General features: G+C 46.0%; 1 long non-coding RNA gene across 1 annotated transcript; it reads left to right on the top strand.

The window, feature by feature from the left end:
- On the top strand, positions 8099-61311 carry LOC106508676. The gene is made up of 5 exons (XR_002345352.1): positions 8099-8166; positions 19231-19262; positions 21315-21441; positions 27121-28453; positions 59816-61311. It is a non-coding gene; the product is annotated as a zinc finger protein 665 (long non-coding RNA).

Genomic DNA, 68399 nt, shown 5'->3' with positions numbered 1-68399 from the left:
GAAGTACTCAACCACCAGAACTACTGGAATCTGGAGTTCCCCCTGCGGTGCAAGGGATCGGCAGCCTCTTGGGAGCACTGGGATGAGGGTTCAATCCCAGGGCTGACAGACTAGGTTAAGGATCTGGCGTTGCTGCAGCTTCGGCTTAGGCCATGACTGCAGCTTGGATTTGATCTCTGGCCCGGAAACTCCGTATGCCACGGGGCAACCAGACCCACTGCAGCAACAAGCCAGATCCTTAAATTGCTAGGCCACATAGGATCTCCCCAATGCTATTTTTTTCTAGTAAGTTTCAGGCCAATCCTGCTAGTGAGGCTGAGGCAATTAAGTGATCAGGAAACTGAGGTCTCTGTGCTTTCTGTGTCAGTGGTTAGATCCAGGAATATTTCCTGCAATTAGAATTAATGTAATGTGGCATTCCCATTGTGGCTCAGTGGTTAACGAACCCAACTAGTATCCATGAGGACACGGGTTCCATCCTTGGCGTCCCCCAGTGAGTTAAGGATCCAGTGTTGCCATGAGCTGTGGTGTAGGTCGCAGATGCAGTTCGGATCCCACGTTGCTGTGGCTGTGGTGTAGGCTGAAAGCTGTAGCTCTGATTAGACCCCTAGCCTGGGAACCTCCATGTGCCTTGGGCGTGGCCCTAAAAAGACAAAAGACCCTGCCCCAAAAAAAGAATTAATGTAATGTAAAGTAGATACTCAACAAGGACATACCGTATAGCACAGGGAACTCTACTCAACAATTTGTAATAACCTATGAGGGAAAAGCCTCTCAAAAAAGAATATTGATATATAACTGAATCACGCCTCTACACCCGATACTAACACAATACTGTAAATTAACTATATGTCATCTAAAAAAAAAAAAAGAATTAGGAGTTCTCATTGTGGTTCATAGGGTTAAGAACCTGACACAGTGTCCATGAGTATGCAGGTTCAATCCCTGGCCTCGCTCCATTGGTTAAGGATCTGGCATTGCCGCAAGCTGCAACGTAGGTCACAGATGTGGTTCAGATCCCGAGTTGCTGTGGCTGTGGCAGATGCCTGCAGTGCAGCTCTGATTCAACCCTTAGCCTAGGAACTTCCATATGCCACAGGTACAGCCCTAAAAGAAAAGAAATAAATAAAAATTAAATTAAAAAAAACAAGTAGTTTAAGGAAACAAACTTTGAAGATGCTTGTGTAGGGATTCCAAACTAGAATGTGAAATGCAAATCTCTGCCTAAGTAGAATGGACCATTATTTTCATACCGAAATTTCTGTTTCTATTACCCAGTCACCCAAGGGGCCCATTGGGCTGCACCCCAGAAGGCCTGCAAGCCTTGTAACTGCACAGCCTCGAGACCTAAGAAAGAGCCCGGAGACAGTGATAGAGGCATCAGGGGTTCATCGGATAGAGGACCTTACAGGTCTGAAGCAAGTCCCGCAGTGACTCCTTACCACATATGACAGATGGCTGACAGGCAGGACAGGGCAACAGTCTCTGCTCCTGGGAGAATTAACCTAAGTGTAGCCTCTCCATTAGGAAGGGAACTATCTGAAGATTAGAACAATCCCTAGCTGGGGCTGGAGGACAAGCGAGGAGGCAGTTGCTGATTAGGGTCTGGGATTAAGAGGGAATGTCAGTCAGGGTAGTAGGGTACAGGTGACACAGGGACCGGTAAGGCAGGTGATGTACAGACAGCTAGAGAGGACCCATCTTGAAGTGGCCTGATTAGACAAGGCTAAACTCAACACTGTTCAGTTCCAGATGCTCATAAGGACAAGACCTAGGGTTTGAGGCTTGGAGGACTCAGCTGCGAGATAATTTATGCCACTAACCATTGCCATAAAAAAAGCAATATTTATTTACTTACTTATTTATTATTTTTTGGCTGCACCTATGACATATGGAAGTTCCCAAGTCAGGCATCAAACCAGTGTCACAAGTGTGACCTGCGCCACAGTGGCAGCAATGCCGGATCCTTAACCAGCTACGCCACAAGGAAACTCCTGTGCTGAGTTTTTATAGCCTTTTGAAACAATGTCTTAAAACTTTTTATAGGAGTTCCTGTCGTGGCTCAGTGGTTAACGAATCTGATTAGGAACCGTGAGGTTTTGGGCTCTATTCCTGGCCTCGCTCAGTGGGTTAAGGATCCTGTGTTGCCCTGACCTGTGGTGTAGGTTGCATATACAGCTCGGATCCCGAGTTGCTCTGGCTCTGGCGTAGGCCAGCAGCTACAGCTCTGATTCAACCCCTAGCCTGGGAACCTCCATATGCCTTGGGAGCAGCCCTAGAAAGGCAAAAAGACAAAAAAAAAAAAAAAACTTTTATAAATTTCATTGTTCTTTGTTTTTTGCTAAAGAGTTTTTCATTTCTTGTTTTTGTTTTGCCATAGCAGAGCTTACAATTTCCCAAATTGTAATTCATCAGGTTATTCCAAAATTAACTCACTTTTGCTGGTAAAATAACTAGCTACCATTTTATTAAAGTTGACATATCTGATGTCAGAAGTTAGATTTTAAAAAATTAAACTCGGGGATTTCCCATCATGGCTCAGCGGAAATGAATCTGACTAGCATCCATGAGGACATAGGGTCAATCCCTGGCCTTGCTCAGTGGGTTAAGGATCCCACATTGCTGTGGCTGTGGTGTAGGCTGGCAGCTACAGTTCAGATTAGACCCCTAGTCTGGAAACCTCCATACGCTTGGGTGTGGCCCTAAAAAGATAAAATAAACTTGGAGTTCCCTTGTGGTCCAGAGGGCTAGGGATCCAATGTTGTCACTGCATCAGCTCAGGTCGCTGCTTTGATGCACTGTTGGTGGGAACCTCCATATGCCGCGGGAGCGGCCCAAGAAATAGCAAAAAAAAAAAAAAAGACATAAAGAAAGACAAATAAGGACACTACTTAATGATTAAGGGATCCATCCAAGGAGAGGATGTTACTATCATCAACATATATGCCCCAAATATAGGAGCACCCAGATACATACAACAAATGTTACAGACATAAAGGGAGATATTGATGAGAATACAATCATAGTAGGAGACATAAATACCCCCCTCACATCAATGGACAGATCCTCTAGACAGAAAACCAATAAAGCAACAGAGATCCTAAAGGAAACAATAGAAACGTTAGACTTAATTGATATCTTCAGGACACTACATCCAAAAAAAGCAGAATACACATTCTTCTCAAATGCTCATGGAACATTCTCAAGAATCGACCACATATTGGGACACAAAGCGAATCTCAATAAATTTAGGAGCGTAGAAATTATCTCAAGTATCTTCTCTGACCACAATGCCATGAAATTAGAAATCAACCATGGGAAAAGCAAAGAGAAAAAACCTACTCCATGGAGACTAAACAACATGCTACTAAAAAACCAATGGGTCAATGAGGAAATCAAGAAGGAAATTAAAAACTACCTTGAAACAAATGATTATGAAGACACAACCTCTCAAAACCTATGGGATGCTGCGAAAGCAGTGCTCAGAGGGAAATTTATAGCAATACAGGCCTTTCTCAAAAAAGAAGAAAGATCCCAAATTGACAACTTAACCCTCCACCTAAATGAATTAGAAAAAGAAGAACAAAAAAGTCCTAAAGTCAGCAGAAGGAAGGAAATTATACAGATCAAAGAAGAAATCAATAAAATAGAGACTCAAAAAACAATAGAGAAAATTAATAAAACCAAGAGCTGGTTCTTTGAAAAGGTGAACAAAATTGACAAACCCCTGGCCAGACTCACTAAAAAGAGGAGAGAAAGAACCCAAATAACCAAAATTATAAATGAAAAAGGAGAAATCACAACGGATACAGCAGAAATACAAAAAACCATAAGAGAATACTATGAACAACTGTATGGCAATAAGTTTGACAATCTGGAAGAAATGGACAATTTCCTAGAATCTTACAGCCTGCCAAAACTGAATCAAGCAGAAACAGACCAACTGAACAGACCGATCACTAGAAATGAAATTGAAGAGGTCATAAAATCACTCCCTACAAATAAAAGTCCAGGACCAGATGGCTTCACAGGTGAATTTTATCAAACATATAAAGAGGAATTGGTGCCCATCCTCCTTAAACTCTTTCAAAAGGTTGAAGAAGAAGGAATACTCCCAAAGACATTCTATGATGCCACCATCACCCTGACTCCAAAACCAGGCAGACATACCACCAAAAAAGAAAACTATCGCCCAATATCATTGATGAATATAGATGCAAAAATTCTCAACAAAATCTTAGCCAACCGAATCCAACAACATACCAAAAAAATTATACACCATGACCAGGTTGGATTCATCCCAGTTTCACAAGGATGGTTCAACATACGCAAATCAATCAGCATCATACACCACATTAACAAAAAAAAAAAGTCAAAAATCATATGATCATCTCAATAGACACAGAAAAAGCATTTGACAAAGTCCAACATCCATTCATGATCAAGACCCTCGCCAAAGTGGGTATAGAGGGAACATTCCTGAATATAACCAAAGCCATTTATGACAAACCCACAGCAAATATAATACTCAATGGGGAAAAACTGAAAGCCTTCTCACTCAAATCTGGAACAAGACAGGGATGCCCACTCTCACCACTGCTCTTCAACATAGTTTTGGAAGTCTTAGCCACAGCAATTAGACAAACAAAAGAAATAAAAGGCATCCATATAGGAAGAGAAGAGATCAAACTGTCACTGTATGCAGATGACATGATACTATACATAGAAAACCCTAAGGACTCAACCCCAAAACTCCTTGAACTGATTAATAAAGTCAGCAAAGTAGCAGGATATAAGATTAACATTCAGAAGTCAGTTGCATTTCTGTATACCAGCAATGAAACATTAGAAAAGGAATACAAAAATACGATACCTTTTAAAATTGCACCTCACAAAATCAAATACCTCGGAATACACCTGACCAAAGAGGTAAAGGACCTATATGCCGAGAACTATAAAACCTTAATCAAAGAAATCAAAGAAGATGTAAAGAAATGGAAAGATATTCCATGTTCCTGGGTTGGGAAAATCAATATTGTAAAAATGGCCATACTACCCAAAGCAATCTACAGATTCAATGCAATCCCTATCCAATGACCCATGACATTTTTCACAGAACTAGAACAAACAATCCAAACATTTATATGGAACCACAAAAGACCCAGAATCGCCAAAGCAATCCTGAGAAACAAAAACCAAGCAGGAGGCATAACTCTCCCAGACTTCAAGAAATACTATAAAGCCACAGTCATCAAAACAGTGTGGTACTGGTACCAAAACAGACAGACAGACCAATGGAACAGAATAGAGAATCCGGAAACAAACCCTGACACCTATGGTCAATTAATCTTTGACAAGGGAGGCAAGAACATCAAATGGGAAAAGGAAAGTCTATTCAGCAAGCATTGCTGGGAAACCTGGACAGCTGCATGCAAAGCAATGAAACTAGAACACACCCTCACACCATGCACAAAAATAAACTCCAAATGGCTTCAAGACTTAAATATACGACAGGACACCATCAAACTCCTAGAAGAAAACATAGGCAAAACACTCTCTGACATCAACATTATGAATATTTTCTCAGGTCAGTCTCCCAAAGCAATAGAAACTAGAGCAAAAATAAACCCTTGGGACCTAATCAAACTGAAAAGCTTTTGCACAGCAAAGGAAACCAAAAAGAAAACAAAAAGACAACTTTCAGAATGGGAGAAAATATTTTCAAATGATGCAACCGACAAGGGCGTAATCTCTAGAATATATAAACAACTTATACAACCCAACAGCAAAAAAAACCAATCAATCAATGGAAAAATGGGCAAAAGACCTGAATAGACATTTCTCCAAAGAAGATATACAGATGGCCAACAAACACATGAAAAAATGCTCAACATCGCTGATTATAAGAGAAATGCAAATCAAAACTACCATGAGATACCACCTCACACCAGTCAGAATGGCCATCATTAATAAATCCACAAATAACAAGTGCTGGAGGGGCTGTGGAGAAAAGGGAACCCTCCTGCACTGCTGGTGGGAATGTAAACTGGTACAGCCACTATGGAAAACAGTTTGGAGATACCTTAGAAATCTATACATAGAACTTCCATATGACCCTGCAATCCCACTCTTGGGCATCTATCCGGACAAAGCTCTACTTAAAAGAGACACTTGCACCCGCATGTTCATTGAAGCACTATTCACAATAGCCAGGACGTGGAAACAATCCAAATGTCCATCAACAGATGATTGGATTCGGAAGAGGTGGTATATATACACAATGGAATACTACTTAGCCATAAAAAAGGATGACATAATGCCATTTGCAGCAACATGGCTGCAACTAGAGAATCTCATACTGAGTGAAATGAGCCAGATAGACAAAGGCAAATACCATATGATATCACTTATAACTGGAATCTAATATCCAGCACAAATGAACATCTCCTCAGAAAAGAAAATCATGGACTTGGAGAAGAGACTTGTGGTTGCCTGATGGGAGGGGGAGGGAGTGGGAGGGATCGGGAGCTTGGGCTTATCAGACACAACCTAGAATAGATTTACAAGGAGATCCTGCTGAATAGCATTGAGAACTATGTCTAGATACTCATGTTGCAACAGAAGAAAGGGTGGGGGAAAAACTGTAATTGTAATGTACACATGTAAGGATAACCTGACCCCCTTGCTGTACAGTGGGAAAATTTAAAAAAAAAAAAGACAAAAAAAAAAGAGGTAGGAAAATAATTGGTCTTAAATTTTAAGAAAAAATAAATCAATTATCAATAAAAAAAATGTAAACTCTGAGAGTGGACTCTCTCTATCAGGTACTGTCTTCTTTTCTTCCTTTTCTTTTCTTTTTTTTTTTAGGGCCACTCCCGTGGCATTTGGAGGTTCCCAGGCCAGGGGTCAAATCAGAGCTACAGCTGCCTGCCTACACCACAGCCACACCAGATCCGAGCCGCCTGCACGTCTGCAACAGCTCACGGCAAAGCCACATTCTTAACCCACTGAGTGAGGCCAGGTGCTGAACCTGCAACCTCGGGGTTCCTAGTGGGATTTGTTTCTGCTGCACCGCGATGGGACCTCCCAGGTCCTGTTTTCTAATATTTGTAGTGCCAATCTCTAGGGAGTTCACTTCTCCATCCATATGTCGCACCTTAGAAAACACTGAACTCCAGTGGGACCTCCACACCATCTGAAGACCTGCAGGTAAGGCTTACTAGGATCTAAAGCTGTCCGAGGCTGACAGCTTTCCCAAGAAAGGGAAAGGCCTGTCCAGATCAGGCCTGTATAACTTTCCTTCAGTACCGACTCTTACCTGGTTTTCTCCTTCCCTTCCCACTCATCTGTATTTCCAATCCCTTAGGGAAGATGGCATCTCTGATTATGGGAAACCAAGGAGCAGTGGCCAGGTTGATTCACTCTATAAATAACTTCGCTGGGGTTCCAGATCCTTTTGTTTGTTCGCATTGTTCCGTGGGCCTAATTTATAAAGGCAGAGTTTTGTTTATCTCGTTTTGGGCCGCCTCCAGGCATATGGAGTTCCTGGGCCAGGGATCGGATAGATCCCAGCCCCAGCTGCGACCTATCCCGCGGTAACTACCGGATCCTTTAACCCACTGCGCGGGGATGGGGATTGAACCTGTGTCCCGGTGCTGCAGACAAGCCGGCGATCTCATTGCACCGCAGCAGGAACTCCTATAAAGTCAGAGTTTCAAGCTCTCCTAAACTTATCCCTTTCTCGATATGGCCTAGCCTTGAGATGGCAAAACCCTTAATATCTTTGGCCTCACTAGCAGGATCTGAGAGAAACCCGTGCGCAAAAATAGCTTTCATTTAAACCGTTTTCAGCTTGTTAAGAGGAAACGTCTTAGTTTCCCCTACAACTGGCCCTTACGAACGTAAGCGTTCGGTTACCAGGGTTACAGACTGCAACTTAAAGTAAGCAGGTCAAGCACAAGGAAGCCCCTTTCCGGCCCGCCCGCTTCTCCGCCCCCAAGCGTTGCGCGCTCAGACCTGGGCTCCCCCTCAACCCCGCCCATCGCTCCTAGCGCTCCGCCCAGGCCACGCCCCCGGCCCGGACGCCCCACCTCTTCAACCCACGCATGCGCAGTTTTATACGGACCCGGAAAAGGAAATCTTGGGACCAAGGTCACACGGCAGAGCGTAAGTAAACTCTTCTAGTTTAAATCTCCGTTTCGCGGTCCGTTTACTCCATCCTCAGGCTCCTGGAGTCCCTGCGGACTTTAAATCCCCCCCACTCCTGCCCCTCCGCCCCAAGTAAGTCCACACGTCACTGTTACAGATCGACTGTCCTTTCCTTTTGGGTTTTAAATTTCTCTTGAGGCCGGTCCTGGAGCTTGGCTTTTCTGCCTTTGGTTCACGTAGATCGCTTTTCGCCACATTTTCCTGCTTGAAACCCTTTGCTTCCTCCGCGGCCCTTCCGCCTCTTCCGCGAGATGAATCCTCGCCCCCAGCCCCTGGAGGGCAGCACGGCCGCCCGGCTCCCGGAGAGGCCGCGTCCTCGCCCTGGTCCTGGGACTCTGGCCCCCGCCCTTTCCTGAGACACCCTCCCTTCCAGGCCCTCTGTCCTCGCGTCTCCTCAGCCCGGTCCTTCTACTCTACAGGCCTCCCCTTCGCAGTCAGCCTTTCTCTTGACTCTGCGTTGGGGGAGATGACCTGTGCAAACTTTGACAACCAGAATTCTTCGGTCCTTAATTCACTTCAGTAGGAAAATGTTCTTTTCCTGTAGGGGGGTATCTTATTCAATGACCATCCCTGTTAATAAGCGGGTGAAGGGTATCTGGAGAAGCAGAAACAGAGCCAGAGAAAAATAGAAAAACTGAGAAGAATGAGGGGGAGTTCCCGTCATGGCTCAGCAGAAGTGAATCTGACTAGTATCCATGAGGACGCAGGTTGCATCCCAGGCCTTTCTCAGTGGGTTGAGGATCCTGTGTTGCTGTGAGCTGTGGTGTAGGTTACACACGTGGCTCAGATCTGGCGTGGCTGTGGCTGTGGGTCAGCAGCTACAGTCCAATTCAACCCCTAGTTTGGGACCCTCCATAATGCCGTTGGTGTGGCCCTAAAAAGACAACAACAACAACAACAGCAAAAAAGAATGAGGAAGAACCTAAAGAAACGTAGAGAATGGCTGAGGATCTTGCAGAGAGACACTAAAGTGAAAGATATTACGCTTTGAAAGTAGAAGATGGGTAAAATAGGGGAGTTCCCGTCGTGGCGCAGTGGTTAACGAATCCGACTAGGAACCATGAGGTTGGGGGTTCGATCCCTGGCCTTGCTCAGTGGGTTAACGATCCGGCGTTGCCATGAGCTGTGGTGTAGGTCGCAGACGCGGCTCGGATTCCGCGTTGCTGTGGCTCTGGCGTAGGCTGGCGGCTACAGCTCCCATTAGACACCTAGCCTGGGAACCTCCCATATGCCGCGGGAGCGGCCCAAGAAATAGCAAAAAGACAAAAAAAAAAAAAAAAAAAAAAAAAGAAGAAGAAGATGGGTAAAATAGACAAATGAATAACAGAGCCAGATTTCCTCGGATTGGAGAGGGGCCCTGGATCGGTGGTAGGAGTGGGGACAATGGTGAGGCCCTTTACACAGTGAGTAGGGGAAAAGGATGAAAGAGGTGGAACCTTGGCCTTTAGAGCCTTGTGCTGGGGTAGAAACAGGATAACCTGAGACACAAAGAACAGAGGAAGAAGGAGCAGGAAGCATAGCCACCTGGGGGGACCAGAGAATGGGGAGGAAGGAAGTTTAACAGGCACAGAAGGGGGACCCCTGGGACAGAGAGGGATCAGAGATGGGGGAAGAAATAGGCAGAAATACATGCAGATTTAGAGCAAGAGATTTAGAGCAATCAGAAAGATTGGGGAGGAGTTCCTGCTGGGGCACAGTGGGTTAAGGATCTAGCTTGTCTCCCTGGCTTTGCTGGTTGGATCCTCAGCCTGGCCCAGTAGGTTAAGGATCTGGCGCAGTGAAGCAGATGTGGCTGGGATTCCCTGGCTAGTATATATTGTTTTTACTCATTATGAAACAAGGTATCACAATAAGGTAAAAACTTCTTAGAGGAGTTCCCTGATAGCCTAGCGGTTAAGGATTCGGCATTGTCACTGCTATGGCTCAGGTTGATACCCAGCCTGAGGACTTCAGTATGCCTTGGCACGCTTGACCCCATCCCCCACAAAAAACAAAACAAAACAAAACACAGATTTGAGGGAAGAAATAGAGAGGAAGGCAGAAACAGCAGGCAAATAGAGGGGAACAAAAAATTGACACAGAGACAGGGAAAGAAACAGGAAGATAAACAGCATGAAATGGAAACACATAATAGTGCATGTAGCGAGGAATCCTGGATCCAGGTGGATGCTGAGTTCTTTAAATATGGATTATTATAATGTTATGTTGATTTGGCCTTTAAAACCTAATACATTTAAAATCTATTGGAGTTCCTGTCGTTGCTCAGTGGTTAACGAATCCAACTAGGAACCATGAGGCTGTGGGTTTGATCCCTGGCCTTGCTCAGTGGGTTAAGGATCCTGCGTTGCTGTGGCTCTGGTGTAGGCCAGCGGCTACAGCTCCGATTCGACCCTGAGCCTGGGAAGCTCCATATGCTGCAGGTGTGGCCCTAGAAAAGGCAAAAAAAAAAGACAAAATAGAAAAAGTATTAGATTTATTAATCAATTAAACTTTTATCAGATTTATTAGGCTTCCCTAGTAGGGGTGTGTGATCTGAAGAAATTGGGAGGCCCTAGACATTATCATACTAAGTGAAGTAAGTCAGACAGAGACAGCTAGATATCATATGATAATCACTTAAATGTAGAATCTAAAAAATGATACAAATGAACTTATTTATAAAATAGAATTAGACCCACAGACATTGAAAACAAACTTATAATTCCCAAAGGGGAAGGGGACAGAGGATAAATTAGGAGTTGTGGATTAACAGATAAACACTTCTATATATAAACAACAAGGACCAACTGTGTAGCACAGGGAACTATATGCAGTATATTTTAATAACCTATAATGGAAAATAATCAGGAATTTCCACTGGCACAATATGATCAGTGGTGTTTCTGCAACACTGGGACACAGGTTCGATCCCCAGCCCAGCACAGTAAGTTAGGGATCTGGTGTTGCAACTCCAGTGAAGGTCAGAACTGCAGTTTGGATCTGATCCCTGCCTAGGAACTCTGTATGCCAAAAAAGATTTAAAAAAGAAAAGAAAATAATATGAGAAGTTTCAGGAGACGTCATTTTGCTGTGCTCCTGAAACTAACACACATTGTAAATCAACTGTACTTAAAGCAAACAAAACAAAACAAAAAATAGGGAGTTCCCATCGTGGCACAGCAGAATGAATCCAACTAGGAAATTCGAGGTTGCAGGATCGATCCCTGGCCTCGCTTAGTGGGTTAAGGACCTGGTGTTGCCGTGAGTTGTGGTGTAGGTCGCGGACATGGCTCGAATTAGATATTGCTGTGCCTGTGGCATAGGCTGGCAGCTGTAGCCTCGTGTGGGAACCTCCATATGCTGCGGGTGCAGCCCTAAAAGGCAGGAAAAAAAAAAAAAGAAGCATACACTTTTTGCACTGAAAAAAAAAGTATGGGAAAACTTGCTTGTTGGTCTCTGTATAGGAGTTTCCTGTCCCTGAACCCCTCCTGGGACCATGGGCAGCAGAGGCCTGTCTCTTCCACATGGTGAACTCTCCCCTGTGTGTGTAGTTGTGGCACAGGAAGGAATTTGTTGATTGTAAACATGCAATAGCATACTTTCTTGCTTTTTTTTTTTTTTTTTCCTTAGGGCAGCACCCACAGCATATGGAAATTCCCAGGCTAGGGGTCCAATCAGAGCTACAGCTGCCAGTCTACACCACAGCCACAGGAATGTGGGATCCAAGCCGCATCTGCAACATACACCACAGCTCACGGCAATGCCGGATCCTTAACCCACTGACCGAAGCCAGGGATCAAACCCACAACCTCACGGTTCCTAGTCGGATTCATTTCGGCTGTGCCATGACGGGAACTGCAACAGCATATTTTCACCTTTCAGGATTAACTTCTAATTACTTATCCTGAGGAAGAAGCCAGGAAGAGGAGGAAGAGGAAAGATAAGGAGTCAGGAATGGCTGTTTCTCAGGTAAAGTCATATTCTCAGCTGGTTCTCAGTCTGTCCTTTTGGAAATGCCCTTCGTTGGACTCGCTAATCTGACACAGAGACAAGGAAAGAAACAGGAAGATAAACAGCATGAAATGGAAATACATAATAGTGCGTGTAGCGAGGGAATCCTGGATCCAGGTGGATGCCGAGTTCTTGTGCCTGACACCTGTGCATTCACACTCATGGGGGTTGTTCCCTTGGGGCCTGTCACCTCCACGTAGACTCCATGTCCCCGTGACCCAGTGACGTGGAGCTTGTGAAGAGGCCCCACTGGGCATCATCCTGGGCAGGGCTTCACACCCGTAGATTGGAGACAGCATCAGCGGGATTGCTTAGGGCCCCAACTGGAGGCACGTCTGCTCCCTGTCAACCAGGATCAAGAAGCTGCACATGGAAGTCAGGTATTTCTTTGCACACACAGTACCTGGCAAAGTCTGGAAGTCACACCAATAACAGGAAATTTGTTCAAATTTTTCCTTTTTTGTTTTTGGTGGGTTTTTTTTGGTTTTTTTTTTTTTTTTTTTTTTGCTTTTTAGGGCTATACATGCAACATGTGAAATTTCCCAGGCTAGGGTTCGAATCAGAGCTATATGTTCAAACTTTTTCTAACACAGTTGAAGCTAGACGAGTCCTTGATTTTTTTTAAAATGATTTTTATTTTTTCCATTATAGCTGGTTTACAGTGTTCTGTCAATTTTCTACTGTACAGCAAAGTGGCCCAGCCACACATACATGTATTTTCATTCTTTTTCTCACAGTAATCCTCCATCATGCTCCATCACAAGTGACTAGATATAGTTCCCAGTGCTGTATAGCAGGATGCGTCCTTGATTTTCATCTTAAGGGTGACAATGGAGTTGAAATTCAGCAAGAATTATTAGTGAGAGAGGGTGTTTTATTCCATCATCAGTTGCAAACTATGAAATCAGTGTACATCTCTGGCACATGAAGAGTCTTAAACCATTTTCATCACCTTCATTCCCCAGACGTTACCTTTTCACTCTGTTTGTTGCCTTCTATGTACACAGCGCTGTCTCTTTTTTTTTTTTTTTTTAATTTTCCCACTGTACAGCAAGGGGGTCAGGTTATCCTTACATGTATACATTACAATTACAGTTTTTCCCCCACCATTTCTTCTGTTGCAACATGAGTATCTAGACATAGTTCTCAATGCTATTCAGCAGGATCTCCTTGTAAATCTATTCTAGGTTGTGTCTGATAAGCCCAAGCTCCCGATCCCTCCCACTCCCTCCCCCTCCCATCAGGCAACCACAAGTCTCTTCTCCAAGTCCATGATTTTCTTTTCTGAGGAGATGTTCATTTGTGCTGGATATTAGATTCCAGTTATAAGTGATATCATATGGTATTTGCCTTTGTCTATCTGGCTCATTTCACTCAGTATGAGATTCTCTAGTTGCAGCCATGTTGCTGCAAATGGCATTATGTCATCCTTTTTTATGGCTAAGTAGTATTCCATTGTGTATATATACCACCTCTTCCGAATCCAATCATCTGTTGATGGACATTTGGATTGTTTCCACGTCCTGGCTATTGTGAATAGTGCTTCAATGAACATGCGGGTGCAAGTGTCTCTTTTAAGTAGAGCTTTGTCCGGATAGATGCCCAAGAGTGGGATTGCAGGGTCATATGGAAGTTCTATGTATAGATTTCTAAGGTATCTCCAAACTGTTTTCCATAGTGGCTGTACCAGTTTACATTCCCACCAGCAGTGCAGGAGGGTTCCCTTTTCTCCACAGCCCCTCCAGCACTTGTTATTTGTGGATTTATTAATGATGGCCATTCTGACTGGTGTGAGGTGATATCTCATGGTAGTTTTGATTTGCATTTCTCTTATAATCAGCGATGTTGAGCATTTTTCATGTGTTTGTTGGCCATCTGTATATCTTCTTTGGAGAAATGTCTATTCAGGTCTTTTGCCCATTTTTCCATTGATTGATTGGTTTTTTTGCTGTTGAGTTGCTGTCTCATTTTGATGCAGGTAAGGTTCCTGCTTTATTTTGCTGGCACAGACCTAGCTTGCCAGCACCGTTTGGTCCTGAGACTGTCGTGTTTCTACTGTTTGGTCTTGGAACTCTTGTCAGTGCATTTTACATATGTGCAAAAGTGGAGTTCCCATCGTGGTGCAGCGGAAACAAACCCGACTAGAAACCATGAGGTTGCGGGTTCGATCCCTGGCCTCACTCAGTGGGTTAAGGATCTGGCGTTGCCGTGAGCTGTGGTGTAGGTCGCAGACACGGCTCAGATCTGGCGTTTTTGTAGCTGTGGTGTAGGCTGGCAGCTGTAGCTCTGATTCAACCCCTAGCCTGGGAACCTCCATATGCCACAGGTGTGGCCCTATAAGGACAAAAGACAGAAGGAAAAAAAAAAGTTGTATTGCAAAACTATTTCCGAGCATTCTGTTATCTTGGATAGCTTTATGTGTCTGTGTTTATGCCAGGCCCACACCATCTTAATTATTTTGTAGCATGTTTTGAAAATATAAAGTGTGGTCTCTATTTTTTTTTTTCTTCTTTTTCAAGAGTATTTTGGCTATTCGGGATCCCTGGAGATTGCCCAGGAATTTTAGCATGATTACTCCTATATCTGGAAATCTGCCATTGGAATTTTGATAAGGACTCCGTTATATCCATAGAGTACTCTGAGTAATTTGGTTGTTGTCAGAACATCAAGTCTTCCAATCCATGAGTACAGGGTGTCTTTTTTTTTTTTTTCTTTTTGTCTTTTAGTTTGTGTCTCTTTAGGTCTTTCTATTTATTTATATATTCTTGTAGGTATTTAACAATGTTTAATAGTTTTCGGTGTATAAGTCTGTCACCTCCTTGGCGAATTTATTCCTAAGTATTCTCACTTTTGCTGCTGTAGCAATAGGATGGTTTTCTAGTTTTCTTTTTTTTTTTTTTTTAATTTTTTTTTGTGTGTGTCTTTTTGCCATTTCTCAGGCTGCTCCCATGGCATATGGAGGTTCCCAGGCTAGGGGTCCAGTCGGAACTGTAGCCACCAGCCTACGCCAGAGCCACAGCAGCTCGGGATCCGAGCCGCATCTGCAACCTACACCACAGCTCACGGCAACGCCGGATCGTTAACCCACTGAGCAAGGCCAGGGATCGAACCCGCAACCTCATGGTTCCTAGTCGGATTCGTTAACCACTACGCCACGACGGGAACTCCCTCTAGTTTTCTTTTGACATTTTCTGTTGTGTGTAGAAATGCATCTGATTGTTGCATGTTGATTTTGTATCCTGCAACATTCCTCAAATTTTTTTGTGGGAGTGGCTGAAGCATGCAGCCACTTAATGTATGATCTCGTTCCCAGACCAGAGATTGGATTGGGCTGCATCGGTCAAAGTGCCGAATCTTAACCACTAGACCACCAGGGAACTCCCTGAAATTATTTTTTGATGTAGCAGTTTATTTATGAACCTTTACAGTTTTTAACATATAAAATGCCATCTATGAAAAAAAGACAGTTTTACTTTTTTTCAACTTGGGTAACTTTTTTTTTTTTTTTTTTTGTATTTTCTAGAGCCGCATCTGAAGCATATGGAGGTTCCCAGGCTAGGGGTCTAATTGGAGCTGTAGCCGCCGGCCTAAGCCACAGCTCACGGCAACGCCGGACCCTTCACCCACTGAGCAAGGCCAGGGATTGAACCCACCACCTCATGGTTCCTAGTTGGATTTGTTAACCACTGAGCCACAACGGGAACTCCTCAACTTGGGTAACTTTTATTTCTTGTCTGATTTCTCTGGCAAGGATATTCTATACTTTGATTTTAACTGGCGTGTAAGACCAGTGTAACAATATTTATGCAAACACATTAAAGGAAGAATAGAATACATATTTTATGGCCATACCTGCAGCATATGGAAGTTCCCATACCAGGGCAGATCGGAGCGGTCCTTTACCCACTGTGCACCAGGACTGGGAGTGAACTGGTGGCTCCTTGGGCAGCCTCAGCTGCTGCGGTTGGATTCTTTTTTTTTTTTTTTTTTGTCTTTTTGCCTTTTCTAGGGCCGCTCCCGTGGCATATGGAGATTCCCAGGCTAGGGGTCTAATCCGAGCTGTAGCCATTAGCCTACACCACAGCCGAAGCAATGAGGGATCTGAGCCTCGTCTGCAACCTACACCACAGCTCATGTCAACGCCGGATCCTTAACCCACTGAGCAAGGCTGGGGATCGAACCTGCAACCTCATGGTTCCTACTCGGATTCGTTAACCACTGAGCCATGACAGGAACTCCTGCAGTTGGATTTTTAATCCACTGTGCTGCGGTGGGAATTCCTGTACTTGGTTGAATAGAGAAGGCGTGTTTATCTTTGCCTTCCTCCTGATCTGAGAATGAAAGCTTTCTCGTTTGTTGAGTGTTTATATCTTGAAAGGTTGTTGAATTTTGTGAAGTGCTTTTTTCTGCATTAGTTGAGATGAGCATGTGTTTTTCTCCTTTATTCTGTTCATTAATTGATGTTTGTTTGCTGAGTCAGTTGTTGCCTTATAGTAATAAAATGTGCATAAAATAAAATCATTTTAATGTGCTGTTGAATTTGCTTTGGTACTTTTTTTTTTTTTTAGGGCTGCACCCACAGCATATGGATGTTCCCAGGCTAAGGGTCGAATGGGAGCTACAGCTGCTGGCCTACACCACAGCCACGGCAACACAAGATCCGAGCCGTGTCTTCAGCCTACCCCACAGCTCATGGCAATGCCAGATCCTTGACCCACTGAGCAAGGCCCGTGATCGAACCTGCAAGCTCATGGTTCTAAGTCAGATTTGTTTCCACTGCACCATGACGGGAACTCCGCTTCAGTACTATTTTGTTGAAAATTTTTGCTTCTGTAGTCATCAGAGATACTGGTTAGTACTTTTCCTTCTTGTGTCTTTCTCTGGGGTTGTTATCAGAATCATGATGCAGGCTCCATGGAAGGAATTTGCTGCTATCTCTTTTGTGACTCTTGGGAAGACATTTATCAGGGTTAGAGGTAATTCTTCTGTAAATGTTTGGTAGAATTCTCCAGTGAAGCTATCTGTTCTTTGCTTTTTCTTTGTTCGAGTTTTCTATTTACCACTTGAACCTCTCTAGTTATAAATCTGTTCAAATTATTATTACTTAAAGATTTAGACAGGAGTTCCTAATCTTGTGACTCGGTGATTGGGAACCCAGCTAGGATCCATGAGGATGGGGATTCAATCCCTGGTCTTGCTCAGTGGGTTAATGCTCCAGCATTGCCGTGAGCTGTGGTGTAGATTGCAGACGCAGCTAGGATCTGGTGTTGGTGTGGCTGTGGCATTGGTCAGCAGCTGCAGCTCCAATTCAACCCTTAGCCTGGGAACTTCCATATGCCATGAGTGTGGCCAAAAAAAAAAAAAAAAAAGTAGAGCTTTTTTGAGAGTTCCCATTGTGGTTCAGTGGGTTAAGAGCTCAACTAGTATTATCCACGAGGATGCAGGTTCAATCCCTGGCCTCTCTCAGTGGGATAAGGATCTGGCCTTGTCACAAGCTTTGGCGTAGCTCAAACATGTGGCTCAGATCCAGTGTTGCCATGGCAGTGGTTGTGGCAGCATCTCTGGATCCTTAAGCCACTGTGCTGGGCCGGGGATCAAACCCGAGATTCAGCAGTGACAATGCCCAGTCCTTAACCACTAGGCCACCAGGGAACTGCATCCATGTTCCTTTTTTTTTTTTTTTTTTTTTTTTTTTTTTCTTTTTAGGGCCACACCCACAGCAGATGGAAGTTCTCAGGCTCAGGGTAAAATTGTAGCTATAGCTGCCAGCCTACACCACAGCCATAGTAACGCCAGATCTGAGCTGCATCTGCGACCTACACCACAGCTCATGGCACCCCTGGATCCTTAACCCACTGATCAAGGCCAGGGAGCAAACCCACATCCTCCGAGATGCTAGTCGGATTCCTCTCCGCTGCACCACAACAGGAACTCCTCCATGTTCATTTTTTTCATGATCTTCAATTCGCCAAGAAGCTTCTTTCTTTATTGTTGTTATAATATTTTCTTAATATGTTGCATTAATATGTAATAATACTAAGCTAATTTTGTGTGGATGTTTTGTTAGTGGGTTATACAGGTAAGCTGTTTTGCATTTGTTAATTTCTATGAAATTTTTAGATTCAATTGTACTTGTATTTTTGACAGATATTCTATAGAGATAGTAAAGTATTCTATTCTTCTTTTTATGTTTGTACCATTTTCCTTTGACTAAGCAACTGTAGAATAAGGTTGACAACGTAAATTAAGTGCAGTTAATCTTTTTGCACTGTCCAAAGGTGCCGAAATGCATGTGGAGAAAAACGATAATGAAAAAATGATCATTTTTATTCAAAAATATGTCAAGAGGCAACCCATATCTCTTTAGATATTTGTGTGTTGGTATGTGTGGATGAGTTCCTGGATGAGTCTGTGGTTTTGAATAAGACGTCATAATTTCATTACTATGTGTTACATCTTTTTATAGTTGAAATTATGTCTGACAAATATTCCCTGACTTCAAATTTTATCTACACTATTGTGGTTTTTTTGGGGGGGTGTTATTTTTTTTTTTTATCTTTTTGGGACCCCCCACCACCACCACTAGCATATGGACGTTCCCAGGCTAGGGGTCTAATTGGAGCAACAACTGCTGGTGTACACGGGATACTTAACCCACTGAGCGAGGCCAGGGATCGAACCCGAATCCTCATGGATACTAGTTCTGTTCATTTCCACTGCACCACAACAGGAAGGCCGTGGTGTTGTGTAAATAGTAGAAATAGTAGTAAGATTACTAACTTGTTACATCCGTCTGTGTGGACCCACATCTGTAATGGCCTTTTATGCCCTTCCATGTTTTTCACCTTGAACTTTTTTCAGATTTTCTCAATGAACCCTCTGTCAATAGAGTTTTTTTTTATTTGCCGCTCCCACAGCATGCAGAAGTTTCCAGGCCAGGAACAGAAACTCTGCCTCAGCAGCGACAACGCAGGATCCTTAACTTTTGGGCCACCAGGAGACTCCTTAATGTACTTTTTTTTTTTTTTTTAGGTACACACCTGCACCAGATGGAAGATCCCAGGGTAGGGATTGAATTGGAGCTGCAGCTGCCTGCCTGCACCACAGCAACGCGGAATCCAAACCACATCTGCAACTTATGCTGCAGCTTGTGGCTGCAACGGATCCTTTAACCCACTAAGCGAGACCAAGGGCTGAATCTGTATTGTCATGGGTACTAGTCAGGTTCTTAACCTGCTAAGCCAAGTGGGAACTTCCCCAATGTACTTCTAATGCTCTTTCTGTCAATGAATTGTATGATTCTTTAGCTTTAATTCCAGAGCCCAACGCTCTGAAGTATGGTGCTTGCTGTGTCATCTCTTAGTTTCTTTCTTTCTTTCTTTTTTTTTTTTAGGGCCACACCCTCGGCATATGGAGTTCCCAGGCTAGGGTCAAATCAGAGCTAAGCTGCTGGCCTACGCCACAGCCACAGCAACATAGCATCCGAGCAGTGTCTACAACCTACACCGCAGCTCATGGCAACACCGGATCCTTAACCCACTGGGCGAGGCCAGGGATCAAACCCGCAACCTTGAGGTTCCTAGTCGGTTTTGTTTCCGTGAACCATGATGGAAGGTCCTCATCTCTTAGGTTCTTGACCTGAGTCAAGTCAAGTGTCTCCAAGTGTTTCTGACACAGTAGTCTTCTCTGTAAGACGGGTACAGATCATTCTCTAATGACCTGTGATATTTTTTTTCTGTCTTTTCTTAGGGCCACACCCTTGGCTCATGGAGGTTCCCAAGCCAGGAGTCAAATCAGAGCCACAGCTGCCGGCCTACACCACAGCCACAGCAACACCAGATCCTAGCCAAGTCTGCAACCTACACCACAGCTCACAACAATGCCAGATCCTTAACCCACTGAACGAGGCCAGGGATCAAACCTGCATCCTCATAGATACTAATCAGATTCTTTTCTGCTGAGCCACGACGGGAACTCCTGACCTGTGATATTGATGATAAGTTCATATATATAAAGAATTGTGGCGCAGCAGTTAACGAATCCTACTAGGAACCATGAGGTTTCGGGTTCGATCCCTGGCCTCGATCACTGGGTTAAGGATCTGGCGTTGCCGTGAGCTGTGGTGTACGTTGCAGGCATGGCTCGGATCTGGTGTTGTTGTAGCTCTGGCATAGGCCAGCAGCTGTAGCTCTAATTGGGCCCCTAGCCTGGGAACTTCCATATGCCAAGGGTGTCGCCCTAGAAAAGACAAAAAGACGGAAAAAAAAAATTTATTTAGAGGAGTTCCCTGGTAGCCTAGTGGTTAAGGATCTGGCACTGGCACTGCTGGCTTGGGTCACTGCTGTGGTGCCAGTTTGATCTCTGGCCTGGGAACGTCCGCATTGCATAGGCTTGGCCAAAAAAAATAAAGAAAAAAAGAGGAATTTAATTAGAATGATATTTGGCATCGAGGACTGGTTTCAATACATTTAGTCATAGCTTTGACCATCGTCATAACAGATTTTGACCTTTCATCTAGACATTGAATGTCACTTAGCCTGTAGAACATAATACCTAACACTTCTGCACAGGCCACTTGTTCTTGAATTGTATTTCTTTTTTTCGTCTTTTTGCCTTTTTGCCTTTTCTAGGGCCACTCCTGCGGCATATGGAGGCTCCCAGGCTAGAGGTCGAATTGGAGCTGTAGCCGCCGGCCTACACCAGAGCCACAGCAATGCAGGATCCAAGCCGTGTCTGCAACCTACACCACAGCTCATGGCAACGCCGGATCCTTCACCCACTGAGCAAGGGCAGGGATTGAACCCGCAACCTCATGGTTCCTGTCGGATTTGTTAACCACTGTGCCACGACAGGAACTCCTTGAATCTTATTTCTATGTTTTTCATGTGTTATCTACAACAATGAAAAATCCACATTGAATGGAGGATATTATAATCTCTATGAAAAAGCTTAAGAAATTAAAATTTAGACACATCTTTGCTCCGAATACTTTAACGTGGATTTGTCAGAATACATCCTTGAACCGGCTCCACCCTTGCCCCTCTCTCCTCTTCTCATTTTATCTGAAGATAAGGACTCTCCTCACAGCCCCCTGGTGAAATATGTTTTCATTTCAGGAACAGTTGACCTTCCAGGATGTGGCCATAGAATTCTCGGAGGAGGAGTGGGCCTGCCTGGACCCTGCTCAGAGGGCCTTTTACGTGGACGTGATGCTGGAGACCTACAGGAACCTGCTCTCTTTGGGTGAGGACGCGTCCCCTCCAGAAGTCGGCATCCGCCCTTGAGTATCGTTGCATTTTGCCTGTGTGCCTCTTGGGAGCCCCGGCCTTGCTTGGCTGAGCTCAAAGCCCTGTGGACTCAGACGAGTAAACTCCATGACGTGGCCTCAGGAGTTTCAACCTGGTTTTTCTTCAAGCGATCTCTCCATTTCTCGATAACCTCAGGATTGTTCCAGAGCTTAAGGTTTTGGATGTTTTTTGTTTTTTGTTTCATCCGTGGCCTGTGGGAGTTCCAGGGCCAGATGTCACACTCCCACCACAGCAGTGATCTGAGCCACAATAGGGACAAGGCTGGATCCTTAACCTCTTGAGCCACCAGGGAACTGTTCCCTATACCTTTCTTTTCTTTTCTTTTCTTTTTTTTTTGCTTTTTAGGGCCACACCCACAGCACGTGGAGGTTCCTAGGCTAGGGGTCTAATCGGAGCTGCAGCCACCCGCCTACACCACAGCCACAGCAATGCCAGATCTTTAACCCATGGAGCGAGGCCAGGGATCGAACCTGCAACCTCGTGGTCCCTAGTTGGATTCGCTTCCACTGCGCCACAACAGGAACTCCTCTGCCTTTCTTGTTTCATCCCCATTTGTGTTCTTGTAAGGCCTCTTCAGAAGATGGGAAAACACTGGCTGTTTCTTGATTCCATCTGGCCCCTCAGAGCCTGCATGGAGCTGTCTCAAGCCCTTTTTACCTGTTCTGATCTGGCCACATGCTTTAGGGAGGTACCTTGGATCTTGTGTTACCTTTACACTGGAAAACTATAAAGGGAGTGGAGAGAGAGAGCTTCCTTTTTATTTTATTTTATTATTATTTTTTTTAAGTATTTTTGTCTTTTTAGATCTGCACCCACAGCATATGGAGGTTCCCAGGCTAGGGGTCGAATCAGAGCTGTAGCTGCCAGCCTACACCACAGCCACAACGCCAGATCCCACCTACATCTGTGACCTATACTGCAGCTCACAGCAGCTCCAGATATTGATCCCACGGAGCGAGTCCAGGGCCTGAACCAGAATCCACATGGATACCAGTTGGATTCATAACCTGCAGGGCCATGATGGGAGCTCCAGGAACTTACTTTTAAAATACTTTTTTTTTTGGTCTTTTTAGGGCTGCGCCCATGGCATATGGAGGTTTCCAAACTAGGGGTCAGATGGAAGCTGTAGCTGCCGGCCTGCACCACAGCCATAGCAATGCAGGATCTGAGCCACGTCTGCGAACTGCATCACAGCTCATGGCAACACCAGATCCTTAACCCATTGATCAAGGCCGGGGATCAAACCAGTGGCCTCATGGATACTAGTCGGGTTTGTTAACTGCTGAGCCACAACAGGAGTTCCTAAAATACACACTCTTAGGGAACTGTATCCAATCTCTTGGGATAGACCATGATGGAAAATAATATATTACAAAAAAAAGGGAGTTCTCGTCGTGGCGCAGTGGTTAACGAATCCGACTAGGAACCATGAGGTTGCGGGTTCGGTCCCTGCCCTTGCTCAGTGGGTTAACGATCCGGCGTTGCCGTGAGCTGTAGTGTAGGTTGCAGACGCGGCTCGGATCCTGCGTTGCTGTGGCTCTGGCGTAGGCCGGCGGCTACAGCTCCAATTCGACCTCTAGCCTGGGAACCTCCATATGCCACGGAAGCAGTCCAAGAAATAGCAAACAAAAAAAAAAAAGGAGGAGTTCCTACTGTGGCATAGTGGCTTAAGAATCTGAGTGTGGAGTTCCCGTCGTGGCTCAGTGGTTAATGAATCCGACTAGGAACCATGAGGTTGCGGGTTCGATCCCCAGCCTTGCTCAGTGGGTTAAGGATCCGGGATTGCCATGAGCTGTGGTGTAGGTCGCAGACGCGGCTCGGATCCCGAGTTGTTATGGCTCTGGTGTAGGCCAGCGGCTACAGCTCTGATTAGACCCCTAGCCTGGGAACCTCCATATGCTGCGGGGAGCAGCCCCAGAAGAGGCAAAAACACACACACACACAAAAAAAAAAGAATCTGAGTGTGGAGTGTGGAGGCTCAGGTCATAGCTGTGGCTTGGATTTAATCCCTGCCCAGGAATTTCTGTATGTTGTGAATGTGTCCACTTAAAAAAAAAAAAAAAAGAATGTATGTATATCACTGAGTCATTTTGCCGTATAGCAGAAATTGGTACATTGTATTTGATATATCAAAATTGGTAAATCAACTGTATTTTAATAAAAGATTTTTTAAATTGAAAAAAAGGATACCTATTCCTGGGAAGTTCCCTGGTGGCTCAGCAGGTTAAGGATCCAGTGTTGTCACTGCTGCGGCTCAGGTTGCAACTACGGCTCAGGATTGATCCCTGGCCTGAGAACTTCTGCGTGCCCCGGGTGCAGCCAAATAAGCAAATATAATGAAACACATATTCCTGGGGTCTGAAGTGTTATCTTTGTTTTAGTAATCCATGTGTAGTGGACAGCAATGGCTGGACTCTTCGGGAGTGGGTTTACTGAGTAACAGAAAATACTGGATGGAGAACACTTTCCCGCTTTTGTTGGTTTTTGTTTGTTTGTTTTTGTCTCTCTCTTTTTTTTTTTTTTGCCGTTCCTAGGGCCGCTTCCCGAGGCATATGGAGGTTTCCAGGCTAGGGGTCGAATCGGAGCTATAGCTGCCAGCCTCGTCCACAGCCACAGCAACATGGGATCTGAGCTGCGTCTGCAGCTCACAGCAATGCCAGATCCTTTACCCACTGAGCAAGGGCAAGGATTGAACCCACAACCTCATGGTTACTAGTCAGATTTGTTTCTGCTGCACCACAAAAGGAACTCCTAGAAATATATTTTTTGAAAAATTGCGTTATCAATTTTTTTTTTTTTTTTTGCCACCCTCAAGGCATGTGGAAATTCCTATACCAGGGATCAAACCTGTATCACAGGAGTTCCTGTCGTGGCACAATGGTTAACGAATCTGACTAGGAACCATGAGGTTGCAGGTTCGATCCCTGGTCTTTCTCAGTGTGTGAAGGATCCGGCATTGCCATGAACTGTGATGTAGGGTTCTAGACGTGGCTTGGATCCCTCATTGCTGTGGCTGTGGTGTAGGCCATGGCTACAGCTCTGATTAGACCCCTAGCCGGGGAACCTCCATATGCCGCGGGAGCGGACCTAGAAAAGGCAAAAAGACAAAAAAAAACAAAAAACAAAAAACCTGCGTCACAGCAGCAACCTGAGCCACTAGGATGATAATGCTGGATTTTTTTTTTTTTTTTTTTTTTTTTTTTTTTTTTGCTTTTTGGGGCCCAACTTGCAGCATATGGAAGTTCCCAGGCGAGGGGTCAAATCACAACTGCAGCTGCTGGCCGACACCACAGCCATAGCAACACAGGATCTGAACCACATCTTCGACCTAAACCACAGCTCACAGCAACGCCAGATCTTTAACCCACTGAGAGAAGCCAGGGATTGAACCCTCATGGTTACTAGTTGGGTTCATTACTCCTGCGTTAGCCATTCTTCATTTTCTACATGCTATGTCTTGTGATCTTAAATTGCCATTTTCTTAGATTTTTCATTAGATAGGCCTGTTTGGGATTATGTCTGTGTTCTTTAGCATTTATTTATATACCACAGAATGCAGGAGATATGTATAGAATCATATTTGTTGCCTCCCTGCTTATGAGACAGCAGTATGTTTATATTTAATTGGCAGGTACCTGAGGTCATAATAGAAAAATACTTTGAGACCTAACATACGTTTGCTTAGTGTGATTATTTTTGTTAGAAGGTGTTACAGCTGGGCTACCCAAATACTGATTTGAATTATATACATTCCCTGTTTCTTTTTTTTCTTTGGCAACAGATCTTTAACCCACTGCCCCACAAAGAGAACTACAGAACAACTCTTTCTTTACTAAAGAGTCCTCTTCCAGGAGTTCCTGTTGTGGCTCAGCGGGTTAAGAACCCAGAACAGTATCCATGAGGACTTGGCTTCATCCCTGGCCTCACTTGGTGGGTGAAGGATCCAGTGTTGCCACAAAGTGCCGTGTAGGTCACAGACGAGGCTCAGATCCCATGTTACAGTGTCTGTGGTGTAGTCAGGCAGCTATGGCTCCGATTCAACCCCTAGCCTGGGAACTTCCATATGCTGCGGGTGCGGCCCTAAAAAGTACGAAAAAAAAAAAAAAGAGAGAGAGAGTCCTGTTCCTTTAGTGTTCCTAAACATTTTTAGTTCACGATTGGGAAGTTTTACAACTTGTTGGGCATTACGCTTCATTTCTTTTTTATTTTTTTTAATTTTTTTTATTTTATTTTCCCACTGTACAGCAAGGGGATCAAGTTACTCTTACATGTATACCTTTTTTTTCCCCCCACCCTTTGTTCTGTTGCAACATGAGTATCTAGACATAGTTCTCAATGCTGCTCAGCAGGATCTCCTTGTAAATCTATTCTAAGTTGTGTCTGATAAGCCCAAGCTCCCGATCCCTCATACTCCCTCCCTCTCCCATCAGGCAGCCACAAGTCTCTTCTCCAAGTCCATGATTTTCTTTTCTGTGGAGATGTTCATTTGTGCTGGATATTAGATTCCAGTTATAAGTGATATCATATGGTATTTGTCTTTGTCTTTCTGGCTCATTTCACTCAGTATGAGATTCTCTAGTTCCATCCATGTTGCTGCAAATGGCATTATGTCATTCTTTTTTATGGCTGAGTAGTATTCCATTGTGTCTATATACCACATCTTCTGAATCCAATCATCTGTTGATGGACATTTGGGTTGTTTCCATGTCCTGGCTCTTGTGAATAGTGCTGCAATGAACACCTGGGTGCACGTATCTCTTTTAAGTAGAGTTTTGTCCGGATATATGCCCAAGAGTGGGATTGCAAAGTCATATGGAAGTTCTATGTATAGATTTCTAAGGTATCTCCAAACTGTTCTCCATAGTGGCTGTACCAGTTTACATTCCCACCAGCAGTGCAGGAGGGTTCCCTTTTCTCCACACCCCCTCCAGCACTTGTTATTTGTGGACTTATGAATGATGGCCATTCTGACTGGTGTGAGGTGGTATCTCATGGTAGTTTTGATTTGCATTTCTCTTATAATCAGCGATGTTGAGCGTTTTTTCATGTGTTTGCTGGCCATCTGTATATCTTCCTTGGAGAACAGTCTATTCAGGTCTTCTGCCCATTTTTCCATTGGTTGATTGGCTTTTTTGCTGTGGAGTTGTCTAAGTTGCTTATATATTCTAGAGATTAAGCCCTTGTCCGTTGCATCATTTGAAACTATTTTCTCCCATTCTGTAAGTTGTCTTTTTGTTTACTTTTGGGAACGCTTCATTTCTTTTTGTCTTTTGTCTTTATAGGGCTGTACCCATGGCATATGGAGGTTCCCAGGCTAGGGGTCTAATTGGAGCTGTTGCTGCCAGTCTACACCACAGCCACAGCAATGTCAGATCCAAGCCGAGTCTGCAACCTACACCACAGCTCCCGGCAACACGGATCCTTAACCCACTGAGCGAGACCAGGGATCGAACCCGCAACCTCATGGTTCCTAGTCAGATTCATTTCCGCTGCACCATGATGGGAACTCTGGGCATAACTCTGTATTACTGGTGTCATAGAGTGTATTCCACATTAAATTTCTGTGAATGAATTATAATGAACAGGACATCTTGTGATTCTTTGTTTCTTGTAGATACCTCTCATATCCATGGGATGGGGAAATTACAGCCAACAGTAAACAATGACAGAGGAGATGTATTCCAAACAGGGACGTTGGAAAGTCAGGAAAGCCATCACATGAAACACTTTTACGTCCCAGAAATACAGGAAGATATGTATGACTTTGGGTGCCAGTGGCAGGATGGTGAAAGAAATTATGAAGTGATGCCTGGAGCCCAGAAGGAAAATGTAACTGACACAAGAGAGAGACAAGGCAATTGGAATGCAGTAAAGAAGCCTCTTGGAAACGGGCTGGCCTTAAGCTTTCAGGATGAACTGCGTATATTGAAGAAGGATATTTACACATGCAAAGAGTGTGGCAAATCCTTTAACCACGGCTCATCCCTCCGTAGACACCAGATAATCCATACAGGCGAGAAGTCCTACGAGTGTGGTGTGTGTGGCAGTGTTTTCCGCCGGAAATCCCACCTGGCAAGTCATTGGACAGTTCACACCCGTGAGAAAACCTACAAGTGTCATGAATGTGGCAAAGCCTTCAATCATGGCTCTTCCCTCCGTAGGCATCAGCTCATCCACACAGGCGAGACATTATATAAATGCGACGTATGCGGCAAAGTATGCAGTCAGCACGCCTCCCTTAGACGTCATCAGCGAGTTCACACCGGAGAGAGACCCTACCAGTGTCCCGAGTGCGGCAAAACCTTTAACCGTGGCTCCCACCTCGCCACCCATCAGCTCGTCCACACGGGAGTGAAGTTATGTAAATGCGACGTGTGCGGCAAAGTCTTCAGTCAGAATTCATGCCTTAGAATTCACCGCAGAATCCATAATGGAGAGAAACCTTACAAATGTCACGAATGTGGTAAGGCCTTTCGGCAAAATTCTCACCTTGGACGACATCAGAGAATTCACACCGGGGAGAAGCCCTACAGATGTAGTGAATGCGGCAAAGTCTTCAGTCAGCATTCCAATCTTGCAGGTCATCAGAGAATTCACACTGGAGAGAAGCCTTACACCTGTCAAGTATGTGGCAAGGTCTTCAGCCAAAATTCCAACCTTGCCAGTCACCAGAGAATTCATACCGGAGAGAAGCCCTACCAATGCAATGAGTGCGGCAGGTCCTTTAACCAAAAGGCATACCTCGCAAAGCATCAGAGGGTTCACGATGACGAGAAGTCTCACACGTGTCATGTGTGTGGCAGGGTCTTCAGTCGCAATTCCAACCTTGTCAGTCATCAGAGAATTCATACCGGAGAGAAGCCCTACCAATGCAATGAGTGTGGCAGGTTCTTTTCTCAAAAGCCAAACCTTGGAAAGCATCGGAGAGTTCATACTGGACAGAAGCCCTTCAAATATAATGAGTGTGGGAAGGTCTTTAGTCAACATTCCCTTTTTGCAGTTCATCAGAGACTACATATTGCGGATAAACCTTTCAGCCGTAGTGATGTCGAGAGGCCTTTACTCAGATCCCAACCCTCCCGAAACAGGTGATTTCTACACGGGAAAAGCCGTAGAGGAGTTCCTGCTGGGGTGCAGCAGGTTAAGGATCTGGCGTTGTCTCTGTGGTGGCGCTGGTTCGATCCCCGGTCCAGTGCAGTAGGTTAAGGATTGCGTGTTGGCACAGCCTTGGCAGAGGTCACAGCTGCAGCTCAGATTCTGTCCCTGACCCCAGAACTTCCATCTGCCGGGGGTTGGCGCCAAAAAACAAAAACTGAGAGAGAGATCATATAAATGTGATATATATGGGGAGGTCTTTTTTTCAAAATTTATGCTTTACATGTAGTCAGAGAACTGATAGTGGGGAGTGGCTAACCAAATATTAGGAGTGTGGCGAAGCTTTTGTGCATGCAAGCCTCACTTTCAATCAGATAATCCATACTGGAGAGAAACCTAATGTGTGTAATGAGTGCCTCAGAGTCTCCATTTGAAATCCATACCATAAGATCCACCAAAGACCTCATATGCAGAGAAATCTTTCAAATATGATGAGTCTGCCAAATCCATTAATGTCTGTCAGGCCTGGAGTTCCCATCGTGGCACAGTGGAAACGCATCTGACTGGGAACCATGAGGTTGCGGGTTCGATTCCTGGCCTCGCTCAGTGGGTTAAGGATCCGGCGTTGCCATGAGCTGTGGTGTAGGCCAGCAGCTACAGCTCCCATTAGACCCCTAGCCTGGGAACCTCCCTATGCTGCAGGTGCGGCCATAAAAAAAGACAAAAAGACCAAAAAAAGAAAAAAAAAAGTCTGTCAAGCCTAATTTACCATCGGGTAATCCATACTGGTGAGAAACTAGAAATGTAGTGAGGTGACAAGGCTCTTAGCAGGTGTCTACATCTTAGTCTTCATTAAAAATTCATTCTGGAAAGTTCCCTTGTAGCACAGCGGGTTAAAGATCTGGTGGTGTCACTGCTGTGGCTCAGGGCACTGCTGTGATGTGGGTTTGGTCCCTGGCCCAGGAACTCCCCCATGCCGGAGGTGCTGCCAAAGGAAAAAAAAAAAAAAATGCCCAAAGATCTCATTCTGGAGATGCCCTCACAATGCCACAAATGTGAAATTATAATAATCCTGCGTCTCAGGTAAGACAGTTGTTTGAGAGTGACAGAGCTCGTGGAGCACAGCCATTGCAGGAAGTATGAGGTTTATCATTCTGAGCCAACAGGAAGTGCAGAGGGTGCCATGCGGGGCATGCTGCATCCCCTTGCCCTGTCTGCCTCCACAAACGCTTAGTCTCCCGTGGGTTAAGGGTCCACTCTTGTCACTGCTAGGACTCTGTTCTCGGCTCTGGCGTTGGTTCCATCCCTGGCCCAGGGACTTCCACATTCTGCAGGTGTGGCAAAAAAAAAAAAAAAAAAAAAAAAAAAGGTGAAATATTTATCCACAACAGACATCTTATGAAAGATGGTTGATAGAAGCATTTTTAAATTTATTCTTTATTTCATTTTTGTTAGAAGCATTTTTTTAAAGTAATAGCCAAAATGTGGGAAGAACGTAAAGCTCTGTCAGTGATGAGCGTATGAACAAAGTGGATGCTACTCAGCAGAAATAAAAAGTTACGGGGCACTGATAAAATGGATGGCATGGCCATATCTTTTTTCTTTTTTTCTTTTTCTTTTTTTTTTTTTTTTTTTTTTTTTTTTGGCTAAGCCCACAACATGCAGAAGTTGGAGACCCAGGGATTGAACCCATGCCACACAGCAGTGACAACATTGGATCCTTAACCTGCTGAGGCCCTAGGGAACTCCTGCAGAATAGCCATATCCGTAGAGATGGAAAGTAGCTAAATGTTTGCTTGTAGTTGGGGGTAGACTACTAATGGGTATAGGGTTTTTTTTCAGGGGTAGGGATGTGTGATGAAAATGTGGTATTTGGACAATGTTGTAAACATACTAAATCCGTCTGTATAGTACACTTGAAAACAGTATTTTATTGTATGCAAAGAATACAATAAAAGAAGTATCAGCTAATATCTCCATTTTTTTTTTTTTTTCTTTTTTGGGCTGTACCTGTGGCAGATGTGGACGTTCGTGGGCTAGGGGTTGAATCAGAGCTGCAGCTGCCAGCCTGCACCGCAGCCATAGCAAAGCAGGATCCAAGCCACATCTTCGACCTATGTGGCAGCTTGCAGCAATGGCAGATCCTTAACCCACTGAGCGAGGCCAGGGATCAAACGTGTATCCTCCTGGATACAACTTGGGATCTTAACCTGCGGAGCCACAGCAGGAACTCCCAGCTAATTATCTTCATATTGAATTCAGAAGATCATTCTCATCTACTAGCTCTGGCCTACAAGCTGTCTGAGAGGTGACTTCCAGTGTCCATTGTATGGATGGAAGGAAGAAACTGATGGAATAATGGCAAGAAAGGGGGAACTGGAGAAAGAGATTTTTTTTCCTTTTTTTTTTTTTCCTTTTTAGGTCCACACCCACAGCATATTGAGGTTCCCAGGCTAAGGGTTGAATCTGAACTGCAGCAGCCTGCACCATAGCCACAGCAACACCAGACCTGAGTCCATTTGCACCCTACACCTCAGCTAACAGCAATGATGGATCTTTAACCCACTGAGCAGGGCCACAGATCGAACCCACATCCTCATGGATACTAGTTGGGTTCATTACTGCTGAGCCACAATGGGAAATCCTGGAGAGAGATTTTTTTTTTTTTTTTTTAATTTTGTTGTTGTTGTTGCTGTTGTTGTTGCTATTTCTTGGGCCGCTCCTGCGGCATATGGAGGTTCCCAGGCTAGGGGTCCAATCGGAGCTGTAGCCACCGGCCTACGCCAGAGCCACAGCAACGCAGGATCCGAGCCGCGTCTGCAACCTACACCACAGCTCACGGCAACGCCGGATCGTTAACCCACTGAGCAAGGGCAGGGACCGAACCCGCAACCTCATGGTTCCTAGTCGGATTCGTTAACCACTGCGCCACGACAGGAACTCCTGGAGAGAGATTTTAAAGTAAAATCCGGAGTTCCCGTTGTGGCGTAGTGGTTAACGAATCCGACTAGGAACCATGAGGTTTTGGGTTCAATCCCTGGCCTTACCCAATGGGTTGGGGATCTGGTGTTGCCATGAGCCTGTGGTGTAAGTCGAAGATGCAGCTAGGATCTGGCATTGCTGTGGCTCTGGCATAGGCCCGTGGCAACAGCTCCGATTCGACCCCTAGCCTGGGAACCTCCATATGCCGTGGGAAGCAGGCCTAGAAAGGGCAAAAAGATAAAAAATTTAAAAAATAAAGTAAAATCCACGTATCAGGAGTTCCTCTTGTGGTTCAGTGGTAATGAACCCAACTAGCATCTATGAGGTCTTGGGTTTGATTCCTGTCCCTGCTCAATGGGTTAAGGATCCAGCATTGCTGTGAGCTGTGGTTCAGGTCACAGCCAAGGCTTAGATCCCGATTGCCTGTGGCTGGTGGTGTAAGCGGCAGCTGCAGCTCCATTTGACCCCTAGTCTGGGAACCTCCACATGCAGTGGGTGCTGCCCTAAAAAAAAAAAAAAAAAAAATCCATGTATGGTGTTTCCAAAATCGCAGGGAGGCACTTGCACATCAGCTCCAAGTCTCTTGCTTCACCGTCAATGAACTTTAGTTCATTTTCTCCTGTCATTCTAATTCTGTCACTGAACTTGAAATGTGAGGAGCTTCTTCATGGTTGTAGAACTTCTACTTTGCATCTGTCATTTCTCTGTGTACATTTTCATGCCCCACAAATCTGCAAACACTCCCTTGATGTATACATCCTCGAGGCATTTCACCAAAGTAAAAGGGAAGACAAGCAAAGGAAATAGATCCGCTGTCCTTAAAATAATAGTGAAATAGGATTCAAAAAATAAGTCAGGAGTTCCCGTCGTGGCGCAGTGGTTAACGAATCCGACTAGGAACCATGAGGTTGCAGGTTCGACCCCTTCCCTTGCTCAGTGGGTTAACGATCCGGCGTTGCCGTGAGCTGTGGTGTAGGTTGCATATGCGGCTTGGATCCCGCGTTGCTGTGGCTCTGGCGTAGGCCGGCGGCTACAGCTCCGATTCAACCCCTAGCCTGGGAACCTCCATATGCCGTGGGAGCGGCCCAAAGAAATAGCAAAAAGATAAATAAATAAATAAGTCTCCCCAAAAAACTAAAAAATAGAACCACCTTATGATCCAGGAATTCCATTTATGGGTAAGTAAATACTGAAATCATGAGTGTACTAATTTTTTTTTTTTTTTTTTTTTTTTTTTTTTTTTTTTTTTGCTTTTTAAGGCTGTACCCATGGCATATGGAAGTTCCCAGGCTAGAGGCTGAATTCGAGCTACAGCTGCCAGCCAACACCAAGCCGGATCCTTCATCCACTGAGTGAGGCCAGGGATCAAACCTGCATCCCCATGGATCCTAGTTGGGCTCATTAACCACTGAGCCCAAAGGGAACTCCCACGAGAGTACTAATTTGAAAACATACATACATCCCAGTGTTCATAGCAGCACTATTTCCAAAAGCCAAGATATAGGAGCAATGTAAGTGTCCATCAAGAGAAAGGTGAATAAAGAGGAAGTCTTATGTATTTACAGTGGAATATTACTCAGCCGTAATGAAGAAGGGAATTCTGTCATTGGCAACACCAGAGATGGGTTGAGAGCGTGTTGTACTTAGTGAAATATGTCACAGAGAAAAATACTACATGCTATCACTTATATGTAGAATTGGAAAAGAAATGAATATATAAAAATGAAACAGAGACGCACAGAGAAAACAAACTAGGTTACCAGCGGGGAGAGGGAAGGGAAGAGGGGTAGGATTGGAGTATGGGATTAAGAGATCCAAACTACTCTGTATAAAATAGAAAAGCAGTATCTTAATATATTGTAGAGCACAAGGAATCATAACCACTGTTTGGTAATATTTTTTTTGGCTGCACTTATGACTTGCAGAAATTCCCAGGCCAGGGATTGAACCCATGCCACAGCAGTGACAATGCCAGATCCTTTATCTACTAGGCCACCAGGGAACTCCCTGGTAATAAGTTTTAATGAGGTATAATCTATATAAATACTGAATCACTATGCTGTACATGTACAGCTAATGTGATAAAATAAAACCACTGTAGTTCAATAAATAAATAGGTATCATACATATATAATTAAATTTAGGATTCATAAAAATGTAATTTTCCTACAGTTGAGATACAGTGCTTATTACTGTAACTTCAAAAAGAGGTTTGTTTTTAGATACACTCACAGCATATGGAAATTCCTGGACCAGGTATCGAATCCGACTTGCAGCTGTGATCTGAACTGCTGCAGACACAATTCTGGATCCTTAATCCAGTGTGCCACAGCAGGAACTCCAAAAGGAGTGTTTTAAATACCCTTTCAAAATGGCTCTTCTGAAAAATTTTTATTTCTATTTATAATTTGATGAACACCTCCATACGTTAATTTTGTTTTTGTTTTTGTTTTTGTTTTTTTTAGCACTGCACCCAAGGCCTATGGAAGTTCCCAGGCTAGGGGTCAAATCGGAGCTACAGCTGCCAGCCTACACCACAGTCACAGCAACAACGGATCCAAGCAGCATCTGTGACCTACACCACAGCTCATGGTAACTTGGGATCCTTAACCCGCTGAGCAAGGCCAGGTATTGAACCCACAACCTCATGGTTCCCACTAGGATTTGCTTCTGCTGCGCCACAATGGGAACTCCCTCCATACATTAATTTTTATAATACAAATAAAAAATATCTTAGGCCATTCATCTATATGTATTTCCCAAGCATTTCCAATAATCCTATTGTGCAGTAAGATCCAAGGGCATCAAGAAGAGGAATGGATAAGTGTGTTATCAGTATGTGGAAAATCATGGCCTTTCTTAAGCAACACATCAGGAGTTTCAAGGGTAAACATTCAGTTTTATTTCTTTACTTAGTCTTCTTAGGGCCGCACCCAAGGCACCTGGAAGTTCCCAGGCTAGGGGTCGAATCGGAGCTGCAGTCGTTGGCTCCAGATCCAAGCCACATTTGCAACCTACACTGCATCACAGCATCCTTAACCCACTGAGCAAAGCCAGGAATGGAACCCGCATCCTCATGGATACTGGTCGGGTTCCTTACCACTGAGTCATTATGGGAACTCCAAACATTCCGTTTTATATGAGTCCGACTCCATCTTTCAGGTCTGACTATGGATCTTTAAGCCTCACTATGTGGACAAGGAAGGCTGATAATAAAGCCTGAGGGCTTCTTTTTTTGTCTTTTTGCCATTTCTTGGGTCTTTCCCATGGCATAAGGAGGTTCCCAGGCTAGGGGTCCAATCGGAGCTGTAGCCACCGGCCTACGCCACAGCCATAGCAACACAGGATCCAAGCCGCGTCTGCAACCTACACCACAGCTCACGGCAACGCTGGATCCTTAACCCACTGAGTAAGGCCAGGGATCGAACCCGCAACCTCATGGTTCCTAGTCGGATTCGTTAACCACTGAGCCATGATGGGAACTCCCTGAGGGCTTCTTTGGCAGTAGTTGTAGGTTCACCCCACAGTCAAGTACCATCACCACAGCCTGGTCCTTTATCCACGATAATGCAAGGTCATCACCATTTTCTGCTGCTCTAGCCGTTTTAGAAACAACTTGTGAGTCCACCCTGTTCTCCCCAGAAAGCCTCATTATGTAAGAAACATTCTCCTGACACTTTAGTGTATGGAGCCTTTATTCCTGCCATCCAAACTAAACTTTGAAAGGGGTTCCATCCTTTTGCAACAGAGAAAGCCAAAGTGTAAGCTAACAAAACATGGGTTGGAGAGTGCATAGGTGAAATTTCTAGTTTATCTATGGAAAAATCCCATTTTGCATGTTTATTTGTAGAGGAAACTCACGAACACTGATCTCCAGTTCTTTCTCTGAGCACATGAACCACAAAAGATCGATTGAGTCATTATTATTATTATTATTTTGGCCACAACAAAGGCACATGGAAGTTCCTATGCCAGGGATTATTTTTTTTAATTATTATTATTTTTATTTTTATTTTTTTTGCTTTTTAGGGCCGCACCCCCAGCATATGGAGGTTCCCAGACTAGGGGTTGAATCAGAGCTGCAGCTGCCGGCCTACACCACAGCCACAGTAATGCAGGATCCGAGCCATGACTGACCTACATCACAGCTCACGGCAATGCCGAATCTTTAACCCACTGAGCAAGGCCAGGGATCAAACCCATAGCCTCATGGATCCTAATTTGATTCGTTAACCACTGTGCCACGATGGGCACTCCCACCAGATCCTTCTTAACTAGGCTGGGGATCAAACTGTGTTCAGAGACAAGGCCAGGGGCTTAACCCACTGCACCACAGCGGGAACTCCAGACTGAGTCATTTTAATCCTCATTCCTGAATTTTTCCTTCCTCACGTTTTTTATGCCTGATGCATTTCTTTTCTTTTCTTTTCTTTTGGTCTTTTTTGCCTTTTCTTGGGCCGCTCCCGCAGCACACGGAGGTTCCCAGGCTAGGGGTTGAGTCTGAGCTGTAGCCACCGGCCTACACCACAGCCATAGCAACGTGGGATCCAAGCCACATCTGCAACCTGCACCACAGCCCACGGCAACGCCAGATCCTTAACCTGATGAGCAAGGCCAGGGATCGAACCGGTAATCTCATGGTTCCTAGTCAGATTTGTTAACCAGTGAGCCACGACGGGAACTCCTATGCCTGATATATTTCTATTTTCATTTCATGTAAATATGTAAACCATGGGTCTAATTCCAGCACTAAAAAAGGCCTGTAGAAATATAATCATATAGTGGATATTCAGGCATGGAGGGAGGGGCAGGATGTAGAGAATTTGTGTTTTGAAGTTCCCAGTGTGGCATAACAAGTTCTGTGGCGTCTTGGGAGCTCTGGGATGTAGGTTCATCTCTGACCTGCAACAGTGGGTTAAGGATCTGGCGTTGCCAAATTGTGGCTTAGGTCACAACTCCTGCTTGGATCTGACCCCTGGCCTGGGAACTCCGTATGATTCAAGGTGGCCAAAAAGAAAAAAGAAAAAAAAAAAAGGAACTTGTGTCTGAAGTTCGTTTTTCAGGTTTGTTTGTTTCAGGGCCACACCTGTGGCATAGGGAAGTTCCCAGGCTAGAGGCTGAATCGGAGCTGTAGCTGCCAGCCTACACCACAGCCACAGCAACATAGGGTCTGAGCCACATCTGCACCCTACACCTCAGCTCACGGCAATGCTGGATCCCCGACCCAATGAGCGAGGCCAGGGATCCAACCTGCATCTTCATGGATACTGGTTGGATTTGTTTCCACTGCGCCACAACGGGAACTCCCTCCACTGCCATATTATTTTCGTTGTTTTTGTTGTTTTGGCTGCACCCTCAGCATACAGAATTTCCTGGGCCAGGGATCGAACCCATGCCACAGCAGTAACAAGAGCCAAAGCAGTAACCATGCTGGATCCTTAACCCCCTGAGCCGCCAGGGAACCCCTGCCATGGTAGTTTCATTATAGCTGCAGTAAAAATCAGGGGTACACTATGGAGTTCATAACTCTAATGCAAATTATGAATGTCCATAAAATTGTAAGTGGTGGAGAGAAATTGTTGTAGATACGCTTCAACCTAGACATCCTAACGCTGTATCATTAGTGATCATTAGGAAGTACTTCAGTGAGGTACGATTGGCTTGGCTCAGTGGAAAGCTTATACCTCATTCAGGATTTCATTTTATTATTAATGTTTTGGCTGCACCCTCAGCATGTGGAAGTTCCTGGCCCAGAGATTGAACCCTCGCTATAGAGTAGCCTCCAAGCTGCTTCCATGATCTTTAATCGCTGCACCACCAATCCACAAGGGAACTCCATTCAGGATTTTAACAAGATCATATTTCATTAGACATGAAAGTATAGTAGATTCTAACTAAGATGGTATCAAAATGCAATTCCGGTGAATCCATCACACTCTGTACTCTTGTTCTTTTCTTTTTTCTCTTACTTTTTTTTTTTTTTTTTTTTTTTTTGCCTTTTTGCCATTTCTTGGGCCACTCCTGCGGCATATGGAGGTTCCCAGGCTAGGGGTTCAATCGGGGCTATAGCCGCCGGCCTACACCAGAGCCACAGCAACACGGGATCCGAGCCGTGTCTGTGACCTACACTGCAGCTCACGGCAACGCCAGACCCTTAACCCACTGAGCAAGGCCAGGGACCGAACCCGCAACCTCATGGTTCCTAGTCGGATTCGTTAACCACTGCGCCACGACGGGAACTCCTCTTGCTCTTTTCATTTAACCATGGTCTCTAACACTGTGTCTTCAGGGGCCTGAAATAAGACTGGTTGTCATTAATCTACAGTGTATCTATATTTTGGCACTTCCCATGATCCCCAATTTATACCATATCCGTTTTTTTTTTGGCCATGCCCATGGCATGTGGAAGTTCCCGGTCTAGGGATTGACTCCTCCCCCTCCCCAGCAGTGACCCTCACGATCCCTGCAGTGACAGCGCCGGATCCTTAACCTGCTTCACCAGGGAACTCCAAGATTTCTTTATTTTATGGTTGAGTAATATTCCAGTCTGTATAGTTACACACCATTTTCTTTGTCCATTTGTCCATCTATGTTGCTTAACACTTTTTTTTTTTTTAAATCTTTTTGCTGTTTCTCGGGCCGCTGCCGTGGCATATGGAAGTTCCCAGGCTAAGGGTCAAATTGGAGCTGTAGCCACCAGCCTACACCACAGCCACAGCCACAACAACACGGGATCTGAGCTGAGTCTTTGACCTCCACCACAGCTCACGGCAACGCTGGATCCCCAACCCACTGAGCAAGGCCAGGGATCAAACCTGCAACCTCATGGTTCTTAACACATTCTTGACATCAGATTGATGAAGCCTTTTGTAGATACGTTTTTGCCCCCTGACCAGAGATTCTTTGTCATATTATCAGTATGGGGCCCAACTTTAATTATATTTAAGGTCCCCCAGGTGATTCCAGTCCAGATCCATCCTTGAGCAGCAGGGCTCCGTGTCCTCCCAATCCTGAGGGCTGGGATCTGGGCTGAGGGAGCGGGGGCTCTGCTCTGCACGGGGATGGAGCAGGGCTGGTCTGTGACCTGCAGGGGGTTGTGGGCTCCAGCGGAGGTGCCCACAGCTGCAGGGTGGGTGAGGGCCTCAGCAGAAGAATACTGTGATCTGAAGAAAAGTCTGGGAAAACTCCTCTGTTGGTCTCTGTAGGAGTCTCCTGTCCTGAATCCGTCCTGGGACAGTGGGCAGCAGAGGCCTGTGTCATCCACATGGTAAGCTCTCCCCTGTGTGTGTGGTTGTGGCACAGAGATGGGGTGTATTGGTTCTAAGCATCAGGAACATTCTCAACTTTCAAGATTGACTTCTAGTGGGAGGTCGAGGTTAGCAGATGTGAGCTATTACACACTGAGGGATAAAAAACAAGGTCTTGGAGTTCCCATCATGGCGCAGTGGTTAACGAATCCAACTAGGAACCATGAGGTTGCGGGGTCAATCCCTGGCCTTGCTCAGTGGGTTAAGGATCCGGCGTTGCCGTGAGCTGTGGTGTAGGTTGCAGACGCGGCTCGGATCCCGTGTTGCTGTGGCTGTGGTGTAGGCCGGGGGCTACAGCTCCAATTCGACCCTTAGCCTGGGAACCTCCATATGCCATGGGAGTGTCCCAAGAAATGGCAAAAAGAAAAAAAGAAAAAAAAAAGCCAAGGTCTTGTACAGCACAGAGAACTATATAAAATGTCCTGGGACAGCCAGAATGGAGGGAGTCATGGCTCAGCAGAAACGAATCTGACCACCATCCTTGAGGATGCAGGTTTGATCCCTGGCCTCGATCAGTGGGTTAAGGATCCAGTGTTGCCGTGAGCTGTGGTGTAGGTTGCAGACTTGGCTTGGATCTGGTGTTGCTGTGGCTGTGACATAGGCTGCCAGTTACTGCTCTGATTAGACCCCTAGCCTGGGAACCTCCATATGCCGTGGGTGCGGCCCTGAAAAGACAAAAAATATATATGTATCAAAAAGTTTTTTTGACTTGCTGTTACAGGACTACACATCATTGTGAAATGATAATTTTTTAGTAATAAGTAAAGGTGAGTGGTTTCAAAGACAAACATTTATAAAATTGTAAGAGAAATTTAGCTCTTCTGTTTGTTTTTTTTTTTGTTTTTTGTTTTTTTTGTCTTTTTGCTATTTCTTTGGGCCGCTCCCGCGGCATATGGAGGTTCCCAGGCTAGGGGTCGAATCGGAGCTGTAGCCCCCGGCCTACGCCAGAGCCACAGCAACGCAGGATCCGAGCCGCATCTGCGACCTACACCACAGCTCACGGCAACGCCGGATTGTCAACCCACTGAGCAAGGGCAGGGACCGAACCCGCAACCTCATGGTTCCTAGTCGGATTTGTTAACCACTGCGCTACGACGGGAACTCCAGCTCTTCTGAATTTGTAAGTTTTAGGTTTCTTTTTTTGTCTGTCAAATCGGTGCTACAGCTGCTGGCCTACACCACAGCCATAGCAAAGCCAGATCCGAGCCTTGTCTGCGACCCACACCACAGCTCGTGGCAACGCCAGATCCCCAACCTACTGAGCGAAGCCAGGGATCGAACCCATAACCTCATGGTTCCTAGTCAGATTCGTTTGGGCTTCGCCATGATGGGAACTCCAAAAGGAGTAGTTTAAAAAAAAAATATTTTCAAAGAAATAACATTTTCCTTTTATCAGCAAGGAAACCCAAATTTGAATTTTGTAGCAGAGTATTTTTAGCATAAAACTCAATTATCTTTAGCTCTTACATAAAGAAAGCCAAAAGTGGATGTACCCATTTTAGTAATGTTTTAGTATTTTTTATTTTGGAATAATTTAGATATTTAATAACTGCTCAGCATTTAACTTAGAAAAGGTGTGAGGTTTTACATCACTGAAGAGTTTGAGAAAGCTATTGATAGATTTACTTTGGGAGTTCCCTTTTTGGTTCAACAGATCCACTGTGTCTCTGCCACACTGGGGGGCAAATTCCATCCTCCACCAGGCACAATGGGTTAAGAATACAGTGTTGCCACCCATATGCCTTGCCTAAAAGAAAGGTGGCCAAAAATAAAGAAAAAAAAAATGGGAGTTACCACTGTAGCTCAGTAAATTAAGAACCTGACTAGTATACAGGAGGATCAGGCTAGTATCCATGAGAATGCGGGTGCAATCCTATCCTCTCTCAGTGGGTTAAGAATCCAGTGTTGCCACAAGCTGTGGCAGAAGTTGCAGAAGCGACTTGGATCTGGCTTGGCTGTGTCTGTGGTGTAGGCCGGCAGCTGCAGCTGATTAGACCCCTAGCCTGGGAACTTCCGTATGCCGCAGGTGCGGGCCTAAAAAGAAAAAAAAAAAGGAAAAGCCTTATATCTCATGCACCTTCAGTCAATTCCCTTGGACAGCAGCCTGCTGGCAAAAGAGGCATTTTTTGAAATCATTTTCAACTTGTTAGGAGACAAAATATGTCACCGCAAACCAATAGGAAGGTTTTACCTTAACCTGAAATGAAATGACTGTAGCTTAAAAAGAGCAGTTTCTGGGTCCAGGGACACTCCATCCCCTCGGGGCTCCGGGCCCTGGACCTGGCCGCCCAGCCCCCCACCTGGGCTCCTCCTCGCCCCGCCCCTCGCCGGGGACGTTCCGCCCAGGCCCCGCCCCCAGCAGCCCCGGCCCTAAATCCGCGCAGGCGCAGTCTTTGCGGAAGCGGAAGCGGAGAGCGCGGCGTGAAGGTCACCCTGCTGAGAGTAAGTTTCTCCTTTATAGTGTAACTCTGTGATGTGCCGTCCCTCTGACCCCATCCTTTGGGTGTGGGGGTCACGACGGCCCTAAAATCCCAGCACCCGGCCCTCCGTCCCAAGTTAGTCAATACGTCGCCGTTATAGGTCGGGTTTGTTTTCCTTAGAGTTCGAAATCGCTCTGTGCCTGATCCTGGAGCCCCCGGCTTTTCTGCCTTCAGTACACGTAGACGCAGCCTTTGGCGGCGTTTTCCTGCTTAGATTCCTTTCCTGCCTCCGCCCCGCCATGTAAAGTGCTCTTCCCCGAGGAGGACCCGCGCCCCCACCTCGCTCCCCCACTGGAGGCAGCGCCGGCCGCCCCGCTCCCGGAGAGGCCGCGTCCTCGCCCCGGTGCTGGGATTCGGGAGCCCCCCTCTCCTGAGACCACCCTCCCTGCAGCCCCTCTGTCCTCGCGGCCCCTCCGGCCGGTCCTTCTGCCCCGCAGGCCTCACGTGTGTAGTCAGCCCTTCCCCGCACCCGGCGTAGGGGGAGGTGACCTCGTCCACCGTGTGACACCCAGCGTTCTTCCGTCTCAAAGTCCACCGGATGAAATATGTTCTCTTCCGGTTGGCGGGCATCTTATTTAGTCTCCATCCCTGTAAATACTTGTGTGAGGGGCATGAGGAGAGGCAGAGACATGGGAATGACATTGTGGCGCATCGGTGTCAGGACCCACAGCAGCGGTTCGCGTCGCTGCTGTGGTTCTGGTTCCATCCCTGGCCAGGGAACTTCAACCTGCCGTGGGCGCCCCCCCCGCCCAAAAAAAAGATGAGCCAAACACAGAAAAGTTGAGGAGAAAATAATAAGATAGGACGGATGGACACGTAGAGGATGGCTAAGGGATTTATAAGGCAGCAAATGAAATACAGTAGGCCTTGAAATTAGCAGGTGCGTGTACTCCAGAAGTAATAAAAAGCCGGATCTTCAGGGGTTGGAAAGCAACACTGGGAGAGTGTAGCAGTGCAGTGATGGGAGGGGTGGCGGCTGTGTTGAGGCACTTAGCAGGGAGAGCGGCGGAGGTGGAGGGTAATAAACAGTGGGAACTACAGGAAATTCAGAGTCTCCTTGTTCTGGGAGAGAAACAGATGACAACTTGTGACTAGCAGAGGAAGAGACAGAGCAGGAAGAAAGCAGAGCCACTTGGGGTGCCAGGGAGTGGGGGAGGGAGTGTAACAGGGACAGAAGGGGTGGGTGGTGTAACCCTGGGGACAGAGAGAGTGTAGAGTTGTGTGAAGGGGGCAGAACTATATGGATATTTAAGACAATTAGAAAGGCTGGGGGAAGAACAAGTGGGGAGTCTACTTGCAGAGTAGGGCAGGATGGATGAGAGATAAGAAACAGGAGGCCAGGGAGTTCTCCTCCTGGCTCAGCAGAAACGAATCTGACTAGAATCCATGCCAGCGCAGGTTCGACCCCTGGCCTCCCTAGGTGGGTTAAGGATCCGGCATTGCCGTGAGCTGTGGTCTCTGTAGTCTGTGTAGGTCACAGACGTGGCTGGGATCTGGTGTTGTTGCGGCTGTGGTGTAGACCAGCGGCTACAGCTCCAATTCAACCTCCATGTGCCTCGGATGTGGCCCTAAAAAGACAAAAAAGAAAGAGAAGAAATAGGAGGCCAGGAGTTTCCATCGTGGCTCAGTGGTTAACAAACCCCTGACTAGGATCCATGAGGACATGGATTCCATCCCTGGCCTTGCTCAGTGGGTTAAGGATCTGACGTTGCCATGAGCTGTGGTGTAGGTCACAGACGCGCCTCGGATCCTGCGTTACTGTGTCTGGTGTAGGCTGGCAGCTACAGTTCTGATTCCACCCCTAGCCTGGGACCCTCCATATGCCGCAGGTGCAGCCCTAAAAAAAAAAAAAGAAGAAGAAGAAAGAAATAGGTTGCTGGCAGGTGCACCATGAGAATAGTAGGGCGCAGTGGCTTGGGTCACTGAAGAGGTGTGGGTTTGATCCACAGCCCAGGGCACATTGGTCTTGCTGTGGCTCCAGTTCCCAGTTTCCAGGCCCTGGGAACTTCCACATGCCATGTTTTGGGCCATAAAATAAAAAAAAACGGGAGTTCCTGTTTTAGCTCAGGGAGTTCCTCTTGTAGCTCAGTGGGTTAGGGAACACAACTAATATCCATGAGGATGTGGGTTCAATCCCTGGCCTCGCCCACTGGGTTAAGAATTTAGCATTGCCATGAGCTGTGGTGTAGGTCGAAGATGTGGCTGCAATCCATGTTGCTACGGCTGAGGTGTAGTCTGGCAGCTGCAGTTCCAGTTGAATCCCTAGCCTGGAAACTTGCATATGCTACAGGTTCAGCCCTAAGAAGCAGACAAACAAACCACAAAAAGCCGGCAACAACAAAACAAAAACAAAAAGAAGGAGATATAGGGAAAGAAAGAGGGAGATAAATAATGAAATGGGAACACCTGGTAGTGCAGGTAGAGAGGGGAAACTGGATCAAGATGGAGGGTGAGTTGTTTGGATGTGGATGCTTAAAGTGTGATACATGATTTGTAGCTTTAGAATGTAGTAAATTTAAAATTCAGGAGTTCTGGAGTTCCCGTTGTGGCTCATCGAGTTAAGAACACGACATAGAGTCCGTGACGATGTGGGTTTAATCCCTGGCCTCACTCAGTGGGTTAAGGATCACTGCCTTAAGCTCCCGCATGTAGGTGGCAGATGCGGCTCAGATCCAGCATTGCTGTGGCACAGGCTGGCCATTGTAGTTCTCTTTTGACCCTTGGCCTGGGAACTTCCATGATGCCGAGGTGTGGCCATAAAAAAAAGAAAAAGTAGAAAAGAAAAAAATTGCAGTTCCAGCTGTGGTGCCATGGATTGGCAGCATCTTGGGAGCCCTGAGACTTGGCAGGCATAGTGGGTTAAGGATCCAACATTTCGGCAGCTGCATCTTGGGTCTCCACTGCATGCAGCTCGGATCTGATCCCTGGCTCCAGAATTCCATATGCTGCAGGACAGCCAAAAATGGAAGAAAAAAAATTCGCATTATTTCCTTTTATTGATTCAGATTTATTTGACATTTGAGTGCTTTCCTCTCTTTATCTGATATCTTGGAGAAGTTCCTTAGTAACTGGTAAAGAATTTTAGAGTATTTTGATGAGTGCTTGGTAAAGATGTCAGTCCAACAACCCACTTTAACCAGCTAGTCTAATACTAGAGTTTTCCCTGTCACGTGATCTGTGAACAGAGCGAGCTATGCGATGGTGACGTGAGGTTGGTTCCCTTTGCTGAAAGGTCCTTGTGCCTTTTAGCCGTGTTTGCCCATGGGTACGTGGAGGAGAGATAGATGGACAGAGAAGTGGGGAGGGCAGCCTGCAGCAGAAGGGATGTGGAGGCAAGCGTGCGCCTCTGGACGGCCAGTAAAGGGCGTGTGCACTTGTCCCTTTATGGCTCAAGGGATGCGTGGGACTGTTTGCATGCGACGTATCCCTTCTGGCGGGAGCACCTGGTATTGGGGTTATGGCTTCTGGGGTTCATTGCATGGTTGGAGGTTCCTTAGTGTGTTAGCTCAGGGTGCCTGGAACATAGCTGCTGAGTCTTAGGTTTACCAGTATCAGTTTCATGATCATCTATGAGGCGGAATGAAGGTAGTGTGTTTAGGCTGAGAAGACATTGTTAGACGTGTGGCCTGAGCGGAGCCCTCAGGGATCACTGGGGGCAGAAGGATGGCAGCCTTGTCCTCAGGCAGTGGAGGTAGAGGGTGCCCCACAGCTTGCACTCCGCAAGTGTCTTGTGTTGGTTTTTTTTTTTTTTTTTTTTTTTTGTAGATCAGGAATTATTGTGCAGAGAAATTGCTTTGGGAAAGATCTCCAGTGTTCTCCTTAATTGCTGCAAGTAATAAAATGCTTCCTGCTCCAGAAAAAAGAAAACAAATAGAAATCATTGTGCAGTTTTTAGAGGAATAGAGGGAAAAATCGCAAAGATCATTTTGTGGGCTACCTTTGATACTTTTTAGTATTTTGTGCTGCAAATGAAAAACATTTCTGACACAGAATGAAAGATGCGAAAGGCAGTTTGGAGTGTTGTGGGTCTCACTGGGGCGTCACCATGGAAACTCTTTAATACATAGTGTTTGGGGGAGTTCCCCTTGTGGCTTAGTAGAAACGAACCCAGCTAGTATCCATGAGGATGCTGGTTTGATCCCTGGCCCCGCTCAGTGGGTTAAGGATCCAGCATTGACAAAAGCTGAGGTGTAGGTTGCAGATGTAGTTCCGATCTGGTGTGGCTGTGGCTGTGGTGTAGGCTGGCAGCTGTAACTCCAGTTCCACCCCTAGCCTGGGAACTTGCATATGCCGGACCTGCAGCCCTAAAAATATCTATATGTAGTTTTTGGAGATGGCATTGTTTGGTATATTTAGGTAAACATTTGCAACATGTACATCTAATTACATTGTGCAGACTGTATTTATTCATACTGTGTTTCTGTGTACTTGGTATTTTCTTTGAAACACTTAAGTGTTCTCAGCACACAGAAATAAAAAAGGAGCAGGAGTTCCCGTTGTGGCACAGCGGAAACGAATCCACCTAGGAACCATGAGGTTGTGGGTTTGATCCCTGGCTTCGCTCAGTGGGTTAAGGATCCCGTGTTGTCATGAGCTGTGGTGTAGGTCAGACACAGCTCAGATCCCGAATTGCTGTGCCTGTGGTGTAGGCTGGCAGCTGTAGCTCCGATTGGACCCCTAGCCTGGGAAACTTCATAAGCCTCAGTCAGGTGTGACCTTAAAAAGCTAATCAATCAGTCAATCAATCAATAAAAATAAAATAGTGAATTGATGGAAGTGTAAAGTACTGTATTGTGATTATCACACAGCTTATCAACTGCCAAAGAATCACACTGAATGTCTCATATACACACCATTATTATTTATCAATTATACCTCAGTTAACCTGGAAAGGAAAGTGGGAGGTGTGCAAAGCCTGCCTCCTTTGAGTGCTGCTTAACCCAGACTTCACTTTAGATCCATGAGGTGTTTTGCATGTACATGTTCTGTGCCCTCTGACCAGGGATTCCCCTTCATGCAGTCATGTGGGATCCAACATCAATATTTAAGGTGCCCCAGGTGATTCCAATCCGGATCCATCCTTGAGCAGCAACGCTCCGCGTCCTTCCAATCCTGGGGGCTGGTATCTGGGCTGAGGGCGAGGGGGCTCTGCTCTGCACGGGGGATGGAGCAGGGCTGGTCTGTGGCCTGCAGGGGGTTGTGGGGTCCAGCTGAGGTGCCCAAGGTTGAGTGTAAGTGAGGGCCTCACCAGGAGAGGAGCTTAATCAGAAGGAAAGTTGTTGGAAAACTCTCCTGTTGGTCTCCGTGGGAGTTTCTTGTCCTGAGTGCCTCCTGGGACAGCGGACCCCAGAGGCCTGTCTCTTCCACATGGTGCGGTCTCCCCTGTGCATGTGGTTGTGGCACAAGAACGCTGCCAAGACCAGCTCAGCAGGTTGGGGCTGAAGAACAGGTGCTGTGAAACTTCAGGAAAAAAAGTTAACATAAAACAAGACACAGAGACATTTATCTTGAGTAAAGGTGGGAACCGGGGAACTCAAGGTCTCAGGGACTAAGAGCCCCACCTCAAGAAACCACACTGCTTTTTTGTGCTCTTGAGGATGACGTCAAGTGAGGAGGGGGCTTTGGGTGCAGGATATAGGTTTTTTTAAGTTATTTTAAAAGTCACAGAGCCGGTTGCTGATTAAGCTTTTATTCTGACCTTTAGGCTTTTAACAGTCATTAGCATTGAGGAAGCTTGGTGTCGGCTCTCTAGGCATAGCATTCTGGAGAATCACCCTTGTGCTTCTGCAGACAGCTGCGTGCCTATCTGCGGCAACCTGGCTGGCATGCCTAGGTTTGCACCTCGGTTCTCCTTGCTCATGCATCTCCTGCTAACGACCCTCATAAACCCCTCGGGGCCATGAGGTTCATCTTCCTCTTATTCTTTAGAGGACATAGCATGCTGTGCACACGGCAGGCCTGGACCAAGGCATTCTGTCCTCATTCAGCTGACCCCATGCATGGCTTATGCCTTTAGGTCTTTGTGCTTATGCTTAAGTCATTTACCGGCACTGCGACTGTTTTCCAAGCAGGAAGATGGGGTGAAGGAAAGCAGGACAAGATGCAGTTTTCAGCATAGAAACCAGAAGCAAAGAGGCTAAGAAAAGATTGCGGAAACCTGTCTCACGGCAGAACGCAGTATGTTGAGTCTAAGCATTAAGCAGCATCTTTTTAACTTTCAAGTTTGATTTCTAAAGACGCATGTTGCCTGAGCAAGAAGCCCGGCGGGGGAGGAGGAGGAAGAGGAAGGAAGACCAGGAGTCAGGAATGGCTGTTTCTCAGGTAAAGTTAATTCCTCAGGGATTCTCCGTCTGTCCTTCCTGAGATGCCCTCCTTTGGCCTCACTCATCTTGTCTGACCCTGTCCCTTCCCAGTCACCCGGGGCCTCCCCTCAGGGCCTGTCCCCTCCACTTATGACCCAGTGACCTGGAGCTTGTGAAGAGGCCCCCTTGGGCATCGTCCTGGGCTTCACACCCGTGGACTGGAGACATAGCGTCGGGCAGGGATTGGGCCCCATCTGGATGCACAGTCTGCGGTCACCCAGGATCAAGAAGCTGCACTCCAAAGTCAGGAGTTTTTGAATCCGACCAGGAACCGTGAGATTACAGGTTCAATCCCTGGCCTCGGTCAGTGGATAAAGGGTCTGGTGTTGCCGTGAGCTGTGGTGTAAGTTGCAGGCACAGCTTGGATCTGATATTGCTGTGGTGGTGGTGTAGGCTCTAGCTCCAATTGGACCCCTAGCCTGGGAACCTCCATGTGCTGCAGGTACGGCCCTAAAAAAAAAAAAATAGAGGAGAAAAAAAAAGGTTTTTTTTTGTTTGTTGTTCGGGTTTGTTTGTTTGCTTGCTTTTAATGGTTGCACCCACAGCATTTGGCAGTTCCCAGGCTAGAGGTTGAATCGGAGCCTACCCCACAGCCACAGCAATGTCAGACCCGAGCCACGTCTTTGACCTGCGCCACAGCTCAGGGCAACACCAGATCCTTAACCCACGAGTGAGGCCAAGGATTGAACCCACATCCTCCATGGATACTGTGTCGGGTTCTTGACCCTCTGGGCCCCGACGGGAAGCCCCCAGATCCATTCTTTTTCTGGTATGTATCTAGTTGCTCAGCATCGTTTGTTACTGAGAATGTCCTTTCCTCCTCTGTGTGGTCTTGGCACCCTCGCCTGTGCATTTTGCATCTTTCACGAGATTATTTCTGGTGTTCTCATCTGTTCCGTTGGTTTATGAATCTGTGTTTATGCCAGTGCCACATGATATTGATTACTTTGTAATGTTTTGAAATCTTAAAATCATGGCCTCCATCTCATCTCTCGAATATGTTGAGCTCATCGGGTGAAGAGCAAGACTAATGTCCATGAGGATGTGAGTTCGATCCCTGGCCTCACTCACATGCAGCACAGGTTGCAGATGTGGCTCAGACCTGGCGTTGCTGGGGCTGTGGTGTAGGCTGGCAGCTGTAGCTCCAATTTGACTCTTAGGCCAGGAACTAACATATGCTGCAGGTGTGGCCTTAAAAAAAAAAAAAAAAAAAGAGTATTTTCTCTGTTTTATTCCATGAGATTCCCTGTGAATTTTACCATGATTTTTTTCTTTTACTGCAAAAATTGCCTTTGAGGTTGCTGCAGCTGAGGCTTGGGTCGCTTGGATCTGATCCCTGCCCAAGAATTCCATGTGCCGCAGGGCAGCCAAAAAGAAAAAAAAAATTGTCTTGGAAATTTTGACAGACATTCCATTGAACCTATATCACATTTTCAGTCACATGGTCATTTTATTTTAAGTCATCCAATTCACGTATACAGTTTATCTTTAAATTTTTTTATGGAGTTCCCATCGTGGCTCAGTGGTTAATGAATCCGACTAGGAACCATGAGGTTGTGGGTTCGGTCCCTGCCCTGGCTCAGTGGGTTAACGATCTGGTGTTGCCGTGAGCTACAGTGTGGGTTGCAGACGCGGCTCGGATCCCGAGTTGCTGTGGCTCTGGCATAGGCTGGTAGCTACAGCTCCGATTGGGCCCCTAGCCTGGGACCCTCCATATGCCACGGAGCAGCCCAAGAAATGGCAAAAAGACAAAAAAAACTAAAAAAAAAAATGATTTTTTTTTATATATCCTTGGATTTCTTTTTGCACCATTGAGCAGTTTTCGGTGTACCAGTCTTTCACCTACTTGGGGAGTTTTTCCCTAAGAGTGTTCTGTCGCTTTTGTTGCTATAGTAGATAGGATTGTGTCCTAAGTTTCATTGGAATTTGTTGATTGTGTGTAGATATGCAAGTGAATTTTAGGTGCTAATTTTTTTCTTTTTCTTTCAGGGCCGCACCCGCGGCATATGGAGGTTCCCAGGCTAGGGGTTGAATTGGAGCTGTAGCTGCCGGGCTACACCAGAGCCACAGCAACTCAGGATCCAAGCCGCATCTGCAACCTACACCACAGCTCACGGCAGCGCCGGATCCTTAACCCACTGAGCAAGACCAGGGATCGAACCTGTAACCTCATGGTTCCTAGTCGGATTCATTAACCACTGAGCCATGGTGGGAACTCCTGTGCTATTGTCTTTTCTCTGTTTTTCTGTTAATGTTTGCTTCATGTTTGGAGAACCTTTAATGTTGTTTATATATTTATAATTATTATATCTTCTTGGTAATTTGAACCTTTTATTGTTATACAATGTTTTTTGTCTGTTGTTTCAGTTTTTGTCTTTGGCTTATTTTGTCTGATAAAATATAAGTCCCGCCTGGTCTGTTTACAATGCAGCATCTTTTCCTCCCTTTCATTTTTCACCTTCCCATCTCCTTAAATTCATCACTATGTTTCAACTCTTTTTTTTTTTTTTTTTTTTTTTTTTTAGAGCCACACCTGCAGCATATGGAGGTTCCCAGGCTAGGGGTCGAATCAGAGCTGTAGCCGCTGGCCTACACCACAGCCACAGCAACACAGGATCCAAGCCATGTCTTTGACCTACACCACAGTTAATGGCATCGCCAGATCCTTAACCCACTGAGCGAGGCCAGGGATCGAACCTGCAACCTCGTGGTTCCTAGTGGGATTAACCACTGAGCCATGGCCGGAACTCCCAACATTCAACTCTGAGACACACTCTGCATCTCTAGCTGTCACTCTCTGTTTTCCTCCTGTTACTTCCTCTTGTGGTCCCTGTTCAGAGACATTGTACAGTGGTGACAGCTGCCCTGGCTGGCCCCCTTCACTCCGCTGTAACTTCAGAGGAAATGCATTTCTTCTCCCTCCCTCCTTCCATTCTATTTTATTTTATTTTTATTTATTTAATTATTTTTGTCTTTTTGCCATTTCTTGGGCTGCTCCGTGGCATATGGAGGGTCCCAGGCTAGGGGTCGAATCAGAGCTGTAGCCACCGGCCTACGCCAGAGCCACAGCAACTCGGGATCTGAGCCGCATCTACAACCTACACCGCAGCTCACGGCAACGCCAGATTGTTAAGCCACTGAGCAAGGGCAGGGACCGAACCCGCAACCTCATGGTTCCTAGTCGGATTCGTTAACCCCTGCGCCATAATGGGAACTCCCCTCCCTTCCATTTAAAAAAATTTTTTGTCCACAGCGAGCAGCAGCTTGATGTGGGATCTCAGTGTCCAGACCAGGGATTGAACCTGGGCTGCAGCATTGAAAGTGCAGCATCCTACCTAATAGACCACCAGGGAAATTACAAGTGTTTCCTTCTGATTATGATATTTTGGTGAAACATTCCATATTAATTATAATATATTTTTCCATATTCTTTATAGTCATGAGTTTTAATTGTCCAGTAAGCTTTTTTTTTTTTTTTCTTTGACTCATCTTCAGCATGGGGAATTTCCTGGGCTAGCGATCGAACCCAAGCCACAGTAGCAACCTGAGCTGCAGTAGTGAACACCAGGTCCTTAACCCGCTGAACCACAAGAGAACTCTTCTTCAATAAGTTTTGTTTTGTTTGTTTGTTTGTTCATTTTTGGCTGCTTCTTGCCATATGGAGTTCCTGGATGTGAAAGTCCATGGTTTTGTTTTGGTTTTTAATTTTATGGCCACCCCGTAAAATGTGGCATGTGGAAGTTCGAAGCTGCAGTTGCAGCAATGCCCAGTTCTGTGAGCCAGTGCACTGGGCCAGGGATCAAACCCACATCATTGCAGCAGTCTGACCTGTTGCAATCGGATTCTTCACCCACTGCGCCACCGCAGGAACTCCTGTTTTTGTTTTTGCTTTTTTTGGCTGTGCCTATGGCAGGCAAAATTCCCCGGGCCAGGGATCAAACCCAACCCACAGCTGTGCCCCACACCACTGCAGTGACAACATCAGATCCTTAACCCACTTATACCACAAGGGAACTCTTCTGAAATTGGATTTTCGATATGTTCTCTGGCCTTGAAATTTTTCCTTTCTTCCTTCCTTTTTTTAGGGCCAAACCTGCAGCATATGGAGTTCCTGGGCGAGGAGCCCACTTGGAGCTGCAGCTTCTGGCCTGCAGCACAGCCATGGCAGTGATGGATATGAGCTGAATCCTGTGACTTAGGCTGCAGCTTATGGCCACGCTGGATGCTTAACCTCCTGAGCAAGGCCCGGGATCGAACCAGCATCCTCATGGATACTAGTTGAGTTCTAAACTTACTGAGCCTCAGCGGGAACTCCTGGCCTGGAACTTTCCTAGGTTCTCATGTTTATGGTTGAAGTAGTAGTAAGATTACTAACATGCTGTGTCTGTGTGTGAGTGTGTCCACATCTGTTACCTTTTATTTCCTCCCGAGTTGTTCACTTTGAACTTCTTTCAAGTTTTTGCGGGGAACCGTCTGTTTGTGTGCTTCTGATACGCTACTCTTATTTAAATTTTTGCTTCTGTATCTTCGTTCAGGGCTGGCTGTGTCATTTCTTAGCTTCTTGAGCTGAGCTGAGTTTCCCCAAGAATCTGAGAGTTTTCACCTCTGTACGATGGGAGCAAATCTTTCCGTGCTGAGCTGCGATGCTGATTAAGAAAGTTCTTACTTATAGGCGTTCCTGCTGTGGCACAGTGGATTAAGGATCCAGCTGTGTTTCTGTGGTAGCGAGGGTTTGATCCCTGGCCCGGTACAGTGGGTTAAGGGTCCGGCCATGCTGCTGCTGTGGTGTAGGTTGCAGCTGTGGCTCAGATTGGATCCATGGCTGGGGACTTTTCTATATGCCACAGGTGTGATCAAGAAAGAAAAAACAAGTTCATACCTATGAAGTATTTAAAGTAATGCTTAGCTTATCAGAAGTTTCAAACATCTTTATTTATTGCTGTTGTTACTATTATCATAATTTTTTTTTTGTCTTTTTGCCATTTTGGGGGCCATTCCTGTGTCATATGGAGGTTCCCAGGCTAGGGGTCGAATCGGAGCTGTAGCCGCTGGCCTATGCCAGAGCCACAGCAACGCAGGATCTGAGCCGCGTCTGCAACCTACACCACAGCTCATGGCAACGCCGGATCCTTAACCCACTGAGCAAGGGCAGGGATTGAACCCGCAACCTCATGGTTCCTAGTCGGATTCATTAACCACTGAGCCACGACAGGAACTCCACTGTCATCATAATTTAAAATTTAGACTTTTTTTTTTTTTTTTTTTAAAGCACTGTGGACTTGGTCATCTCTGAAAGTAAAGACTCACCTTATGGCCCTTGGGGAAACGGGTTTTCCTTTCAGGGACCATTGACCTTGGAGGACGTGGCCATCGAGTTCTCCCCGGAGGAGTGGGCCTGCCTGGACCCTGCCCAGAGGGCCTTGTACTGGGACGTGATGCTGGAGACCTGCAGGAACCTGCTCTCCCTGGGTGAGCATCGCTTCCCTCGAGGGCTGGCATCTGCCCCTGGGTGTCTTTGCATTTCTGTTACGTGGCTCTTTTGAGCCCGTTTTGCGTTATTGATCTGGAATCTCTGTTGACTCCGTGAAAAACTTCAGGAGGAGGCATTAGGAGTTTAAACCTAGCTTTTCCTCAGATGCTCTGCCCACTTCGTGATGCATCAGAGGTGGTTTCAGAGCCGGTGCATTCATACAAGTCAGCAGGCGCCTTTGAACACACCCACTCGCCTGTTTTCTGTGCTTTTTTGCTTTTGGAGTTCGAGGCAAAGAGCTTCATTTCTGCATGTTGTGTGTCGTCAGTCAGGGGGCAGGCCAGGCAAATTTTTGAAGTGTTTTTCTCTCCCCATCTGTACTCACCTCAGTTGCAGTTGGACAAGGAATAAGATTCTGGAAAAGCCATCTTTCTTACGTGCTGGAATGTCTCTTTCTCATCCGAATATTTAACCCATTCTGGAGCAAGAGAAAGAGCCCTGGGCTGTGGAGAGTGACGTGAATGCCTTGGGGGGTGTATCAGAGTGTGGACAGGGATCAGATCTCAGAAGGCCCGGGGGGAGGCCTTGTCTTTAAAGAGTGTTTGGGAAACTCTCCCCTCCCTGGAACGTTCGCTGGGGATACAGAATTTTATTTATTATTTGAGCTCTGGGAGGACATTTTTCTTCTCCACAACTTAGCCCTCTGTCCTTCATCATGTAAAATGTATTCTTTCTCCCTCCAGGGGGGCTGCAGCTTTGACAGAGGCAGAGTCGTTATCGTGATCCTCTGTGCGAGTCATCAGGTGCCCGTGAACTTGTTGCTTGATTTTGGGGCTCCTGAGGGGGACGTTTTTAAAGGGCCCACTTACCCTGTCATCTCTGCTTCCAGACTTGATTCCATTGGATGCTCAGTTCTCAGCCCATGTAGATCATATGTGAGGCCTCCAGACTCTGATGCCTGAACCTCGCCCGGTTCCATCCTCATCTCTTGTTCTCAGGAGACCTCGTCCGAAGATGGACAAACACTGGCTGCTCTCTGAGTCCGTCTGGCCCCTCAGAGCCTGCATGCAGCTGCCTCAAGCCCTGTCTGTGTGTTGACACCCCTCAGACCCACCTTCACTCTTGTCTGTAATGTGGAGGTGGATTCCATCTTATGTCACTGTTACTTGGAAAAACTAAGGACAGTGGACAGAGAGAGAGCCTATCTTTGATTCTTTGATTCCCATTCCTAAAGGGGAGCTTTTTTTTTTTTTTTTTGGTCTTTTTAGGGCCACACTCTTGGCACACGGAAGTTCCTAGGTTAGGGGTTGAATTGGAGCTGGAGCTGCCGGCCACAGCCACAGCAACGTGGGATCTAAACCATGTCTGCAGCCTACACCACAGGTCATAGCAACGCCAGATCCTTCGCCCACTGAGCAAGGCCAGGGATTGAACCTGCGTCCTCATGGTTCCTGGTCGGATTTGCTACTGCTGAGCCACAACGGGAACTCCTAGAATGACATCTCAGTGTGAACCAGAATTCATTTTGCTCAATAGACGATCCTTCCCCAGTTAATGTTCCTGGCACCCTTGGGGAACATCCTTTGACCCCATACGCAAGCGTTTATTTGTTTTCTCTGTTGGATGCCATTGATCTCTCTGCCATCATGCCAGGACTGCACTGCTTTGGGTATTTTAGGTTGCTAAGAGGTTTGGAATAATTGTGAAGCTTCCAGCTTCATTCTTTTCAATCTTGTTTTCTGTGTGGAGCATCTTTTGAGATTGCGTGTGACTTTTACCTATTTCTTCAGGACACCCTTGGGATGTTAGTAGCGACTGGGTAGACTCTGCTGCTTATGTAGGGTGGTATTTACATTCCGATGATACTGACTTCCAGCCCAAGAAGTGGGGATAACTTTTCTCATATTTTCTCGTATTTTTCAGCCGTGTCTCTAGTTTGTAGTGCACATACTTTTCTGTTTTGGATCCTCACCCAGGGAGAGCCAGTTCCTGGGGGCGTTTTCCTGGTTTCAGAAATGCTAAGAACATCATCTCGTCCTCTCTGGGAATATGATGTATGTTTTTAGTGAGTCGACACACGGAAATACAACCTGTGCAATAATCAGGTTGATATATGACGTGGCAAGTCGTGTAACAGATGTCAAGTTCATTTCAACTTACAACGTTTTTTTGTTTGTTTGTCTGTCTGTTTTGCCTTTTCTAGGGCCACTTCCCGCGGCATATGGAGGTTCCCAGGCTAGGGGTCGAATCAGAGCTGTAGCCGTCAGCCTACGCCACAGCCACGGCAATGCTGGATCCGAGTGGCATCTGCAACCTACACCACAACTCACGGCAACACTGGATCCTTAAGCCACGGAGCAAGGCCAGGGATCGAACCCGCAACCTCATGGTTCCTAGTCAGATTCATTAACCACTGCGCCACCACGGGAATGCCATCAACTTACAACATGTAAATCTTTCATTCTTTCCCTTACTCATAAAAGAAGTCCTGGAGTTAAAACGGGAGTTAAAACGGGACCGTTGTATGCGACTTGCTAAATCAACTCTTCTTTTTCTTAAAGGTCAGTGTCTCAGTTGCCTCCGTGCAGTTTTGTTCTCACACATGCGCACCGTCACAAGCTGAGCCCCGTGCTCCCTTGTGGGCACCCACCTGTCCCTCCTCAGGCTCTTTCTCGGGCCCCATCTTCCTCCCTTGATGTGGGTGGACACACTGTTATTTCCTGGCATATTTCGTTTATTGTCCTGAACTTCCCCGTCTCCACAGCACTTTTCCACTCAGCCCTCCTCCGCCTTCCACCTCGATACTTACACTGTCAACATAACACCCCTTTCTCTATGGACAGATGTTCTTAGGCCATCACAGCCCTGACGACTCCGAAACCACTTCCAGGAGCTCCCGTGATGGCTCCGCGGAAGTGAGTCTGACGGGTTTGGCCTTGCCGTGAGCTGTGGTGTAGGTTGTAGACACGACTCGGATCCCGCGTTGTTGTGGCTGTGGTGGAGGCCGGTGGTCACAGCTCCAATTTGACCCCATACGCTGTGGGTGCGGCCCTAAAAAGTTAAAAAGAAGAAGAAGAAGAAAAGAAACCGTTTCAGGAAGGGATGGTGACAACCTTGGGAGTTACACAGCTCCTTTCTTCTCGAATCTCCCTGGACATTTGCCTTTAAACTCCTGCTTTTGTTGGAGTATTTTGTAGTCTGTTCTCCTCGGGAGGCCTTCATGTTCAAGAAGCCAAAAGCACGTCGTCTCAGCCTGTCAGGCGAGGTTCACACGCTGGTTCTCAAGACTTTCTGTGTCAGTTGGGATCATGTACAGAAACCTGTGATTTCACCCCCCTGACTTGAAAATTTGTGATAGTTTCCCCCATGCCTTTTTATTTAAAAAAAAAATTTTTTTTTGGCTGTGCCTGCAACATATAAAAATGGCCATGCCAGGGATCAAACTCGTGCTGCAACAGTGACCCAAACCACAGCCTTGGCAATGGTAGGTCCTTAACCATAGGCTACCAGACAACTCCTCGAGCCTTATCTTTTTTTTCTTTCTTTTTTTTTTTTTTAAATGCTTTTTAAGGGCTACATTCACAGTATATGAAGGTTCCCAGGCTAGGGGTCAAATCAGAGCTACAGCTGCCGGCTTAGCCACAGCCACAGCCTCACCAGATCTGAGCCACGTCTGCAACCTACACCACAGTTCACAATAATGCCAGATCCTTAACCCACTGAGCGAGGCCAGGGATCGAACCTGCAACCTCGTGGTTCCTAGTCGGATTCATTTCCACTGTGCCACGATGGGAGCTCCTTCTTTTCTTTCTTTCTTTTCCTTTTTTTTTTTTTTTTTTTTTTTTTTTTTTTTTTTTTTTTTGCTTTTTCTTGAGACTTTCAAAGGAAATTGGTAATGTTAGATGGCTTGAAATGGTGCAGATTTTTACAGCAAAAGAATCAAAATTTGCTTTTATATAAAAAGATATGTTAATATTTTGTCGTTTATTATGGTATCCCTTTTTTGCATTATATATTTTATGCTTTTCTTTTGCAATTTATTCTCAACAGTATTTGGTGTAACCCTAGTTAATTTTTTTTTTTTTTTTTCTGTCTTTTTGCCTTTTCTAGGGCCGATTCCGTGGTATGTGGAGGTTCCCAGGCTAGGGATCGAATTGGAGCTGTAGCCACCAACCTACACCACAGCCACAGCAACGTGGGATCCGAGCCGCGTCTGCATCCCACACCATGGCTCACAGCAACACTGGATCCTTAACCCACTGAGCAAGGGCAGGGCCGAACCCGCAACCTCATGGTTCCTAGTCGGATTCGTTAACCACTGTGCCACAACAGGAACTCCAACCCTAGTTAAATTTAAATAAATTCACAGATTGCTTGCTCTTCATGGCATATATTTTGGTGCTAGTGAACTGCATATTTTAGGGCACTGTACAGGTAGGGAGTTGCTCCATCTATTGGCTGTTTATATAACTGGAGACTATGTCATTTATTAATATTTCATTGTGGTTTAGAGGTGATGGTCTTTCAGAACGTTTTTGCTTTTTTTCTTTAGGACCACACCTACTGCATATGGACGTTTGCAGGGTAGGGGTCACATTCGGAGCTGCAGCTGCTGGCCTATGCCACAGCCGCAGCAATGCTGGATCCAGGCCTCATCTACAACCTACACCATAGCTCACAGCAATACCGGATCTTTAACCCACTGAGCAAGGCTAGGGATCCAACCCACATCCTCATGGATACTAGTCGTGTTTGTTAGCACTCGGCTACAGTGGGAACTCTCCAGAAGTTTTTATGTTGCTTCATGGGTACACAGTTTTACACGAAGAATTTAGAAGAGCATGTTGTTTTTTAAAACTGTTTTATCAAATTCTCCATTTTGGAGTTCCCGCTGTGGCTCAGCAGGATGGATGGTTTCTCTGCAGGGGCAGGGATGCAGATTTGGTTACGCCCAGCACAGTGAATGAAGGCTCTAGCGTGACCACAGCTGCAGTAAAGACTGCAGCTCTGACTCAGATTTGATGGCTGGCCTGCGAACTCCATATGCCGTGGAGCAGCTGAAAAAGAAAAAAAAAAGTTCTCCGTTTCCTCTGTCCTATATTTGGTTCTCATTTTGAACCTGCCACTCGTTGAGATTATTCACTGAGTAAGCCAGTTATGGATTAGATATTGTCGGGTTTTTTAGCATGCATTTACATTTAGTAAGAATGCGCAGTGTATGTATAGGATAATATTATTTTTCTCCTCAATTATGAGGCACCAGTATATTTAATAGTGATTGGTATGTGCTTTGGGGTCCTGTGATAGCTAACAGAAGTTTTAGCTCTCAAACAATAGCTAAATTGTTATCAATGTGTTTTTGTCATAGGCTGTTTGAAAGTTGGATGCCCCAAAATTAGACAGATTACCTCTGATCACTTTGTCTTTAGTAAAGAATCATTCCTTTTATGTTTCATAAAGGTTTTAATAATATGATTGGGACGCTTCATAACCCTGTTTGGTGTAAGAACTAATTTCAGTGTGATATCATGCATTTAACATGAAATATTTACTTTTTTTTTTTTTTTTTTTTTTGTCTTTTGACTCTGGTTTTTTAGGGCTGCACCCATAGCATATGGAGATTTCCAGGCTAGGGGTCCAATCGGAGCTGTAGCTGCCGGCCTACACCACAGCCACAGCAACACGGGATCCCAACCACATCTGTGACTCACACCATAGCTCACGGCCATGCTGGACCCTTAACCCACGGAGCGAGGCCAGGGATCGAACCCATGTCCTCATGGATACTAGTCGGGTTCATTAACCCCTGAGCCACAACAGGAACTTTGAAATACATACTTATGAGTTCTAATGAATAGTATACTTACGGTTCCTTATATCTTGTAGGGATCTCTCTCATACCTGTGATCAAGAAATTACAAGCCCAGGCGCACATAGATAGAGACGTATGCCAGACAGTGATGCTGGGAGGACATGAACGGAATGAAGTCAACCATTTTCACCTCAGGGAAATTCAAACACATGCCTTTGAGTCTCAGCGAAGCGATGAGGAAAGAAATGACAGAGGAAACCCTACTACCCGTAACGAACATCTCCCTGATAAGGGAGATGGACATGGTAGAAGCGCCGCTATTGGAAACAGACTGGCATCAAGCTTTTGGGATGAACTGCGTATTTTTCACAATGAAGAGACTCTTGCTGAAGTTAATCAGGCTGACAAGCGTGTCAGCGGCAGTGCCTCGTTTTCATCATTGCAGGCTTTTTCTCCCAGTGTCGAAACCTGCATTTCTCGTCCACCTGAGCAGGACCTTCTGCACCCTTCGATGCTGGCACGAGAGCAATGGGAACACGGGGAAAGCCCTTACAAACACAATCCGTGCGGGGAAACGTTTCCTCGCGGCTGGAACCCCCCTCGACGTCAGGTGAGCCATACGGGAAAGAAAGTATATAATTGTGATGTATGTTGCAGAATCTTTCGTCGAGATTCAGACCTTGCACTTCATCAAAGAACTCATAGCGGGGAGAAGCCTTCCAGACATAGCAAAGGTGTCACAACCCTTCCTCGTGGCTCCCACATCCCAGGACCTCCGAGAATCTCAGCAAACGAGAATTTCTATAAATGCAATGTATGTGCAAAAGCATTCACTCAGAGCTCCTACCTTGCCATCCACCAGAGAATTCACACTGGGGAGAAGCCGTACAAATGCAATGACTGCGGCAAGGTCTTTAGTCAAAACTCCTACCTGGCGAAGCACCGCAGAATTCACACTGGAGAGAAGCCGTACAAGTGTCACGAGTGCGGCAAGGCCTTCAGTCAAAAAGGAAACCTGGCGAGTCACTGGAAGATCCACACCGGGGAGAAGCCGTACAAGTGTCACGAGTGCGGCAAGGTCTTCAGTCAGAGATCGACCCTGGTGAGCCATCAGATAATCCACACCGGCGAGAAACATTACAGGTGCAACGAGTGTGGCAAAACCTTTTATTTTGCCTCGCACCTCATTCAGCACCAAACCATCCACTCGGGAGATAAGCCCTATAAATGTGACGTGTGCGGGAAAGTCTTCGGCCAGAACTCCTACCTTGCCATCCATCGGCGGATTCACACGGGCGAGAAGCCCTACCAGTGCCAAGACTGCGGCCGAATCTTTAATCACAGCTCGAACCTCAAGCGACATCAGATAACCCACACCGGCCAGAAACTGTGCAAATGCGACGTGTGCGGCCGAGTCTTCAGCTACAACTCCTACCTTACAATCCACCAGCGCGTGCACACAGGCGAGAAGCCTTACAAGTGCCACGCCTGCGGCAAAGTCTTCAATCGGAATTCAAATCTGACCATCCACCAGCGGGTCCACACCGGGGAGAAACCGTACGCGTGTTCTGAGTGCGGCAGCTGCTTCAGTCGCAAGGCCTACCTCACAAAGCATCAGAGTGTTCACACTAAGCCCAGACCTTGTACAGGTAAAGACTGTTGAAACGCCCTCCCTCAGAGCTCAGCCCTCACTGCACACCCGGTAATACGTATAACAGGGTCCATATTAACGTGATGTATGGGGGGGAGGCCATCCTTCAAAATCGCCCCTTCCTTTTTTTTAGTATTTATTTCTGTGGATTTTTTGCTGTGGCATGCAGCAGCGTGATGGCCTCTTAGTTCCCAGACCAGGGACTGAACTCTGGCCGCAGGGCTGAGAGCGCTGAGTCCTATAACCACTATATGTACAGAGAACACCCAACGTTGACACTGCCGCTCTCTTTTTTTTTTTTTCTTTTGGCCCATGCCCTCGGCTGTAGACGTTTCTGGGCCAGGCGTTGAAACCACGCCATAGCAGGGACCCAGAGCCACAGCGGTGGCAATGCCGGCTTTTTAACCTGCGGGGCCACCAGGGAGCTCCCAAAATTAACACTTCAGATTCATGGGAGCTTCATAGTGGGGAGGTATTATGCAAATGCCGCAAGTGTGGCCAAGCCTCACTTACCATCAGATAATCCACACTGGGCAGAAACCGTAAAAATATATTCATGCATTGAATGTGTCACAGTCTTTTTTTGTTTGTTTGTTTTTTAGGGCCGCACCTGCGGCATAAGGAGGTTCCCAGGCTAGGGGTCCATTCGGAGCTACAGCCGCCGACCTACACCACAGCAACACAGGATCCAAACCGTGTCTGCGACCTACACCACAGCTCATGGCGATGCTGGATCCTTCACCCACGGAGTGAGGCCAGGGAATAGAACCCACAACCTCCTGGTTCCTAGTGGGATTCATTTCTGCTGCACCACAGCGGGAACTCCGAATGTGTCAAAAAGTCTTTAGCCAAAATTCACAGCTTAAGGTCCACCAAAGATTGATCCTGGAGAGAAACTTGACAACTCTTATGAGTGACAAATCGGTCCGTGTCCTTTTTAGCCTGCCTTAGCCTCAGGTACTCCATGCCGGTGAGGGAACTGAAGCAAAGGTGTTAGCAGATGCCCTCATCTTGGGCATCATTGAAGAAAATCATCCTGGAGAGAAATCAGAGAGGTGTATTTAGAAGCACCAGGCGTTTAGATAAGGAATTTACTCACCAAAGAATTCACTCTGGAGATGACCTTACAAATGCCTTGAATGGGAGAAACCTTTACTCAGGGCCCACATTCCGCCAAAATCAGGTAATCCATACTGGGCAGAACGTGACAGATGTCCTGAATATGGCAACATTTCAAATTAGTGTTCACTTGTCACTAGATACAGGATTTTTTTTTTTTTTTTTTGGCCATGCCGCTGCCTTGTGGGATCTCAGTTCTCTGACCAGGGATTGAGCCTGAACCCCAGCAGTGAGAGCACAGAATCCTAACCACTAGACCACCAGGGAACTCTGAGGCATGGGACTATAACATGCGTGGCAAGGATTTTTACCCCGAGAGAACAAGATAAGAACATACTGGAGTGATTCTTTTAAAATGCAGTGACTGGGACAAAATCTTTATTTTGAGGTCACGTTTCAGGCAACAGCAGAGAGCTCACTGAACCACACAAGTGTGTGGGCAGAGGCTTTACCCCAGCCTCATAATTCACTGGACTCCTCAATATTCATCTTCAAGAGAAACTACACAGTCTAATGTGTGTTCCAGGGCTTGTACCTGAAGATTCAATGACAGTAACATAGAAGATTGATTTTGGAGGGCAGTGTTGCAGACGTTGCTAAAAGTTTTGGTCGAGTTATCTACACCTTTGGTGTAGTGACAGAATTCATACAGGTCAGAAACTATGGAGATTAACTGAACATGGGAAGAATTTGATGAAATGATGCCCCCTGAGATTTCATCACAGAACTCATATTTGGGAGAATGCTTCTAAATGTATTGAATTAGGTAAAAAAAAGAATTGTTGTTTTTTGCTTTTTAGGGCCACACCTGCAGCATATGAAAGTTGCCAGGCTAAGAGTCGAATGAATCTGAGCTGTAGCTGCGGGTCTGCGCCACAGCTACAGCAAGACCAGATCCGAGCCTCATCTGCCACCTACACCACAGCTCATGGCAGATCCTTATTAACCCACTGAGCGAGGCCAGGGTTGAACCTGCATCCTCATGGATACTAGTCAGGTTTGTTACTGCCGATCCACAATAGGAACCACCAAGTTTGGCAAATTTTTTTGCCCAATTCTTTTTTTTTTTTTTTTTTTTGCTTTTTAAGGATGCACCTGCTGCATAGGGAAGTTCCCAGGCTCAGGGTCAAACCAGAGCTGCCGTTACCAGCCACAGCCACAGCAACTCAGAATCTAAGCCATGTTTGCAACCTACACCATGGCTCACAGCAATGCTGGATCCTTAACCCACTGAGTGAGACCAGGGATCAAACCCGCATCCTCATGGATACTAGTTGGGTTCATTTCCTCTGCACCACAACGGGAACTCCTTGCCCAGTTCTTCAGTCAGTCTGCATATCAGAATCCATACCAGGATAAATGAGCCTTAGTTCTCATAGATTAATCTGAGATATAACCTAACTGCAGAATCACAAGTCACAGTATGTTAAAACTTCAGGTTGAAAGGTATAAAGAAGAGTATAGCCTTTTTGATAAAACTCAATTAATAGAAAACACAGTGAAGATAACAGGCCATTTACACATATATTCTTCTTCCTGTCATACTTAAGTATTATGGGGAGAAAAAAAAGTTCCTGTCATGGCTCAGTGGTTAACAAATCTGACTAGGAACCATGAGGTGGCAGGTTCGATCCCTGGTCTTGCTCAGTGGGTTAAGGATCCGGTGTTGCCATGAGCTGTGGTGCAGGTTGCAGATGCGACTCGGATCTGGCGTTGCTGTGGCTCTGGCATAGGCCGGCGGCTACAGCTCCGATTCGAGCCCTAGCCTGGGAACCTCCATACGCTGCGGGAGCGGCCCTAGAAAATTAAAAAAAAAAAAAAAAGTTATGGGGGTGTTTTTTTTTTCTTTTTGGTCTTTTTAGGGCTGCACTCTCAGCATATGGAGGTTCCCAGGCTAGGGGTCTTAATCGGAGCTGTAGCTGCCGGCCTACACCACAGCCATGCAGGATCCGAGCCGCGTCTGACCTCCAGCACAGCTCACAGCAGCGCCAGATCCTTCACCCACTGCGCAAGGCCAGGGATCGAACCTTTATCCTCATGGCTACTAGTCGGGTTCGTTAACCAGCGAGCCACTCCGGGCACGCCTCAACCTGAAGTTTGAAGTTTCTTGGTCTCAGGCCTTCTCGACAGGCCTTTGACGATGGTCCTGTGGCAGGAGTTGGTGAGGGGCAGGATCTGACTTCTCGAGGGGTGGTACCTTCCCATCCGTGTTCCCTGTGAAAACGAGGAGCCTGTGTTACCAAATGCAGTTGTGTGTAAAGTAGCAGTTGTGGGGGGGCAGAGGATAAAATATAAAACTCTGATGGGACTCATCATTCTTATTGCATTCAGGGTCTTTGTCTATGGTCAGGTGACCGCGGGTTATAGGACACGGTGCCCCACCAGAGATTGAACAGAGCAGGATGGACCTTAAAGGACTGGACTTGAGAGTGACAGCTTCCTAGGGACCGATTATGTGATAGGAAAAGGGCACAGGAACCGTTGGTCACTTTCTTCATTGCACGGGAATAGGTGTGTTTGCATCTGTGTCTGCTGAGCAGTAAGTCCTTGGAATTGAAGAGAGAGCAGTTACCTGTAGCAAAAAATTGAATTACTAGGTGGTGAGGCTTAGTGGAGGATAAGCTTAAGGTTTTCTTTTTTTTTTTGAAGGGCCTCACCTGCGTTAGGGGTTGAACCAGAGCTGCAGCTGCCGGCCTAGTAGGCCACAGCCAGAGCCACAGCAACACAGGATCTGAGCCTCATCTGCGACCTACACCACGGCTCACGGCAACGCCGAACCTTAACCCATTGAGCGAGGGCAGGGGTCAAACCCACATCCTCATGAATGCTAGTCGAGTTCTTAACCCACTGTGCCACAGTAGGAACTCCCGGAATAGGATTCTTTACTAAAGAAAGAATGATTCCCAAGCTTAAGGTTTGAACTTCCAGATTGCCTCAAAGGAAGGAGCCCTCAGGCTTTTTTATCAGCTTGTCTAGATAGGCTGAACAGTAGGGATTTTTTTGAGAATAAAAGGTGTCAATAGACATCAAAAAATAGAATCAGGGAGTTCCCGTCGTGGCTCAGTAGTTAACGAATCCAACTAGGAGCCATGAGGTTGCTGAGTTCGATCCCTGCCCTTGCTCAGTGGGTTAAGGATCCAGTGTTGCCACGAGCTATAGTGTGGACCAAGACTCGGCTTGGATCCTGTGTTGCTGTGTCTCTGGTGTAGGCAGGCGGCTACAGCTCCAATTAGACCTCTAGCCTGGGAACCTCCATGTGCCACAGGTTCGGCCCTAGAAGAGGCAAAAAAAAAACCCACAAATAAATAAATAGAATCAGGAGTTCCCTTGGCTCAGTAGTTAACACCACTAGTATCCATGAGAATGTGGGTTCTATCCCCGGCCTTTCTCAGTGGATTAAGGATCAGGTGTTGCCATGAGCTGTGGTGTAGGTTGCAGACTTGGCTAGGATCCTGTGTTGCTGTGGCTGTGGTGCAGGCCGGCAGCTATAGCTCCGAATCAACCCTTAGCCTGGGAACTCCCATATGCCTCAGGTGCATCCCTAAAAAGACAAAAAAAAAAAAAAAAAAAGAAAAAAAAACAAACCGGACTCTTTAATAAACACTGACTGTTCACTGTTGAAATTCCTGATTTTTTTTTTCATTTTTTAAAGTTTTATTGACGTACAGTTGATTTATAATGTGATAATTTCTGCTGTACAACAATGTGATTCAATGATGCATGTAGAAATTCCCGACTTTTTGATTTGGAAAACCACACTTCTTCATGCTATTAATTTACTACATTTCTTTTCCTGCCTACGCATATATGCCATTGTATGATTCTTGAAAATACGATTCTTGAAAATGCTTGTAAAATACTATTTATATAAATGGCCAGAAATATTTTTATCCTAGTTTAATGATAATTAATGTTTGAAATTGTTTATTAAATAACATAACTAAGCAATTTACTCAAAGAGCAATTTCCCACATGCTATTAAAATGTCAATTTCAAATTGTGATAGTAAGCAGTGTGTTACATTGTTTATTTTTCTACTCTAATAAAATGTTTAGCCATATTATCTTATCTCCACGTATCTTTCTCCTGTTTTACAGCAAGGGGTTTTTGGGGGGTCTCTTGCGACATCATAATGCACACAAGGCAATGACAGGGCAAGGAGCTGAATCGTAAACATGAAAAATGGTTCCTTAAGGGCTTTCGTTCAGTGAAAGAGGTGGAATGGCAAGATGGTGACACGAAATCTTTCTTGTGGGAATTGGCTAGTATCGGGTTCTTGGAAATCAAATGCGTGAAGTTGAAGAAACATGTAGTGAAGTGATGGAGTTCCCATCATGGTTCAGTGGTTAAGGAATCCGACTAGGAACCAAGAGGTTGCGGGTTTGATCCCTGACCTTGCTCAGTGGGTTAAGGATCCGGCGTTGCCATGAGCTGCAGTGTAGGTTGCAGACGAGCACAGATCCCGCGTTGCTGTGACTGTGGTGTAGGCCAGTGGCTACATCTCCAATTGGACCCCTAGCCTGGGAACCTCCATATCCCATGGGTACAGCCGAAGAAAATGGCAAAAAGACAAAAGAAAAAGAAAAAAAAAACATGTAGCGAAGTGAGTGAAATGAGAAGGGTGAATGAGATAAACTCCGAAGTTCCAAGTACAGTTTGTGACAAGGAGACAGTCTCTGTTGCCAGATTCCTGCCAGCCCCTCTGCCGGTTCCCAGTGACGAATTCACACTTGGAGCCAGAGGATCTTGCAGAGAAAATAAGATTTGTCCTATTTGTAGCACGACAACTGACAGCCAATATTCTCTGCTTAGGATTTGTTCCCAACCAGAACAATGTGTTTTTCATTGGTAAGTGGTCTTGATTTTCATTTGGATTATCTTTAATATACTTTCTAGGATTTATTTCTGCTGCTGCCACAGCAGTGAAAGCACCAAATCCTAACCACTAGACCACCAGAGAACTCCTTCACATCAACTTACTCGTTTGTGTTTATTTGTTTGTTTTTGCCTTTTATAGAGCTGCTCCTACAGCATATGGAGGTTCCCAAGCTAGAGAGCTAATCGGAGCTGTAGCTTCTGGCCTACACCACAGCCACAACAACTCGAGATCCGAGCCGCGTCTGTGACCTACACCGCAGCTCACAGCAACACTGGATCCTTAACCCACTGAGCAAGGTCAGGGACTGGACCCGCCACCTCATGGTTCTTAGTCAGATTCATTAACTCCTGCACCACACGAAACTCCATCAACTCACTTGTTCATTATGTTTATTTTTCTTTCTTTTTTTTCTGTTAACTTTGTCTAATTTTGTATCCTGGTGGTACTGGCCTCGTGGATTTAGTTGACAAGTGCTCCCTCCTGTTCTTTGCTTACAGTCAAATGCTATAGAATTACTGTTAAGTCTTTCTTTGTAAATTCGAATTGTCTGAGGCCTTTGTGACTTTGTTACATTAGCTTTTATAAACTACAGCCTCTGTGTGTCGACTGTTGAGCAACAACTCAACACAAAGACTGCAAGGGAAAGTGAACTGGAGACGTTGGTTACTCACAGATCCTGGAGGAGATGCAAGGTAAGACTGGAGGCAGCAGGTCAGAAGTCCAGGCAGGGTCCAAGCAGAGAACACAGGGCAGGCCTTTTATTAGTGTCCATGAATGGGCTTCTGTAGTGTCTGGAGCTGAGGCTGGATTGGTCAAACAAACCATAAAAGTAGGAATTGGTAAGCTTCAGTGGGAGAATGGGAGTCATATTTAAAGAAGAACTCGGGGAGCTCCCAGCGTGGCTCAGCGGTCAACGAATATGACTGGCATCCACGAGGACCCAGGTTTGATCCCTGACCTTGCTCAAGTGGGTTAAGGATCCGGTATGCCATGTGACGTGGTGTAGGTCGAAGATGCGGCTTAGATCCTGTGTTGCTGTGGCTGTGGTGTAGGCCGGCAGCTACAGCTCTGATTCAACCCCTAGCCTGGGAACCTCCGTATACTGAGGGTGCGACCCTAAAAACATAAATAAAAATTTAAAAAAATTGGAGTTCCCGTTATGGCGCAGTGGTTAACAAATCTGACTGGGAACCATGAAGTTGCGGGTTCGATCCCTGGCCTTGCTCAGTGGGTTGAGGACCCAGCGTTGCCGTGAGCTGTGGTGTAGATTGCAGATGCGGCTCAGATCCCGAGTTGCTGTGTCTCTGGTGTAGGTCGGTGGCTACAGCTTTGATTGGACCCCTAGCCTGGGAACCTCCACCTGCCACGGGAGTGGCCCTAGAAAAGACAAAAAAAAAAAAAAAAAAAAAAAAGAAGAACTCAGGGAAGGCCTGGGGTGATGGGAAGTGTTGTTATTTCAAGGGCAGTGCAGGGAGTCATCCTGTTACCTAGGATGTGCTGTCAAGGCCAAGGCTAGTAGTGTCAGCTCAAGACTCCTGCGGGCCACTTGGCCACACCAAATAGATGCTGAAACAGCCCTATTATGGAACAGATTAAACTCTCCAAGCCACTGTCTCTGATTACCGGGTTCTTTTTTGGGTGGTGGGCATTTGCAAATTATAAGTTTATTTTTGCAATTCAGTGATCTGTTTCACTTTGGCAATTTGTTGTGAATTATTTTTTTCACGGAATCAGTC

The sequence above is a fragment of the Sus scrofa genome, chromosome 6 (genome assembly GCF_000003025.6).
Source record: "Sus scrofa isolate TJ Tabasco breed Duroc chromosome 6, Sscrofa11.1, whole genome shotgun sequence".
NCBI lineage: Eukaryota > Metazoa > Chordata > Mammalia > Artiodactyla > Suidae > Sus > Sus scrofa.
Note: the sequence above shows the minus strand (reverse complement) of the source record. Positions and strands in the feature narration are given on the sequence as shown.